At 43.1% G+C, this 71,496-nt stretch overlaps 4 protein-coding genes across 7 annotated transcripts in view; all 4 read left to right on the top strand.

The window, feature by feature from the left end:
• The first annotated feature begins 25,514 nt into the window (after positions 1-25,514).
• Positions 25,515-29,278, top strand: tlx1 (T cell leukemia homeobox 1). Of its 2 annotated transcripts, none has more exons than XM_026189003.1 (3): positions 25,515-26,087; positions 26,850-27,051; positions 27,883-29,278. In XM_026189003.1, exons 1-3 carry the CDS (start codon positions 25,637-25,639, stop codon positions 28,091-28,093), a joined length of 864 nt encoding a protein of 287 aa, XP_026044788.1. In that variant the 5' UTR covers positions 25,515-25,636; the 3' UTR covers positions 28,094-29,278. The 2 variants fall into 2 exon arrangements, with proteins under 2 accessions (XP_026044788.1, XP_026044787.1); XM_026189002.1 differs by having other exon boundaries at positions 26,814-27,051.
• Positions 29,279-32,993: 3,715 nt separating this feature from the next.
• Positions 32,994-37,193, top strand: sdhaf4 (succinate dehydrogenase complex assembly factor 4). Its single transcript, XM_026190174.1, has 3 exons — positions 32,994-33,167; positions 34,844-34,957; positions 36,914-37,193. Exons 1-3 carry the CDS (start codon positions 33,098-33,100, stop codon positions 37,021-37,023), a joined length of 294 nt encoding a protein of 97 aa, XP_026045959.1. The 5' UTR covers positions 32,994-33,097; the 3' UTR covers positions 37,024-37,193.
• A 70-nt stretch (positions 37,194-37,263) lies between these two features.
• On the top strand, positions 37,264-56,661 carry cep68 (centrosomal protein 68). Of its 3 annotated transcripts, XM_026190171.1 has the most exons (10): positions 37,264-38,341; positions 38,604-38,687; positions 38,915-39,017; positions 41,570-41,853; positions 43,386-44,417; positions 45,335-45,539; positions 45,743-45,903; positions 49,680-49,802; positions 54,995-55,091; positions 55,187-56,661. In XM_026190171.1, exons 4-10 carry the CDS (start codon positions 41,596-41,598, stop codon positions 55,357-55,359), a joined length of 2,049 nt encoding a protein of 682 aa, XP_026045956.1. In that variant the 5' UTR covers positions 37,264-38,341; positions 38,604-38,687; positions 38,915-39,017; positions 41,570-41,595; the 3' UTR covers positions 55,360-56,661. The 3 variants fall into 3 exon arrangements, with proteins under 3 accessions (XP_026045956.1, XP_026045958.1, XP_026045957.1); XM_026190173.1 differs by having other exon boundaries at positions 37,264-38,687; positions 45,746-45,903; XM_026190172.1 differs by lacking the exons at positions 37,264-38,341; positions 38,604-38,687; positions 38,915-39,017 and adding an exon at positions 39,099-39,211.
• An 8,239-nt stretch (positions 56,662-64,900) lies between these two features.
• Positions 64,901-71,496, top strand: part of LOC113034865 (ras-related protein ORAB-1-like) — an 8,795-nt gene continuing 2,199 nt past the window's right edge. The window contains exons 1-3 of the mRNA XM_026189985.1: positions 64,901-65,337; positions 69,988-70,060; positions 71,067-71,162. Coding sequence (XP_026045770.1) covers positions 65,324-65,337; positions 69,988-70,060; positions 71,067-71,162 — 183 coding nt within the window. The 5' untranslated portion in view covers positions 64,901-65,323. The remainder of the gene's footprint in view (positions 65,338-69,987; positions 70,061-71,066; positions 71,163-71,496) is intronic.

Here is a 71,496-nt window from a genome sequence, read left to right as displayed (position 1 = left end):
AGACAAGTGGAAGCAGACAAAAAAAAGCAAGCATGCTACTAACTTTAGCCGAGTCATTTAGACAGCTGTTAGCACATGATTCTCCTTATGCTGCTGAGAATATAGCCCAGAAGAAGCGGATAGTATAGCTTTTATTTTGGAAAGAGCCATTTCTCTGTAATAAACTCTCTTTTCCAAAGATGAGTGATTCCTCAATCAGATACAGGGCTTGCAATATCGCTAGCCCGACGTCCCGGAGCTAGCGATTTTTTTCAGTCGGGCTACCAAAATCTAGCTCTTCCCTGCCCGTCGGGCTATTGTAGGAAAAACATATGTCAATGCTTTTGCATTCTTTCAGAAATGTAGCTGGGTAATTATGTCATTGGCATCGGTGAGCCACTGTCAATATGTGACATACTGAAGTCGCGTTTGAATTTGCGCTTGTTTTTTTGCTTTCACTTTGCAATCGTGCGAACTGTGTATAGAGAGCGACAGCACTGATCTGTGAGTGATGATAATTTGTGCACCAATTCCTCTGACATCGTCTTATTAATCGTTAGCTTACTATGCAAACATGACAAGTGAAATCTCCCGCAGCAAGCTTAAACATGTGAGAGGTTGATCGCGCAGAGAATCGCTGAGCTTATGTGAGTGCGTGTGTAAAAGCATTTCAGTTCTGCTGAGCCAAATAAGACAGGTCAGGGTGAAGAAGTGACAGCCAAAGAAAAGCTTACCACAAAACGGAGAAGTTATGACAAATCAGACTATAAGGCAAAAAGAAAGTGCAGCTTTATGGTTTCATGGACAAAAGAATTTCTGTGGCTGCAATATGATGAGCTAAATAACCAGGGCTGCACATAAGTGGTCCGCAGGTGCGCATTCACTGTCAAAATAAAAAACACGCACAAGGGTTAGGGTTAAATTTAAAAACTGTACTTTTGAGTTAAAATATATATTTATAATTTTAATAAATGACAAATTAAAAATGCATGAACATTTTTTTGTATCGAAAAAATATCGAACCGTGACACCAAAGTATCGAACCGAACCGAACCGTGAATTTTGTGTATCGTTGCACCCCTAATATATATATATATATATATATATATATATATATATATATATATATATATATAAAAACACCCAGCACGCCCCTGCGGGCGGTTTATCCTTCAAGCTCGGGTCCTCTACCAGAGGCCTGGGAGCTTGAGGGTCCTGCGCAGTATCTTAGCTGTTCCCAGGACTGCGCTCTTCTGGACAGAGATCTCCGATGTTGTTCCTGGGATCTGCTGGAGCCACTCGCCTAGCTTGGGAGTCACCGCACCTAGTGCTCCGATTACCACGGGGACCACCGTTACCTTCACCCTCCACATCCTCTCGAGCTCTTCTCTGAGCCCTTGGTATTTCTCCAGCTTCTCGTGTTCCTTCTTCCTGATATTGCTGTCATTCGGAACCGCTACATCGATCACTACGGCCATCTTCTTCTGTTTGTCTACCACCACTATGTCCGGTTGGTTAGCCACCACCATTTTGTCCGTCTGTATCTGGAAGTCCCACAGGATCTTAGCTCGGTCATTCTCCACCACCCTTGGGGGCATCTCCCATTTTGACCTCGGGACTTCCAGGTTATACTCGGCACAGATGTTCCTGTACACTATGCCGGCCACTTGGTTATGGCGTTCCATGTATGCCTTGCCTGCTAGCATCTTGCACCCTGCTGTTATGTGCTGGATTGTCTCTGGGGCATCTTTACACAGCCTGCACCTGGGGTCTTGCCTGGTGTGATAGACCCCAGCCTCTATGGATCTTGTGCTCAGAGCTTGTTCTTGTGCTGCCATGATTAGTGCCTCTGTGCTGTCTTTCAGTCCAGCTTTGTCCAGCCACTGGTAGGATTTCTGGATATCAGCCACCTCCTCTATCTGCCGGTGGTACATACCGTGCAGGGGCCTGTCCTTCCATGATGGTTCCTCGTCTCCCTCCTCTTTCTTGGGTTTCTGCTGCCTGAGGTATTCACTGAGCACTCGGTCAGTTGGGGCCATCTTCCTAATGTATTCTTGGATGTTCGTTGTCTCATCCTGGACTGTGGTGCTGACACTCACCAGTCCCCGGCCCCCTTCCTTCCGCTTAGCGTACAGCCTCAGGGTGCTGGATTTGGGGTGAAACCCTCCATGCATGGTAAGGAGCTTTCTTGTCTTTATGTCAGTGGCTTCTATCTCCTCCTTTGGCCAGCCTATTACCCCAGCAGGGTACCTGATCACGGGCAGGTATATGTATATATATATATATATATATATATATATATATACACATATATAAAAACACCCAGCACGCCCCTGCGGGCGGTTTATCCTTCAAGCTCGGGTCCTCTACCAGAGGCCTGGGAGCTTGAGGGTCCTGCGCAGTATCTCAGCTGTTCCCAGGACTGCGCTCTTCTGGACAGAGATCTCCGATGTTGTTCCCGGGATCTGCTGGAGCCACTCGCCTAGCTTGGGAGTCACCGCACCTAGTGCTCCGATTACCACGGGGACCACCGTTACCTTCACCCTCCACATCCTCTCGAGCTCTTCTCTGAGCCCTTGGTATTGAGCATATCCATAGGAATAGGATGATGGACCTATGGATATATATATCGGTGGGCAAGAGACGAAAACAGGGCGTTGTTGGAATGCTACTACGCAAGTAACCCCGGCGGAAGGGGCTACATGAATAGGATGAGGGACCTATGGATTCTTCGATACCCAACATCCACAATGACGGCGAAACAACTAGTAGCTCAGTGTTCCAACATTCGAAAGAAGGGACTGCTCTCACAGCTAGAGATTGACGAGGTACAACACAAATGCTACGGCAAGGAGTCAGGACGCCAGGTCAGGGGGGCGATATCATCACCCCCACCCGAGATTGGGTACATAGCCCCAAGTGCGATAGGAGAAGGATCGTTGAGTGCGAGAGGAACTGACCTGAAAAATAGGATCATGGCCAAGCTTGAAACCTGGATCCCCCGTAGCCGGTTACCAAGATTACGTGAAGTACCCTCAGAAGGTCTGCTAGATGATGTTAATGCAGCACTACGGGCAATACCTACAACCACGATTACCGACACTAACAAGCTGATCTACAATACGGCAGCAGTGATCAGTGAGATGCTTGGCTACAAGTTGAACAGCGACAAGGGGCAGTACCCTCCATGGAGAAGGAGGCTAGAGGGCAAGATCAAAGTAGCACGGAGGGAGGTTAGCCAACTAACGGAGTTGCAGAAAGGTAAGACAAATAAGGTGCCTAAGAAATACAGCAAGCTGTCCATACCTGAGGCCTTGGAAACTGCCAAGCAAAGACTCACAGCCTTGGCCAGCCGCTTGAGGAGGTACACCAGAGAGATAGAAGGCAGGAGAATAAACCAGCTGTTCTCCACAGAACCAGCAAAGGTGTACTCTCAGTGGCAAGGGAACAATAAGAGAACAGCACCACCAAGGCTGGAGACGGAGCAATACTGGAAGAGCATATGGGAGAAGGATGCAACCCATAACGGCAATGCTCAGTGGCTAGAGGATCTGAGGGCAGACCACAGCGACCTCCCTGAACAGGGTCCAGTAACCATCACAGTGGCAGATATCCAAGAAAGGGTCTCCAGTATGAAGAGTTGGACAGCACCAGGGCCCGACATGGTTCACGCCTACTGGCTGAAGAAGCTGACTGCACTCCACGAGCGTCTGGCAGCACAAATGAACCAGCTGCTAGTTAACGAGAGACACCCGGAATGGCTAACTGAAGGCCGGACGGTCCTGATCCCCAAGGACCCCAAGAAGGGACCGGTCCCCTCCAACTACCGACCAATAACCTGCCTCAGTACTACATGGAAGCTCCTGTCAGGCATCATATCGGCTAAGATGAACAGGCACATGGGTCAATACATGAGCGGGACACAGAAAGGAATTGGCAAGAATACCAGAGGCGCAAAACACCAGCTACTGGTAGACAGAACAATCAGCCGAGACTGCAAGACCAGACTGACCAACCTGTGCACTGCCTGGATTGATTACAAGAAGGCCTATGACTCAATGCCCCACAGCTGGATACTGGAATGCCTAGAATTGTACAAGATCAATGGGACCCTAAGAGCCTTCATCAGGAACTCAATGGGGATGTGGCGTACAACACTAGAGACCAACTCCAAGCCCATAGCACAAGTCACCATCAAGTGCGGGATCTACCAAGGAGATGCTCTGTCCCCACTGCTGTTCTGCATAGGCCTGAACCCCCTCAGTGAGATCATTAACAAGACTGGCTACGGATACCGACTACAGAACGGAGCAGTTGTCAGCCACCTCCTGTACATGGATGACATCAAGCTGTATGCCAAGAGTGAACGAGACATTGATTCACTGATCCACACTACCAGGCTATACAGCAATGACATTGGAATGTCGTTCGGACTGGAGAAGTGTAGCCGGATGGTAACAAAGAGAGGGAAGGTAGTCAGAACTGAGGGGATTGAACTACCAGAAGGCAACATTGCAGACATAGAGGACAGTTACAAGTACTTGGGGATCCCGCAGGCGAATGGGAACCATGAAGAGGCCGCTAGAAAAGCTGCAACCACCAAGTACCTGCAGAGGGTCAGGCAAGTCCTGAGGAGTCAGCTGAATGGTAAGAACAAGATCCGGGCCATCAACACGTACGCCCTGCCCGTGATCAGGTACCCTGCTGGGGTAATAGGCTGGCCAAAGGAGGAGATAGAAGCCACTGACATAAAGACAAGAAAGCTCCTTACCATGCATGGAGGGTTTCACCCCAAGTCCAGCACCCTGAGGCTGTACGCTAAGCGGAAGGAAGGGGGCCGGGGACTGGTGAGTGTCAGCACCACAGTCCAGGATGAGACAATGAACATCCAAGAATACATTGGGAAGATGGCCCCAACTGACCGAGTGCTCAGTGAATACCTCAGGCAGCAGAAACCCAAGAAAGAGGAGGGAGACGAGGAACCATCATGGAAGGACAGGCCCCTGCACGGTATGTACCACCGGCAGATAGAGGAGGTGGCTGATATCCAGAAATCCTACCAGTGGCTGGACAAAGCTGGACTGAAAGACAGCACAGAGGCACTAATCATGGCAGCACAAGAACAAGCTCTGAGCACAAGATCCATAGAGGCTTGGGTCTATCACACCAGGCAAGACCCCAGGTGCAGGCTGTGTAAAGATGCCCCAGAGACAATCCAGCACATAACAGCAGGGTGCAAGATGCTAGCAGGCAAGGCATACATGGAACGCCATAACCAAGTGGCCGGCATAGTGTACAGGAACATCTGTGCCGAGTATAACCTGGAAGTCCCGAGGTCAAAATGGGAGATGCCCCCAAGGGTGGTGGAGAATGACCGAGCTAAGATCCTGTGGGACTTCCAGATACAGACGGACAAAATGGTGGTGGCTAACCAACCGGACATAGTGGTGGTAGACAAACAGAAGAAGACGGCCGTAGTGATTGATGTAGCGGTTCCGAATGACAGCAATATCAGGAAGAAGGAACACGAGAAGCTGGAGAAATACCAAGGGCTCAGAGAAGAGCTCGAGAGGATGTGGAGGGTGAAGGTAACGGTGGTCCCCGTGGTAATCGGAGCACTAGGTGACTCCCAAGCTAGGCGAGTGGCTCCAGCAGATCCCGGGAACAACATCGGAGATCTCTGTCCAGAAGAGCGCAGTCCTGGGAACAGCTGAGATACTGCGCAGGACCCTCAAGCTCCCAGGCCTCTGGTAGAGGACCTGAGCTTGAAGGATAAACCGCCCGCAGGGGCGTGCTGGGTGTTTTTATATATATATACATACATATATATATATATATATATATATATATATATATATATATACATATATACTCATACAGTAAAAACATTGAAACCATAATATTTTCTTTAGATGCAGAAAGAGCATTTGACATAGTTAACTGGAAATTTCTATTTGCAACTTTAATTTGGTTTTGGACCCTCTTTCATAAACTGGTTAAAAATATTATATAATTCCCCAACAGCTTGTGTTAGAACAAATGACCAGACATCCTCCAGCTTCTGTCTCTTGAGGGGCACCAGGCAGGGATGCCCACTCTCCCCTTCACTGTTTGCAATTTTTATTAAACCACTAGCAGCAGCAGCAATTAGACAGGCTACAACAATTAAGGGCATAAAATAATAATAATAATGGATTGCATTTATATAGCGCTTTTCAAGGCACCCAAAGCGCTTTACAATACCACTATTCATTCACTCTCACATTCATACACTGGTGGAGGCAAGCTACAGTTGTAGCCACAGCTGCCCTGGGGCAGACTGACAGAAGCGAGGCTGCCATATCGCGCCATCGGCCCCTCTGGCCAACACCAGTAGGCGGTAGGGTAAAGTGTCTTGCCCAGGGACACAACCACCAGGACAGAGAGCCCAGGGATCGAACCGGCGACCTTCCGGTTACAGATGTGATTCCCAACCCCCTGAGCCACGGTCATGTAAGAATATAGAACATAAAATCAGCCTTTATGCAGATGATGTGTTACTTTTTCTCCAAAACTCACAAACCAATATCTCTGGGGTAATTGCATTGATAAATTCCTTCTCAAGTGTCTCAGATTATTCAATTAACTGGTCGAAATCAACAGTTCTTCCGATTAATTGCTCCCTCCATAATTCTTCTCCTTCCCCACTGCAATGTGGAAATATAAAATATTTAGGTATTAATGTTTCTCCTAAACTTTCAGAATTAACTAAATTAAACCACATCCCACTTTTAAAGACAGTAGAAGATGATCTGGCTAGATGGAAATCTTTACCCATATCACTCATGGAAAGGGTCGCCGCTATAAAAAGGATGGTCTTGCCAAAAATAAACTATTTATTTTCAATGATTCCAAATAAGCCATCACAAGATTGGTTCAGATCTCTAGACTCGTATATTTCTAAATTCCTTTGGAAAGATAAACCCCCACGTATCAGCTTAAAAACACTACAAAGGACCAAGGATAAAGGAGGATTAGATCTGCCTAACTTTAATCACTATTTTTTAGCCAACAGGCTTCAGTTCATCTCTAGATGGTTTAAACACACCCTCTTAGATGAACCTTGGATAGATGTAGAACAGGCACTATGTAATAACCTACCATTTATCAGCTCAAACATCAAACGACATGAATGCTTTAAAGTCAAGTCAAGTCAAGTTGGCTTTATTGTCACTTCAACCATATACAGTTTAACAGTACACAGTGAGGCGAAACAATGTTCCTCCAGGAACCAAGGTGCTACATGCAACATAAATTTACAACATAAATTAACAGAAAACTCTAAACTAGCTAACTAAGAGGCCTAGTTAGCTGGCTAGCAGAGACAAGACAGACTGACCTAACATAAATTACAACATAAATTAACAAAAAACTATCTAAGGAAGACTTTTTTTTGTTGTTTTCAGACAGCAGACAACAAAGTGCACGTGCAAATGTGCAAACAAGAGCAGCAAGTGACAGTGTGACAAAAAAACCCACAATGTAACATAATAATAAGGTTTTGTGATGATGAGTTGAGGTAGTGGAGGAACAGTAAACATTCCTTAGTGTAGCAGCAAAAATTAGGAAGTGCAGAAGTTAGTGCAGAAAGTCCAGTAATAATATTGTGCAAAAGAGCATTTACAGGTTGGTGTGTACGATGGTTTGGTGGTGTAGGTCAGTGTGTTTGCGCTTGTGTTGATTAGTCAGTCCAGTCTCAATGTTTTGAGGTAGTTGAGTTAAGCTGAGTGACAATGTTTGTGTGTGTATGTGTGTGTGTGTGTGTGTGCGTGTGCGTGTGTGTCCCTTTTTGCTGAGGAGACGGATGGCTTGTGGAAAAAAGCTGTTGCACAGTCTGGATGTGTGTGCCCGAATTCTTCGGTACCTTTTTCCAGATGGCAGGAGTGTGAAGAGTGTGTGAGAGGGGTGTGTCCGATCAGCCACAAGGCTGGTGGCTTTGCGAATGCAGCGTGTGGTGTAGATGTCCTCAATAGAGGGGAGAGAGACCCCGATGATCTTCTCTGCTGTTCCCACTATCCGCTGTAGGGTCTTGCGGTCCGATATGGCACAGTTCCCAAACCAGACAGTGATGCAGCCGCTCAGGATGCTCTCGATAGTTCCTCTATAGAAGGTGGTCAGGATCGGTGGTGGAAGCCGGGCCTTTCTCAGTCTTCTCAGAAAGAAGAGACACTGTTGGGCTTTCTTGTGCAGGGAGCTGGGGTTGAGGGACCAGCCGAGGTCCTCCAGGTGGACGCCCGGGAATTTGGTGCTGTCGACGATCTCCACAGAGGAGCCGTTGATGCTCAGTGGTGAGTGGTCGCCTCGTGTCCTCCTAAAGTCAACAACCATCTCTTTTGTCTTGTCACCATTCAGAGACAGGTTGTTGTCTTTACACCAGTCCGTTAGCCTCTGCACTTCCTCTCTGTACGCTGACTCGTCGTTCTTGCTAATGAGACCCACCACGGTCGTGTCATCAGCGAACTTAAATTGCAGTGTGTCCAGTGAGGGGGGCAGCAGGGTCTTGATGTGTCTCATGACGAGCCGTTCGAAGCACTTCATGATGGTGGGTGTAAGTGCAACAGGACGGTAGTCGTTGAGACAGGACACAGAAGACTTCTTGGGCACGGGGACGATGGTGGTGGCCTTGAGGCATGTGGGAACGACGGCACTGCTCAGAGAGATGTTGAAGATGTCGGTGAGAACATCTGCCAGCTGATCAGCACATTCTCTGAGCACTCTGCCTGGGATGTTGTCTGGTCCAGCAGCTTTACGTGGATTGACTCTGCGTAGAGTTTTCCTCACCTCAGCTGTAGTGAGACACAGGACCTGGTTGTTCGGAGGAGGGGTGGTCTTCCTCGCCGCCACGTCGTTCTGCCTGTCGAACCAAGGGTAGAAGTTGTTCAGCGCATCTGGGAGGGAGCCGTCACTGTCACAGGCAGGGGATGTCGTCCTGTAGTTAGTGATGGCTTGTAAGCATCAATATTAGCTCTTCTCTGACAGCATGGTGGGAATTTCTAAAAATGACAGAGTCTTCATTAATCATTAATCCCATGCAAACGTACACGCCCCCTTGCCCTGGTGGGTTCCAGAGTGTGGGGGTCTACCACACCCACCCACACACGCAGGGCTTGGGGTGCAGGTATGTCACCAGGGCGCAGGGGAGGCCCCTCTGTCCCCTTCTGGCCACCTGTGCCTCAATTTTATTCTGCAACCTAGACATCCATATTACTCACACTCTCGCATAACACATACATATAGGGCCTTGGGGGTGGGCACGTTTTACAGCATCCAGAGGATGGTCGGTGTACTCCAACCCACCTCTGGTGCTGGTGCCCCACCATCCATCCATCCATTCATTCGCTTCCGCTTATCCTTTTCAGGGTTGCGGGGGGCGCTGGAGCCTATCCCAGCTGTCATAGGGCGAGAGGCGGGGTACACCCTGGACAGGTCGCCAGTCTGTCGCAGGGCCAACACACAGGGACAGACAACCATTCACACTCACATTCACTCGCACATTCACACCTAATGGCAATTTGGATTTTCCAATTAACCTATCCCCACAAGCTGCATGTCTTTGGACGGTGGGAGGAAGCCGGAGTACCCGGAGGGAACCCATGCAAACACGGGGAGAACATGCAAACTCCACACAGAAAGACCCTGAATTGAACTCAGGACCTTCTTGCTGTGCAGCAACAGTGCTAACCACCGTGCCACCGTGCTGGTGCCCCACCCTCAATTTTAAATGTATATAGACACTGAGGGTTTTCGGGAAGAGCCGTGCTGCTCTCTGAGAGGAAGCTAGTACCATGCTCTCCTGAGTTTTAAATGCACTTTAGAACAGCACACAGCAACACTACATATGACCGGGCGTAGGGAGGTTTGAGGTCTTCACTCAACAACAACAACAACAACAATCTTTATTTATAGATCACATTTAAAAGCCTTGGGCATACCAAAGTGCTTTACATAAAACAATAAAAAATAAAACAGTTCACACATTAACATCAAATACATAAAAGTAACGGATTATGTTCACAGATAAAAGCCACCAATAAGAGTAAACTGCAGCACATAGGTTATAGCAAGGTAAGACTGTACCACCATGATAAAAGACACCAATAATGGAAAGATAGCAGAGAATTTAATACAATACAATACAATACAATAGGTCAATAGGTCACTGCAAGCAAGCCAGCATTTAACTGGTAGTAAAGGCAAGTTTAAAAAGATATGTTTTTAGCCGTGATTTAAAAGAATGAATAGAATCAGATGCCCGGATGCCAATTGGGAGATTGTTCCACAGCTCCGGTGCAACTAGAGCAAACGATCGATCACCTCTAGATTTCAGTCGAGATCTGGGCTGAACCAACAGTAACTGTGAGGATGACCTTAAAGCCCTAGCAGGAGCATATGGGTTTAAAAGTTCCTTAAGATAGCTTGGTGCAGTGTTATTGGTAATTTTAAAAGTAAACAACAAAATTTTAAATTGAATACGATATTTGACAGGCAACCAGTGCAGATCAGCAAGGACAGGAGTAATGTGGGCAAACTTCTTGGTTTTAGTTAGAATGCGTGCTGCAGCATTCTGAACTGTCTGTAATCTATGTAAAAGGGAAGAGTGGAGACCACAATAAAGTGAATTGCAGTAATCAAGCCTTGACGTTACAAAGGCGTGGATGAGCTTTTCTAGGTCTTTATACGGGATATACTGCCTGGCCTTAGAAATAAGGCGAAGCTGGTAAAAACTGGATCTGACAACAGCAGACACTTGTTTATCAAGTTTAAATGAGCTGTCAAATAAGACACCCAGATTCCTAACAGTGTCAGAGAAAGAACTAGTGAGAAAACCAAAGGCATCCCGAAGTTTGGCACGAAGGGCATTACTACCAAAAATCATAATTTCAGTTTTCTTATCATTAAGGATAAGAGTGTTTGCCAAAAGCCATTTCTTGACCTCACACATGCATTCTCGAAAGCTATTCAAAGACAGAGCAAGATCATCGTTTAACTCAAAATAGATCTGGATATCATCCGCATAATAGTGAAAAGCAATGTGGTATTTCTCAAAGATAGCACTTAAGGGAAGCATGTACAATGAGAAAAGGGTAGGGCCTAACACAGATCCCTGGGGGACACCACAGCAAACAGGTACAGCCGAAGAAGAGGATGTGGCCAATAGTACCGAAGAGAGCCGATTGGAGAGGTAAGATTTAATCCAATCCAAGGCAGCGCCCTTAATGCCTACAGTGTGCTCTAGTCTCGCCAATAGGATGTTATGGTCAACCATGTCAAATGCCGATGAAAGATCCAATAGCACTAGGACAGAGGTGCGTCCATTGTCAGCCATTAGTAAAAGATCATTGAAAACACGAAGCAGCGCTGATTCAGTACTGTGATGTTGTTTGAAGGCCGATTGAAATTTATCATTTATATTATTCTCATCCAGGAAGGTCTGCAGTTGAAGCAGAACCACCTTCTCAAGAATTTTAGCCAGGAAGGGAAGCTTAGAAATCGGCCTATAGTTGGCAAAATCACTATGATCAAGGTTCCTTTTTTTTAGAACAGGTTGAATTATAGCATGTTTGAGAGCTGAAGGTACATAGCCAGAAAGCAAGGAAAAGTTCAATATGGACAATAAACAAGGTCCAATTGCATTAAAACAATCCTTGACTATACGGGATGGAAGAACATCATGTACAGAATTAGTATTGTTCAGTTTATCAATTAGACGCTTCAGAGTAGAGAGTGAAACGGGTTCAAATTGATAAAGAGTAGCAGAACAATCAGGAATAGACATACTATCAGTCACCAAAGGAAGAGTAGATTTAAGAGATAAAACTTTATCTAAAAAATAGTTCTATTAGCCGTGAGGGCTGGGGGGCTGGGAGGAGGTGCTGGCCGTCAGACTGGGGTCTGGGATGCGGGGCCTCCCTGCTACTGCAGATAAGGAAGTGGTCCGCTTGCCTCCACCCCAGAAAGAAGGGTTACATCTCCTGGGTCTAGGTGCAGCTTGCCCCTCTGAGGGCGGGGGTACCTGGACCTGGGATATAGAGTATGTTTGGAGAATGTGAATGTGTGTGCAGTGTCTATTTGTGTCTGTCTACACGTTGGGTGAGTGCCGAGTATTTGGTTGTGCATATGGGGTGGGAATGCACGTTTGTGTCCGCGTGTGCCTGTTCGTCTGTGTCTATATGTCAGGTTGGGTCTTAGACTCCACCTCTCTGGGTACATCTCAGGCCCTCTAAAGTACGGAGGCCTATCTCCCCTCACCACACTCCCTGCCGGTGGTTGATGCCCTCAGACGTTGGTGTGTTGGTGGTTCTTGTTGACTGGGGCTGGGCGCTCATGTATGTACCGGCTCACTCCTGGTGGCCGATTGGTGGGGCCTGGTGCCTGTGGCCTGGCTGGGCTCCTTCCGGGGGGTGGGACGCCCTCAGGCCTCTGGCCTCTGGGCCTGAAGCTCAGTCCTCTCTGGCACAGCTGGCTGCCGGCAGAGCCCGTGGGCACGCCACTGCAACCTCCTCTGGCCTCTGCTCCGTAGCTGCGGGGTGACCTCTCCTTGGGGCTCTACTCAGCTCTTCCCAGGAGGGTGGCACGGTTCCCCCCCTTTGGTGGTCCTCCTCAGGTCCTTGTACTCTGGGGCCTCTGGATATCTGGGGCCTGGATCTCCTCCATACCTACTTCATACCCTGGAGGACAGGGCTGTGGCTCCCCACACTCCCTAGCAGATCATTACATGGAGAAACCTTGGGAATACAAGCATGCTGATCCACACAGGTATGCACACAGGTGTACACACGGGTATTCACAGACGCAGACTACAGCTTTCTTGGCTGCTGCCTCAAAGCACATTGTGCACTGTCTATCTTGCGTGCTGCACAATATCGTTTATTATTTAGTATCTACTGTTATCTACTGCTAGCTAGTTTATTGTGACGGTGCTTTTTTTTTTTATTATGTTGCTCTTTGTTGTTTGCTTTCTCTTCTGTTTTTTTTCTCCACACAGGTGATCCAGGCATTTTTTTTTTCTTTCTTCCCCCCCTTCTCACCGTCTCTTCTCCCCTTTGGTTTTCTTTCTCTCCCTCTCTTTCTTTCATTCTTTCTCCCTTTCCTATCCCCCAGTCATGTCTGTCCCGTTTGTAGCAACCGAAAATAAAATAAATTCATAATTATAATAAAGGTCAATCAAATGGACCAATATGGCAAGGCCATGACGATCTACTTGGTAAAATAAATCCGCTTGGCATCTTTCTTGGCCTTAAGACAACAATTCTGATGGCTAAAGATCCAAACGGGACAAATATATATATATATATATATATATATATATATATATATATATATATATATATATATATATATATATATATATATATATATATTAATATATATTAGGGGTGCAACGATATTCGTATCGATATTGAACCGTTCGATACAGTGCTTTCGGTTCGGTACGCATATGTATCGAACAATACAATTTTTTTCAATTTTTTTTTTTCAATTTTTTTTTTTTTTTTTTTTTTGTGTCCCGTTTGGATCTATAGCCATCAGAATTGTTGTCTTGAGGCCAAGAAAGATGCCAAGAGGATTTATTTTAAGTGGATCATCATATTGGTCCATTTGATTGACCTTTATTATAATTATGAATTTATTTTATTTTCAGTTGCAAACGGGACAGACATGACTGTGGGATAGGACAGGGGGAAAGAATGAAAGAAAGAGGGGGAGAGAAAGAAAGAAAACCAAAGGGGAGAAAAAAAAGAACAATACAAAATTTGTAATTTATTTTATCAACTTTCCTTCTGACGATGCTGTCTGTGTTGAGCGCTCAGTGAATCTGCATTTGACTACTCCGCCTAGGCTCGAGAGTGCAGCCTAGGCGGAGTAGTCGAACGCAGATTCACTGAGCACTCAACACAGACAGGATGGTCAGAAGGAAGAGCGCAGGGCAAGCTAGCGAGACAGAAGTGGACCTCCCCACCCTCATTCAGATCTGGCGTTTGGAATTATTTTGGTTTTCATGTGACGTATGACCCTGAAGGTAAGCGAGTCATGGACTAAAGTAAAACAGTATGTTGGATGTGCCATGCAATGCTCAATTACATGGGTGGGAGCTAGTGTGTTAGCGCAGTTAGCTCGTTAACGTGTTGGCCGTCTAGCCCCTCTGTATAGGGTAGCTCGTTAACGGAGATTTGCCGTGTTGTGGCGTTAAGGTTATTTCAACGAGATTAACCTGAAAGCACTAGTGGGAACACAACGAATATGACTGCACATTTACACCGACATCATCCTAGTGCAAAGACAAAAACAACAAGCATGCATGCTACAAACTTTTGCCGAGTCATTTAGACAGCTGTTAGCACAGGATTCTCCTTATGGAGACCTGATATGTTTAATATGCTGCTGAGAATATAGCCCAGAAGAAGCGGATAGTATAGCTTTTATTTTGGAAAGAGACATTTCTCTGTAATAAACTCTCTTTTCCAAAGATGAGTGATTCCTCAATCAGATACAGGGCTCGCAATATCGCTAGCCCGACGTCCCGGGGCTATCTCTGCCCTGCCTGTCGGGCTATTGTAGGAAGGAAAAATATATGTCAATGCTTTTTTATTCTTTCAGAAATGTAGCTGGGTAATTATGTCATTGGGTGAGCCACTGTCAATATGTGACATATTGAAATCGTGTTTGAATTTGCGCTTGTTTTTTTGCTTTCACTTTGCAATCGTGCGAACTGTGTATAGAGAGCGACAGCACTGATCTGTGAGTGATGATAATTTGTGCACCAATTCCTCTGACATCGTCTTATTAATCGTTAGCTTACTATGCAAACATGACAAGTGAAATCTCCCGCAGCTTAAACATGTGAGAGGTTGATCGCGCAGAGAATCGCTGAGCTTATGTGAGTGCGGCAGGATATATATTTCACTACGATGACCTGGATGATTGAGAACCTTCACAGACAGATATATATTTTAGTTCTGCTGAGCCAAATAAGACAGGTCAGGGTGAAGAAGTGACAGCCAAAGAAAAGCTTACCACAAAACGGAGAAGTTATGACAAATCAGACTATAAGGCAAAAAGAAAGTGCAGCTTTATGGTTTCATGGACAAAAGAATTTCTGTGGCTGCAATATGACGAGCTAAAAAACAACACGCACAAGGGTTAGGGTTAAATTTAAAAACTGTACTTTTGTGTTAAAATATATATTTATAATTTTAATAAATGACAAATTAAAAAGGCATGAACATTTTTTTTTTGTATTGAAAAAATATCGAACCGTGACACCAAAGTATCGAACCGAACCGAACCGTGAATTTTGTGTATCGTTGCACCCCTAATATATATATATATATATATATATATATATATATATATATGACATCACATGACCATACCAGTAAAAAATATAAGTCCATACATAGTAAGTGGTGATACCAATATTCAAAAATTACACAAGCTTAGTGTGGGAATTCAACTGGCTTGTTGAAATAAACACAAAATGGGTCCTGCCCACGGACACCAACAACAACAAACAGAAAGAAAACCGATTAAGTCAGCCAGGGAGTGACAGAGGCATTGCAGAACCTTGATGCTTTCTTTTTCAGCTATTCTGTGGTAGATTTGCTGCTGTGCTTGCTCATTGTCCTGTTACAATTTTGTCCATGTGGCCTCTGTGCATTATCAAACGTGGCCAATTTGCTCTCATATGTCCAAAGGATATATCAAAAGCTGTGGAGTTTTGGTGCTTCTAGACCTGTCTGCTGCTTTTGACACTGTGGACCATAACATCCTTCTATCCCATCTAGAACATAAAGACAGACTCAAAGGCACAGTTCTGACTTGGTTTAAATCATATCAACAACTAGAAGTTTCTCTTTACATGTGGGAGATTGTTCTTCTATAAAGGCACCTCTCACTTGTGGAGTGTCTCCAGGGCACATTCTGGGCCCACTTCTTTTTTCATTGTACAGGGTGGGCCATTTATAACTGAAACTACGGATACTGGATGCCTGTGCTGGCATTTCTCCTGCAGTGTGTGAAGAGTGGGAGAAGAGGGTTGCATTGACAATCCAACACAATGGGCAGCACATTGAACACATTTTATAAGTGCTAAGAAACTTGTAAATAACTCATGAAAGAATAAAGTTACATTGAAACCAAGCACACCATTGTTTTTCTTGTGACATTACCAATAAGTGTCACATGGCCCTCTTCCTATTGAAAAAACAAAAGCTGTATCCAAGATGGCCGACTTCTAAATGGCCACCATGGTCACCACCCATCTTGAGGAGTTTGCCCCCTCACATATACTAATGTGCCACAAACAGGACTTTAATATCACCAACCATTCCCATTTTATTACAGTGTATCCATATAAATGGCCCACCCTGTGTATGGGGTGTGTCCTTGAAAAACACAACTGTCATGGTCCTGGGTCTGGGGACCCTGTGTCTATGTGTCTTCTGATTTACGGGTATTCTTTGTTTTAGTGTTTGTCATGGTTTAGTCATTTGTCAATCAATCAATCAAGGCTTTATTTGCCACGTGCAGGTTGCCCTGCAGTGAAATAGGACCCCCCCCCCCCCCCCCCCCCCCCCCCCGACAACACAGACATCACATGGGGATACAGGTCGGAGATCAGTAGCGTTACAGAAAAAAAAACACTGAAATATACACTACAATGGGAAAGAACAAGAGGAAAAAAAGAGACCTCTACTCATGCTGGGCTCCTGGGAGGACAGCATGAGAACAGGAAACTAAAAAACTCCTCTGCACAAAAAAGCACATAAATGTCCACAGCACAACATTATGGAGCACGTGACAAGCCACAGGGTTGGATGGGGGGTGAGGAGTCATCCGAAACAAACACAGCAGCCATCCTGCCCAGCGCTACCATTCCAGTGCGGGCTCAGACCCGCCGTGTTCCCCAGGAGGGAACAAGCGTCGAAGGCGTTTGGAAAGGGAGGGAGGATGAGTGTGTGCATATCAGTGTATATGTATGTGTGTGTGTGTCCAGAGTTCAGCTGAGACAGTGTCCTTCGCCCTGCTAGGCTAAGTAAACAGTCTTCCAGCCAACCCAGGTGGCCTTGCATGGAATGGGAAGAACAGACTAAACACAGTCGTTTTCAGGGTGTTTTTGTTCGGCTCCAGCCTTGAGACCGCAGCTGGCGCCAAAAGGGTATCCGCATGAAGTGATGGTGGTTTTTACTTTAGTGCGAACAGCTCATATGAATTTCAAAGCAGTTCTAACAGTCCAACACTGGTCTCTCAATCTCCCGTTGGAGAGCCGCGAGCTTCCGCATGATGTTATCAAACTTGCGCTCTGTGATGTTGTCATTCTTGTGCTCAAAGAGCCGATTCTAAGAACTCACGACCGCAGTGAGCTGCTCAAAGATATGATCCAATTTGCACTCAGAGATCTTATTCTGAGTATTCATGGCAGCCGTAGCCTCTCCAAGATCTTATCCGTGCTGCACTCAATGAGCCCATTTTGAGAAACTCACGCCTCTTTCCATCGTTCCAATCCCAGCCGGCAGCCTTGTGGGGGTTTGAACAGCCGGTTCCGCTTTCTTAATTCTTCGATAAGTCAGGGCCAAGCCAGCTCCGATCAGCCAGAACCATAGCTCGACTGGCCATCGGGCATACCGGGCATTTGCCCGGTGGGACGATTTTTCGTTTTGAATGGGCCGATGTTTTGTTGTCGTTGTCTTTTTTTCGTAACCGTGTAAACAATGAAAGGTGGCGGATTGGACAGATCCTGGCAGGCATGTAAAAATAACTCAATTGTTTGGTAGTGGCTATGGTGGAGCTTTCACAGATACAGTAAAATTAGCAAGTGGTGGAGGCCAGCAGGTGGATGGGGGAAAGGGGAGGCGGAGGTGGAGAGACCCAAGGCGGCTGCCGGTCCAACTGTCAGGTGAAATGAGCTTCAGGTAAGAAGTTATGACCTGCAGTCTATCTGGGTCAGATATAAACCAAGTTTAGGTGGAGTTTATTTTCGTTGTGCTAACTTTTTACAGTCAGTTACAATAGCTTGTACTGTGTACTAGCTAGCATGACGGAGTTTCTATACAGTTGGGTGGGTGCTATGATGTTACTGGTGAACTTTATTTTATTCATATGGTTAGTTAGTAGAGTTGCCAACCGTCCAGTAAAAAACGGAATCCTCTGGTATTCAGAGTTAATATTATGCGTTTCGTATTGAGCTGAAAATAAACGGGATTTGTCCTGTACATAGGCTACAATAAAAAAAAGACAAAAAGCTGGAGTTATTCTGTGTCTTTACGCTGTCAGCTGCCTCTTCTTCTCTCATTCTCCCCCCTCCTTCTCCTGCTGCTACTTCAATCATGAAACTGATCAATGATCAGTGGCGTTTCTGGCACAAGTCCCGTCTCTCTTGCTTGTTTATCTCCCGCTTTGCGCCAGAAAGAGGAAACTAGCGGAGGTCGCGTTAAACAGCAGCAGCGCCTTTAAACGTGATAAGCTGTTGTTAGAATTTATTTAATATTAATTTCTAGTATCAGCTGATGTTTGCTGGAGTCACAGCTGTAACTTTGTGTGGTCATGATGTCGGTTTGGATATGTGGTGAGAGGGAAACATGAAGATGAAACCAGGAGATGTCCTTACTGGATCATCAGAGCTGAACAGGTGATGGAGAAACAGGTTTACCTTTTAGGTGACATGGATGAGTTGAAGTTATGAACTGTTTCTGAGAGACAAATAACACCAGGGTCCTTTTCTAAGTAGCTGACAGCTGGTAACTGTGCAGGGGCGGGTCTAGCAAAGTTTTGCCAGGGGGGGCAGGTAGGGCATTAACAGGGAGAGGGGGGCACAAAGAAATACTTTCTTATTCTCATTTAAAATTTCTAGCTTTTAACAAATAATTATCCGAATCTTACAACCAAAATTTTCATCTGATGTCAAATTTATAGAAATCCATTATTGTACATAGTAAGTTTTTTTCAGGGTCCCAACATAATTTCTTCAGAAGAAAGTACTGTACATGATGCCAGTATTTTCCCACGTTTTCTAGATTCTGTACCAGTACTTTGTGTAAAATGCCATCAAAAAGTCAATTAAGTTTTATTCTTTTTCAGCTGTCTTTCTGTCTCCTTTCACTTTTAAAAGGTTGCCATGTTAGAAAAAATATTTTGCCCTGCCATGCTGTTTATTGATGTGGTAAATAAATAGTTTATGAAAATATCACTAAATCTGTCATTTATTATTTTTAATATTCAGTAATGGTCATGTCTCACCTCTAGTCTTCTCTGTCTTAATTTCAGGTTTCCACCATATGTTGTAGATAGTTCAGGAAGTTAACTCAACCAAGCAGTCTTTGGGTTTCGGCTAAGTACTGTTTAGAATACCAGAATAAGGAGGATGGTGTACGTTTAAGTTTATTAGATTGATACATATGTACCAACAAGACAGTGTACATCACTGTCACAACGACGTTTGTTTTCATTCAAAGGCTTTATGGTTTTTCCTATAATACCTGGTGGGCCGGTCTCTAGTCAAAATGCCCGGGCTGATTTTTTGTCCCAGTCCAGCCCTGGCCAGAACCCTGTTACCATGGTTCCGAATAGGTAGATATCTTCAGCACCCAGGCTCACCCAAGCGTGTCAATTGCATTTAGGGACCAGTTGATCCAATCCATAATTCCTCTTTTAGGTTTTAGAGAACAGACTGTGAGAGAATGTTCCAGGGAAAAGTAATACAAAAAACACGAGACTAGACAAGGACACAAGAGGCTAAACAGGGAAGCTAAGGGAGAGGAGGAGGAGAAAAGTGCGACCGCCCTCGTCAAGAGCAAGAGCAGAAGATAAATATGGTTTGTACTTCACTTCCTTAGTTCTTTTCAGATTATATGTGTTTTATGTGTCATGTCGAGTTAGTTATGTTCTCATGGCTATTCTTCCCCGGTTTGTCCTGTGTTCAGTGTATTTAGTTTGGCTTTCCCTTTGTCTTGTAATGTCAGATTTGCCCCAGCTGTGTTCCCAGCTGTTTCCCATCCTCTCATTACCTTGCGTGTGTATTTAAGTCCCCACTTAATTTATATCACTTTATTTCATCTCTTTATTTATATGAAAGAAACTATAATGTGGTGGGGCTTGTTTATTTCTTGTTTATTTTTTGTGTTTGTTTGGTTTTTTTTGTTTGTTTTATTTTTGCTTCATATGTTGTTTGTTTAATTGAAGACTCAAAGAAAATTTAATGAATGAGAGGTAAAACTTGAAGGGGTAGAGACAGTGTATACTATCCGGTCATTAAGTCTGACGTCACTAGCTGTGTCTGGACCTAAACTCCGCTGCAGGTCCATATATCAAACGATCACTGTGGCATTACTGAGAGTTGAAAAACTGTCTAAAGTCTTTCATCTTTAATAAAATGATCAGCGTTCTGCTCTACCAGGTGTAACAATTGAGTTTAACATCCAGGCATCCATGAAAACGGAATTTATGACATTTAACGGAGTTAGAAGTTAGCAGGGAGTTAGCTCGCTAGCTTCTATCTAAATACAATATAGCATGTCCTGACTGCGGGGTTTTGGAAACAAATTAAAACGTACAGCTCTGCTATCACTTCCAACATAAATGAAGACAGAAAACTAAACAGCAGTGACGTTTGTAGGGTTACTGAAGTTGGGCTAGCTGCTATATAATGATAATAATAATAATAATAATAATGGATTGGATTTATATAGCGCTTTTAAAGGCACCCAAAGCGCTTTACAATGCCACTATTCAATCATTCTCGCATTCACACACTGGTGGAGGCAAGCTACAGTTGTTGATGTGCTACGTGACCGCTAGCGACACAGCTATGTTAGCATAATATAAATAAGCTAAATTTTTTCCACTCGATAAAAGTTAACGGTGGTCAGGAACAAATGCAATCGCATGGCAGGATGCTGTAAAAGGACCAAATTTCAGCCAGGAGAACAGCTGAGATAATCCATCCACAATACGAGGTTAGTCATTCATATACTGCTGCATGGGCTGGGCTGTAGTTACATCCTAAGGTTTTAAAAACTGAGCTTAAATAAATGAGCTTTTTGAGATTAAATAGAAGAAAATACATAACATTAAACATGTTACCAACACAAAAGTCATATTACACGCAGACTACTTTAGGCCCGGAAGTAGCCTCGTCGCATCATCACTTAACGACCAGATAAGTGTATACTTCTGCCTACTCCTTTTCAAACAAAAAAAATGGAATGATATTTTGTAATGATTGTGAATGTACATGTTTGAAATAAAAATGAACTCAACTCAACTCTTTCCCTCTTTGGAGTGGCTATAAACACTGTTGCTGAGATACTGTGTTTATTGCTATTCATTTATCATGTTTTCTTTCCATTTTATTCTATTTTAATTTGAAGTATTTTGTTTAATTTTCTAAAAGTTTAGTGTAATTTTTCTTGGGGCTGTATACTTTTCATGTACAGCACTTTGGTCAACTCTGTTTTAAATTTGCTATATAAATAAACTTGGTACTATTCCAAAAGTCTTGGTTTGCTTAGATGCAATTTTGCAAGCCTAAGCCATGCTGCCATGTTTGTTCTGCCTTGTGTGTGTGTGTGTGTGTGTGTGTGTGTGTGTGTGTGTGTGTGTGTGTGTGTGTGTGTGTGTGTGTGTGTGTGTGTGTGTGTGTTTTGGAGGGGGGGATGGGGGGACTGTTTGTTTGGAGAGAAGACACTTGATCTCAGCAGCCCTTCCAAAGACCGATGGGCAGGGGGATTTTTGTTTAGACTTTAACATTTAACATATATGTCTTTTGTCCTGTCTTCCTACTCTCACTCCTAAAAGCTTTCAGCAGCTGCCCCTTCCTGAGCTTATTCCTATTGGAGGGGAGTTTTTCCTTCCCACTGTTGCCAAGTGCTTGCTCAAAGAGGTCCCCCTGATTGTAGGGGTTTTCTCTAGTATTATTGTAGGGTCTTTACTTTAAGAGATAAGATAAGATAAGACTTTGTTGATCCCACGACGGGGATGCGTTACCTCAGCTCAGGTACAGATATCAGAAGGAAAATACAAAAAATACAAATAAAATAAAGAATAAAATTTTAAAAAGTAAGATAATACACTATATACAACGGTAGCATACACAGTATGTGATTATGGATATGGTTGTGGAAATATGCAAGACATAAACTATATAGCTTAACATAACTATTCTACCACTACTAGTCCAATGTATAGACATGTTCACACGCACACAGGTGCACACTAAATATACATATGTATACACATACATACATATATACCTGCACACATCCATACACATAGCATATACATCTGGCTAGAAGGAGACATCTTTTTAGGGGCAGGGATAGCTCGGTAGGTAGAGTGGTCGCCCCATAATCGGAAGGTCGTAGGTGCGAATCCACTGTACCTTCCCTGCACACTGCTCCCCGTGCACCTGCTTACTGGCTGCCCACTGCTTCACTGAGTGAATGGGTCAAATGCAGAGAGAGTAAGTATACATTATAATTATTACAGAAGGTCCATTATGCATGAAGTGGTGTCCGTGGATGTCCACAATGTCCAGTTACTTATGACTTTGTGATTGAGGAGTTATAGAGTCTAACTGCTGTTGGGATGAATGATTTGTGAAAGCGCTCCTTCCTGCAGCGAGGGTGCCTCTTGAGCTTGATATAAAGTCTCTTAAGGCAAATGTTGTTATGATTTGGTGTTATATGAGTGAAACTGAACTGAATTCAACCTGTTAACTGGGGTCTGTAGAGTCTAAGATTTAGCAAATGCAGTTTTGCAATTTCTCTGAGCAGATTTTGCATTGACTTGGGGTGAATTTGCTTTAGCTTTCACTACTTGGAAGCTTTTGGCAATTTGTTAAACCATACAGGTCTTTGATATCAGTTGTTTGCTGGGTCGTTTTTTTTAATATGACACATGTGAACATGTGATTTCTGATCAGGTTATTTTAACTTTGGTCTTTGCATGGGCATTACTTAGTTAGGGTCACAACCCAAGATAAGGGTCTGTGTAACTTTGAAGCTAATAATAATCCAAGCTTCCTTCACTTCCTCCTTATCATACCCATTTTCAATGGGCTGAAGAATAAAGCTATTGTGGAATTCCCAAAAGCTGCAATTTTCTAATTGTGACTTATGGCTGTCTTCAGAGGAGAGACAGTCCCAAAAGATTCCTGTGTTGTATTTTTTGTCTCTATGGGTAATTTCTCCCTTCATAATTAAATAGGGTTGATTTTTTAAAAATAACACAGGCATTCACACTTTATTAACGAAGGTACAGACATGCCTGCTTTGATGGCTCCACCAATCCATGTGAGGAGGAAAAAAAACATTAAACACCAGTCTGCGGGGCCCACGAAACTGTGCTCTCTAAATTTCTTTTTATTTATTATGACTGTAAACGTCATAAACACTAAACTAGAAAAATTAAGACAAACACACACACAAAAGAAGCATAAAAAGAGTGTAAGATTCTAGTAAATAGGGATTCGGGTGTCATCTAAGGTTTTAAGTTTTATTTTTTTAACTGAGAAACCTTATTAAAAAATCAGATCAGAAGACATGACACAAGTACTCGGGGCAGTGATCAAACAAATGTGTAAAAGTACTCTGGCTCTATAATGTTCTGTGGTAGCCTTTTCTACAGGCAATACTTTTCAGCTTCAGTTAACGGTGATTATTCTGCTTATGCTGCTTAAAGAGCCTGTTTCCATTTTAGTCAAGTTTTTTTCCAGACTCCATGAGGCCCTTTGGGCTGAAATGAAAACGGCGACTTGATCATTTAGTTTACTGTCGGAGCCTCTCAGTGACATATTAGCGCTTTAATCACACACTCAGTTTTCTATAGCTGATTTTTTTTTCCCAGTAGAAAGTTCAGAGTTTAGAGCTAAAATGCTCGTTCATGTTTGGAGCCATAAACTCGCATTTTGTAATAAATAAAATTATTTCTGAAAATCACTTTAGTTCAAGGAAATGTATTTCCAATTATTCCGTTTTAAAGCTGCTTTTCATGAAGAGATAAAACTTCCAGAACTGATTTCCTTGAAACCACGCTTGGAGTTAAGTTCAGTCTTGCGTTGTATTAGTGAGCTACTGCATTTGATCCTTGTAATTTAGCAGCCTTTCCCCTAATGTTCATTATCGGTCCCGTTTTAAACGAAGACCTGCACTTTAGTGTGCAGAAACGCTGCTAGGCATTAAAATTTGATGTCGACCGACTGGCCAGTGAAAACTCTTTAAAGGTATCAAATAGTAATCCCCACGTTAAGTAATTAAGTCCCAGTGGCTTTTAGGAGAGAAAATCAATAAACTGTGCGGTTTAATTTTTCATTCACTTGACGAGGAGTTTCTATAGTTGTGTCTTGAAATAAGCAAAATATAAAAGTTACTATATTAATTTTAATATTGCTATGATCTACGATCCACGATTGAATAAATTTAGAACTGTTTGTTCTGTTAAGCTGCGATAAATATCGTCCTAATTTAAATCCGCGCATAGTCATTGATCATTTCCAGAATCGTTAATATTTAAAATAAGTGTCGAAAAACAACATGCTATTTGTGTGTATTAACTTCAATTTTGAAATCTATGTTAGTTTTATTGTCTGCGGGGAAAACATTCCAGCAGCACCGTGTGCAGTTCTGTTTCGGTTAAACGGTGTTTGTGTCCCATCATCCCTCTAAACATGAATTAATGATGTCGATGCAACAACAAAGGAGCAGCGTACCATTCATTTATTTCAGTGATTCATATTTGAGCCCATTAGACCAAACTATCAATGTTCCCAATTTTTGCAGCATAGATTAAAATTGACTGCGTTGTGTTCTTTGAACTGGGGCCATTGCAAAGAGTTCAGTTCACGGAGCCACTTCAGCCGTCAGACCGTCGGCCGATCACAGAATTTAAATGTGACGGGGTTCAATGCATTTTTTTCTCTACCTGCGGGGTCTATAAACACTGTTGCTGAGATAAATGTATGAAATGTTAAAAAAACAAAAAAAACGAAAAATGTGTAAATGCTACTCAAATTCCCTTAAGCAAAAAAAATGTCGTTTTTGTTTTCTTCATTCATATTTCTACAGCTCCTCTTAGCTCAGCGCCGCGCAGCTGGGAGAAAATGGCCCAAACTGAATTTTCAATCTTTTCCCTGCGGTAATTCACACCAGCGCTGGAACAAATGAAAACTACTGAATTTAGCGTCAGAGAATGAAGAAAGAGCACAAACGGTTTGTTTCAGGTTGTTAAGCTAAATATTCGGCTGAAGGCCTGAAGGCCCGCACAGTAAATGTCCAAAAAAGTGCCAAAAGCACAAACATCTTCAATTGTTTCCAACTGATCGTGTGCGGCGGTTAATTTGTGTTTTAGAGAGCAGTGGCCTGTTTAACCAGTTGAGCTCGCAGGCCTGAAACCGGATCTTCATCTCTGTCTAATCTCTGGCAGTTTGACTGGTGTCCTCGTGCGCTGGGAGGGGAGTATGGGATGTGGGGGTGTTGGGGTTCTCCTGCAAACGCACACAGAAAGACGCATGCACTAGAACTGCCGGAGCTCGCGTGAGCACATACATTAGAGTTCAGGAAGTGGCGCGTGAAGCAGCCTAAATTCCTCGCGCAGGAGCGGGGGCTCGCGGCGGCTCGTGGAAGCCATGGATCACATAGGGATACTGGGGGCGCACCTGCAGCAGCACGCGCAAGTGGAGTCCATCAGTTTTGGCATCGATCAGATCCTCAGCAACGTGGAGCAAAGCTGCATGTTGGACACGAGGATGCACGAGCCGGACTACGGACACCTGGCCTACAACAGCGGCGCGAGCGGCGGCGTGAACGGAGGTTTCACGTGCAACAGCAGCGGATATAACGGCACCGGCAGCGCGTGCGGGATGTCTTCCCTCGGCGGTGCTTATCAAATGAGTATGGGCGTGAATATGAACGGTGCTAACGTCAACTCCGCCGGGGTCATCCGTGTCCCCGCTCACCGGCCTCTGAGCGCCGGGAACTCTTCCATGCCTGCGATGAGCGGGACCATCAACAACCTGACAGCGCTCACGTTCCCATGGATGGAGAGCAATCGACGCTACACTAAAGACAGATTCACAGGTATCCACTTATTATTATTAGAATTGCTAGAAGTAGTATTTATTGGTCCTTCCTATGATGAAAATGTAAATGTACCTGGCAGACTGTTTTGCGGCCTCTCTTCATTTTGTAGCCCGATTATTCATTGTTTAAAATAAAAAAAGAATAATATGAGTGTGTGTGGAAGAGAGGATAAAATAGCAATACTAAACGTTAGTTTAAACTCGGTACTTTTTAATTAAAAGCAAATGTCCACTTACAATAAAACGGGGGGAAGAGAAGAATCCGTTCTTCTCAGCAGTAATTTGTACACAGACAGAATACGCGTGAAAACCTGTGGCTGCCTCTCTGTGATTGTGGAGCCGCTCCGGAATTTTAGTGTTTAGTAACTGCACCGTGTTTCTAATATAAAAATATTGATTTTAAATTTTGAAAATATAATTTTGTTTATAACTAAATATGTGGCTGATTTGCCGTAAGGCAATGTGGTGGTTTGCCCATGGTTTTTCAATCCCTGAATTAAAATATATATACATAATTTAAAAAAATGATTTCTGCATTATATTAAAGGAAACTATTGATACGTGTGATATATGTAATAGTTTTATTTATTTTTACGGAGCTGCTTTTCTCCTGCTACGCTGTTGGTGCGCTCTCGGTTTCTTTTTGCTCTGCATATCCTGCTTCCCTGTCCTGTCTCATCCTGTCCTTTCCTTTCTCGTCCTTCTGCCCTTCTCTCCTGTTTAGTGTCCCTCTCACCCCTCACTGTAACACGTCGTGTAGGTCACCCTTATCAGAACCGGACACCGCCGAAGAAGAAAAAGCCCCGGACGTCCTTCACCCGCTTGCAGATCTGTGAGCTGGAGAAACGCTTTCACCGGCAGAAGTACCTGGCGTCGGCTGAACGTGCTGCGCTGGCCAAAGCACTGAAGATGACCGACGCACAAGTCAAAACCTGGTTCCAAAACAGACGCACCAAGTGGAGGTGAAGTTACCAGTGTATACGCGTTGGTACAAAATCTACCGAACATGCGCTGAACAGACATTCTTTATCAAAGACTGCGTGTCTATTTGGTTCCTAGGGGGTGTCAGGAAAACCATCTGTGTTTTTTAAAGGTCTCCTTGGATCCAAATACTCCACCATGAGTTTCCCTTTTGTGACGTTATCTTGTTGTGTTCTTATTTGCACATTTACCGTAAATCCTCATAGAGGTAGAGGCTGTGTAGCTTAATTTCATTGCAGGATTGTGGTGAAGTGCCTGAAGGCAGAAAACTTCCTCCCAATTTAACAAGGCCATTGGACAAATGAATTCAAATGAAATGAGCCTACTAATAGCTACTGGCATGTATATAGCTCAACTTGGAGACACTGAAACAGGCGCTCTGTGAAGATTTCTGGCTCTGTGACTATTAAAATGTGGTAATATTGTTGAACATTTCTCTGTCTGTAGAAATCTCTTTTTTTGTCCTGGAAATAATAATTTTCTGTGTCACAGAAAAGCTCAGGAAAGGCTTTTAATACTACTTTCCCATTTCTACATTTTTAAGAGCAAATTCAGCAACAGAAAACATTTTCATAATAATAACTATTAAAGATCAAACATCACTGATATTTGAAAGAAACTGTTTGCATTAGCCTATTTTAGTTAGACAGTTGAGCTACATGAAAACATACAGCATAACTCTCCAAATTCTCTGTGTCTCTCCCAAAACAAACCGATGTAGCCTGATTCTGATCCCCCGGAGTGTCACAGCTCGTGTTTGTACACTGTGCTGAATCTGTGCTCGATTTCATGTCACTCTGTTGTTGATACAGGCGGCAAACGGCGGAAGAGCGGGAGGCTGAGCGGCAGCAGGCCAATCGGATCCTCATGCAGCTGCAGCAGGAGGCCTTCCAGAAGACGATCAACCAACCCGTGACCCCAGACCCGCTGTGCCTACAGAACAGCTCTCTATTTGCCCTGCAGAGCCTGCAGCCATGGAACGAGAATACCGCAAAGATAAGCAGCGTAACTGCCTGCGAGTAGAATCAGCACAAACCATCCAGCAGGGTGTCCGAGAGACTGCTTAATAGCAGAGAAGCTGGCTAAAGCCTACATGCAAGGTCATGTCCCTGTTCTTGTTGTCACCCATCTACTGTCAGACAGACATTGAAGCGCCATCAGACAGAGTCCCCCAGCACTACTCGCTCTTAATGGGGATCACAGTCTGAGGTGGATCCTTCAGTGGTCTGGAGTGAATCCAGCTCTGCAGACACCAAGGTTTAATCTTCGGGAATAATTTGGAGGAGTACTGATGGACAGTGTTACAGAGTGGCATCGAAGAGTTGTTGTAGCTACTGTAATTTCCTAAAAGAGACTAAATGATTAATGGCTAAATAACGTATTTTCATATGGGGTCTCTTACAAAAAGAATATGCTTCTGCAATCAGTGTCTATCCAGCCCCTCACAGCAGTTTGTGATGTAACTGCCACTTTTCATCTGTTGACTTGTGTTGCTGGACACAAGTTTTCACCTTTTTGTGTTCCATATTATCCTACACTATGTCATGCACATGAAATGAATTTTGGCTTACAGCAGCATAAAAGAGCACTTATTTTATCACCTGAGATGAATAACAGCGAGAGTGAGAAGAGTAAACCTGTGTGTTTCACCCCGTCTTACTGCAGCTCGGCTATATATGGTCCAAAATCATCCGATTAATGGGGGAACAAATACCATGGCACTTTACAAGTACGTTTAACAAAAAACATACTTTTCACCACAGTTTAGCTCATATTACATTTTCTTTTCTCTTATTTTTGTAAAAGGCTTTTCACCACTGTATTTTCACCACTGTAAAGCAAAGGATCTTAGACCTGACACCAAAAAACAATGACACAAAGCTGCCGTGTGTTCATTTTTTGCCCACTGTGTGTGTGTGTGTGTGTGTGTGTGTACACGTATGCCGTAGTTTTCCCCGTGTGACACGCTAATGGCTGAAGTGAAAAAATAATGAATTTCTTCAAATACTATGATTGTGTTATGTTCTGTAATTTAAGTAGATGGAATTCTCTTCGCAGGCTATCGTTAAAGTATCTCACTGATTGTCAGTCACTTCTCACAGCACTTCCAGATGCAAATCAGGCGTTTGAATTTTGTTTTGCTTATTTTTTTGTCAGACAGATGTAGTTCTTCTCATACATTCGTGTATAAACAAAAACATAAATGTGGATATTTTCTGCTTTTTTTCACTGATGCCAACAGACTGCAGGAGCAGGTTTGTGCGTGTATACATGTGTGATGTGACATTTGCCAGGACTGGTTTCTGAAAGGCTGAAGGAGAATTTCATCATCCACTCAGAAACATCAGTGCTGAGCCGCTGAAGCTGATCCACACTGGAGCTTCCTGGAATTCCTTTCCCCCAACACACACACACATCCCTGCAACAGCCTGAAATCAGATTAAATCAAAATGTTGGGGCTGTGATACGTATACATTAATAAACACATCCCAATCTTATGTTTAAGAAAGACAACAAGGCAGCGAAAGAATCCACTGCACATCCAGGATCACAGCAAAACGTCCTGCTGGTCAGGCCAGAATAAATGCCCTGAGTAAGATAATGATGATGTGAGCTTCATGTGTTGCCTCCGAGCTCACCCTAGAGTCCTCTGAGTGAGCTCTGTCTTAAATGGAGAACAACACAGAGAAATGTGCCTAGATCAAAGTGAGCTGAGCAGTACCAGACAGTGGAAGTGTGGCTTTAGAGCATAGGTGTCAAACTCTGGCCCGCGGGCCAAATTTGGCCCGCAGCCTAATTACATTTGGCCCGCAAAGCCATACCAAATTATTATTAGAGCTGGCCTGCTGGTATTATACAGCTAATATATATATTGTTTAGTATTAAGCTTGGCTTGTTCCATATTCAGTTTTTCAGAAAAACTTGTTTGAGTCCATAAGAAAAGATTCATTCTTATATCTGGAGGAAGATTTTTTTTTTCAGTAAATATTAATGTTAGCCCGCGACTTTGCTCCAGTTTTGAATTTTGGCCCACTGTGTATTTGAGTTTGACACCCCTGCTTTAGAGTAACCTACATATAAATCAAGATTATCTCCTGACCAGTTTTAGTACTTCTGAACAAAAGTCATTATCAGGGGTTAAAGTGGGCAACGGCTTTCTGGCACCTTCAGTTAACGAGCAATTAATTGAGTGCGTGTGTGTGTCTGTGTGTGTGCGTGCGTGCGTGCGTGCGCATGCTGCAGCCTGGTTTGCTTCCAGTGATGTCATTGACATACTTAAAAAATAATAAAAAAATAATGGTGTTGCACGGCCCGCTGCATCATACACTCTGAAGTGATTCTTTGCAACAGTTGAATCCTGTGGAGATGAGCAATTTTAAAAAGCTCTAGTAGGAGAGGGTAGGAGGGCCTTTACATAGTCGGTTGTTTATAAGGTCCCAATATCAGCTGTCCTATTTACAGTTTTTTACAGACGCTAGGACACATGTCTCAATACTTAGGTCACTTTTGCAAAGCTCTTCACACAATCCTCCTAACTGACCGTCAGCTTGGCAAAGCAGCTCATTTCACATTCAAAATGCACTACAACTACCAAAACACTTCATTCAGGTCTCAAATAAACTCATTCTTCCAGAACACTAGCAAAGGTTGACAGCCGACAAACACACTTTGTCACCCACAAAACAATGACCTAAAAAACACTAACAACATGTAGCATTACACAGTGTTTTCCTGTGTAAAACAAGGACACATCTCTGTTTATAATTTCAATATATGTTACTGGAATGAATCAGACATCATGCAGAATTCGTTAATATTTGTTTATGTATTTTTATCTTTTTTGCACTAAGTAATCCCAAAATACAAGAATTTGTATACACACCATCCACTGATACACATACAATAGTAATGCTAATCTACTCGGTCTTCTCCATTTGGCCACAGGTTCTCATCCACATCACATCTTATGTCATCTAGGGCAACACACCTAGGAAAGAATCTTCTGGCTGCCAGAATTGAAGGAGTTGAACAATTGAAGGAGTAACACCTGTGCAGATGTTCATCTACAATGAGAATCAGCTGTGGCTGGTTAAACTGCATTTTTAGATTTAAAATATGTTTCACTAAAATATTGCTGTTGGATTTTGCTCTTTTCAAGTTTTGCATTGTGTTATTGTTTTGGCCATAAGTTTAACAGTTTTGAAAACAGTATGTAAGCACATGCAAAATGTCCTGTACGTACAAAGGTTTTTGGCAGTTGTTGTGTCTGAGTGAGAAGATAATTCATGAAATTTGAGAGATGTAGTCATTGAATGCATTTTGTGCCAAAACAATGATAACTGGTCCTCAGTTTAGCCCACATAGACTTCTGTTGTGCTCACTGTGTGAGGAGTTTTGCAAACGTGACCTAAGTATTGAGACATGTGTCCTAGCGTCTGTAAAAAACTGTAAGCTGATGCTGTGGCCAGTGTCTCTGTGAACTGGACTCATATGAGACTGGACTGTATATACTGGGTGTGTGGTTTTGCTTTCTCTCACTTGATTCAGGTGCCCAACACTTTTTTGTCCTGTGAAAACAGCTGACTCCACTGTCAACTGGCAGTACAAGAGCAGAGGGAGTTTCTCGTTCTTCATCTGGGCAGCTGAACACTCCAGGCGCACAGTGCTGTACAACAGTTAGAGGGCTAAGTTCCAAAACGAAACTGCATTTTAAGTGACTGTTAATAATAATGTTATATCATTACATTATCATTCTGCATGCTTTAATGTCAAAGAATTATTTTACAGCTGCTGCTTGAAATAAAGTTCAAGTATTTTAATTGCAAGTCGTGTCTGAAATTTTATATTTTCAATATATACCAATACTAGGGCCATAGTGTGTGTGTGTGTGTGTGTGTGTGTGTGTGTGTGTGTGTGTGTGTGTGTGTGTGTGTGTGTGTGTGTGTGGTGGTGCGGGGTATTGTATGAAAATGTTAATTTTGAAGGGATGATGACTGCCATTCATTTAACCTCTTAGGTGGCATTATTTTATTGGCTGGTTGTTTATGATTCACTGTGTAAAGTTTTTATTCTAATAACTTTTGCTGCCACGTTAATTTGACAGCAAAGGTTATTCCATCTAAAATTTGGTGCACTGGAAATATAAAGTAGAATAACATGAAAACTCATCAATTTAACTCACTGGTAAATGCGGAGGTGCACATGATAAAAAGAAAAAATATGGCATGCATATGTTTATTATTGTTGTCATTATTATTATTATTGCTGTTGTTTTGTATTTGTATATTTAATTTTTCTTTTATCACTGTTTAGATCGGGACTATTTGTCATGATTATTTAAGTTTAATGGGAAAAAATACTTTTGTTGCACGTAAAAATAACACTCCATTCATTGTACCTGTGTGATGTAAATAAAACAGAAAAGTCCTCCACAGCTGTGAGATCACGTGTACAGTTCAGGTGTTGCAGGAGACCGTGTATCTTGTCTTGTACTGTGAACATTCTCCTAAGCCTTCCATCCTCGGTGGGTTTATCGGACAAATTTGGAAAAACTGTTTGACGTAGATGGGACGCAGCTGTGTAGTGACCCCGTGTTTTCCGTCCAGACCAGTGAGCTGTGATTTGCACACGCAGGCAGCGCTGAGCGCTGATTCAGGGAGCGGCTGCTCTGCTTTCCTTTGCATTCTGTTAGCAAAGCGCGCATTTTTGTACTGCTTGATCTCATTAATTTAACTGAAAATTAAAACTGCGAACTAGATTAAAATTGGATGAATTGCACAACCTTATTTTCTACACGTGAAGCTGTATTTTAATTAAATAATTAAACCGACGAGTCAATATCAAAACGGATATTTAGCCTTTATCTCCCCCTGCTGGCTGCATGCAGCACTGCACTGGCTCGCCGATCACTTTTCGTCGCTAGATGATGATGAAAATTGCGTAAATGTTAGTCGACAAACAGTAACGTCATTGTATAAGTGCAGGCGGAGTACATAGAAAACAACTGCTGGTTTCTGTTTTTCAGAGATGTCTCTTCTGCGCGTGTGTTCCAGACAGCTGTTCTGGAAGAGTCCAGCTGTGGAGCCGCTTTTCACAGGTCAGTTTGTTCGCTTCAGTAAGAGAAAACGGAACCTCGAAAATGAACTGTTCTTTAAATGCTTTATTTAATACATCTACCCGCAGAACAAAAGAACAGAGCCAGGAGGAGGTCCTGTACATAATTAATGAACAGAAGAGTCCGTATTCTAAATAGTGGATAAATGTTTCTTCTTGATTGGAAAGATGGTAAATGGCCTGTATTTATATAGCGCTTTACTCGTCCCTAAGGACCCCAAAGCGCTTTACACATCCAGTCATCCACACATTCACACACTGGTGATGGCAGCTACATTGTAGCCACAGCCACCCTGGGGCGCACTGACAGAGGAAAGTTACAGACGGGATATGTTGCATTCTGTAAGGGAGAAAACTCACACTTCTTGACATTTAAGTGGGTCCAGAAGCAGCTGAGAAAGATCATAGATATGTGTTAATGTGTGCAACACACAACAACAATGTTCAGTGACTAAGAGCAAACCACAGCAGCCTCCGTGAACAGGATCCAGTAACTGTCACAGTGGCAGATATCCAGGAAAGGGTCTCTGGACAGCACCAGGCTAACAAAGAAGCTAACTGCACTCCACGAGCACCTGGCAGTACAAATGAACCAGCTGCTGATGGACAAGATTGACTTGGAATGGCTAAATGATTCCCAAGGATCCCCAGAAGGGACCAGTCCCATCCAACTACCACCAATAACCTGCCTCAATACAATAGGGAAGCACCTGTCAGGCATCATAAGTGCTAAGATGAACAGTACATGTTTCAATACATGATCAGGGCACTGAAGGGAATTGTCAAGCACACTAGAGGAGCAAAACATAAGCTAATGTTAGATGGAGCAGCCACACGAGACTGACCAGACTGAACAACCTGTGCACTGCCTGGATTGACCACAAGAAGGTGTATGTCTCACACATGGCTTCTAGAGTGCCTAGAACTGTACAAGATAAACAGTACCCTGAGAGCAGCAGCAACTCAGTGTTGATGCGGCGAACAGCACTACAGGGCAGGAGTGAAGGAAACATCGACTCACTGATCCATGCCGCTAACATCTGCAGCGGTGACATCAGAATGTCATTTGGACTGGAGAAATGTAATTGAGTGGTAACAAAGAGAGCAAAGGTAGTAATTGAAGGCAAAGGGGAACATTACTGAGGATAGCAATATGTACCTGGAAATCCCCCTGGCAAAGGGAAACCATGAAGAGGCGGCCAGGAAAGCCACAACCACCAAATATCTGCAGAGTAAGCTGAATGGGAAGAACAAGATCCAGGCAATCAACATCTACGCCCTGCTGGGATAATAAACTGGCCAAAGGAGGAAACAGAAGCCACTGACATCAAGACAAGGAACTTCCTTACCATGCATGGAGGATTTCACCCCAAACCCAGCACCCTAAGTCTGTATGCTAAGTGGAAGGAAGGTGGCCGAGGACTAGTGAGTGTTAACGCCAGTATACAGGAAGATAGGTACAACTGATAGTATGCATAGTGAATATTTTAGGCAGCAGAAACCTGAGAAAGAAGAAGAGCAAGAACAGGAACCATCATGGAAGGTCAGGCCCCTTCCATAGAAGAAGTGGCCAGGGTACAGATCTTCAACAAAACAAAAGTAGACAAGACGCCATTGAATAAACTGGAACCTAATACTTGAGTGTGTCTCTTCCTTCAGGGTGTTTGCGGGCAGCCAGCAGAGCGGTGAATGACAAGGAGCCATTGAAGAAGGCCAAAACCCCAAAAGGACGGTTTGACAACCTCGAAGAGACGAGCAAAGATGTACTAGAAAGTGAGAAAGAGACAAAGCGTTTCTGCATCTAGTTAACAAACAGTTACAAACTGCACTGAACAAGTTGACAACCAAAGTGATCAGCGAACAAACTGTAAATAATACTGTTAATAATCAGGGATGATGAAGAATGAAAGTGCTGTTTCTTTATTACAGTCTCTGTTTTTCGAAACACGAACAGAGATTAAGATAAAACAGGAGAGTAAAACTGTTGATGACCGCGTGGCCTAATTGGCCGTGTGTGTGGGACAGTGTTTAGCACTGTACTGGGTTCTCCTCCAACAGTCTTAAAGCATGCAGTTAGTGGAGTTGGGTTGGCTGGTCATTCTAAATTGCCTATAGTTGTAAATGTGAGTATGAATGGTTGTCAGTCTCTCTGTTAGCTCTGCAACAGGCTGATGACCTGTCCAAGGTGTACCTCACCTTTCGTCCTGTGGCAGCTGGAATCGTGTCCTGCTCCAAATAAAATCAGAATTTCAGAGCTCCCAGTCAGAGTTTCAATCTGGAACTTCAGTTTGTACTTCCTATTCAGAAAGTCGGAGCCAACCCACCAACCCTGAGGGACCAGTTCAAGGTGATGGTGGTAGTGAGTTTAAACAGCAGTGGGACTGTAAAACTTTCATCTGTACTGCCACTGTTTTGGATTAAATAAGTGAGCCATAAGCAGCACACTGAGCCGCCTCTGTCCATGAACGTGTTTAAGCTCTAAAAGCTAGTATGCTACATTGGTAGTTATACATGAATGTTTTTATGAGCATGCTATGGTTTTTTCTCACTTTTCAAACGTTGTTACTGGAACACACAAACTCAGGAGTCACATCCACGTTCTGTCCGACATCTGGGATTAGGGCTGCTCAATTAATCTAATTTTAATCACGATTACGATCTGGGCTTTCAACGATCATTAAAAACGACTGAGCCGATTATTAGCCCCTCCCTCATGCTTTACTCTCGCGCTGCTCCGTGTGGCAAATCGAGCGCACCTCTTTGCATTTCGAACACGCGTCACAACAATTAAGAGGACCCGAGGGAAGCTCGGAAAGCTCAGCAGAAGTTATTTGGAGAGGAGAGTGACTGCCGTTGGTTAAAAAGAGGTAAAAACCTTCAGTGGTGTGGAAGCATTATGGGTTCAGTCAGACGTGGATCAAGTAGACACAGTGTGTAAACTTTGCTACAGTGTAGCTGCACCACAGAGCAACACTGCAAAGCTCACTAAACATAGACGTTTACATTTATTTCTTATATTGCAAACATTTGCACTGTTATCAGTATTTGCACTATTTTATATTATTTTTTTAAAGTCATTATTCAACACATTGTTATTATTAAATAAATATCGTCAAATAATCGAGATCTCAATTTCAGTGAAAATAATCGTGATTATCATTTTTGCCATAATCGAGCGGCCCTATCTGGGATGTTGGTTTTTGGGAAGTGGTTATAGGGATTAAGTTTAGAAATGGCTCACAAGTGCAAACTGTAATCTCCAGAATGACCATGAAGTTAAATCAGAAACAGCCAAAGTCGTTGAAATGGATTCAAACTTTCATATTAAGAAACATTTTTAGACTATGTGCTTAGTCCTCCTAACAAAACATTTTCATTTGAATGGACAGTGCGTTTATTTAGACAAGGTATATTTTTATATTTAATATGCATTTTCATTACAAATTGGTCTACAGCACAGGTGTCGAATTCCAGGCCTCGAGGGCCGCTGTCCTGCTTGTTTTCCAACTAACCTGCCCTTTTAGCTTCTTATTGGCAAAGCACACCTGATCCAGGTGATCAACAGCAGGTAGGGCAGGGATATCTCAAAAACAAGCAGGATGCTGGCCCTCGAGGACTGGAGTTTGACACCCCTGGTCTAGAGGTTTCAAAAGGTCTGAAACTCACCTTATTGTAAACTGAGAAAAGGAAAACTGTCACTGAAGATCTCAATTACTCTTATTTTTTCAGAGTTCCCTGATGATGTGAACCCTGTGACGAAGGAGAAGGGGGGCCCACGGGGTCCAGAGCCAACTCGCTATGGAGATTGGGAGAGGAAGGGCCGGTGTGTAGACTTCTAGCTCATTATCTGTAAATTAATATGTACCTTATGAGTATGGAGATGTACTGTAAAATGACATACTGATGCAGTTTGGATATGTATGTAGCCATTAGTGGTTTTCTGTCTTTTGTTTAATCGTGATGGAGGAGCAACGAGCAAGTTGCCAAATTAAAGTAATAAAACAACAAAGATACACTTTGTGTTTTCATTGATGTCAATAGAAGTATGACTACAGAGACACCTCTGTTCTGCTAATCTATTGACAGAAGAATTCCCCCACGCTGTTTTTCTACCATTTTCATTTTATATCAAAGCAGGTGCAGGAATATAAGCAGGTGCTTGGGTTCACTGCATGTGGAACGTGCACACTTACGTTGTGTTTGTTGTGTCTGGATCCTGTTACCATCATATACAGAGCTAACTGAACACTCAGGCCAGGCAACAGTTACACATGAAAAAGTAATTAAATATCAGTCGAAACCTTTAAACACAGCCTTCAACTTCAAAGAGCCACAATAGTCTTCTGTCACAGACCTAGTTCATCTCATACTTAATGGGTTAATGTTCAAAAAAGTCAAAATCACTTACCGGTAAGAATTTTACGAGTTTGAGTTTGCACATTGATGGTGTTCTGCTACAGCTCTGAGAAAGACATGACTGTCGGTTCTTTCTCCACATATATATATGTTCAGGTTGATAAATATAAAAGTGCTGGGGTTACAGGATCGTGGTCCCATGTCCCTTCTTCAGGCGGCACCCAGCTGGGAACCATGGGCTAAGGCCCGGCTACCAGGCACCCTCCGCAGGCCTGGCGCCAGAGCGGGGTCCCCTTTAACCCTACATCGGTCAGGGTGAACTGTTCCCTCAGTGTTGCACTTACAGGAGCCTTTAACCAATAGAATGAATAAGAAAATATAATAATGATTCTAATGACAGGCCTCACACTGACAGTGTGGGAAGATGCCTTGGAGGCTGCTGCGTGTGTGTGAAAATGATGGGAGGGGATTTACTCCGACACTAAGAAACCATTAATGTAAAAGAATGAATGACTTTTAAAATGTATGATTTAATCAAATTAATTGTATTTAGTATATTGTGATTGGCACAGGATTTTGAAGAGAAATGAGCTAATGATAAATGTAATTAAATCCAATTGACACTAGGTGATTGTACGTCCAGACTGGAAGATTGAGGGAGAGATACAAATCAGCACTTGGCAGAGTATAAAAGAGTGCACACAGGAGTATCCAGCGTTGTTACGTCCTCTAGTTCTTGTAATGAGCAGAAGACATCATCAGCTATGGGATTCCACAGTTGGTTGTTATGCCAACACTGTGGTAAGAACAACCAAATCTATTATATCCACACAGAGACGGGCACTTTGTGCATCTTTGAACACTACTCCACCATAAAAATATGCTGTTATTTTCTGCGTCGTGTTGCTGTTTGCCTGTTCGTCTATTCTGTAGGTACATTGAGCTCATATCCGGGGCTCAGTTCCTTGCGTGTGTACACATAACTGGCCAATGAAGATGAATGTCGTTATTCTCTTTTGTTTGTTTTTTGTTTTCTCCTGCTGCACTCTCGTCCAAATTCCAGTAGGTGGCAGCAAAGCTCCTGTAAGTTAGTTTGGCAACGACCATAAAACTCGCGAGAAGAAGAGCTCCGTCACAGTCACGTACCGTAAGAAAGACCCATTCGCTTTTTTTTTACCTTTATTTTATGTGTTTCTGTAATTACTACTTACTTTTGTGTCGTTGAAATGTATCTTATACCAAATATGTTTTATATACAACAAATACCAAGCTATAATAAAACACCAGTAGGCTAATAAATATAGCCGAGTGGCAGTAAATCGACATTTCCTTTATAAAGCACAACCTGGATGCTAATAACACTGTTTTGAACAGGCTTGTACTCAGGTATCATTACGGCTCTAACGACTACACCCTGCAAGGAGGCAGGCTGGGGACCAAGCTACAGCGGATGGATGCTTCGAGCTGAGCTACGCTGGTAAATATCTGTCGTTTCTTTTCCTAAACAAGATAGATTGTTTTAATATATTTTCTATAACTGGCTGTTGGTCTGACTTACACACACACTGCTGAATAATGGGAAGTGTCATACAGCTTGAACAGGAAACTTTATGAGGCTGAAAATGTTTGAGTTTGCCGTGTAACAGTGGAAGACTTCCATCACAGAGCGAGGTTCGTCAGTAAGAGTCAGCGCGTACTTTGTTACTTGTGGGTTTTGTTTGGGCTGGTGTTTTTTTATCCGGGCTGTCGTTCGTGGACTGTGACGCTCAGCACTACAGACTAGTGAAGATGAACCATGACAGAGGTCATGAGGGGACAGAACATTAGTCCTCTGTGCTTGTTGTTGTCGTCGTTTCCTCCACGTCCACGCTGTGTCTGATGATGACTGTATGTAGTCAGAGAACCGATTTGTTCTATGCATCGCGAACATGCGGATATCCTGTTGCTGCTGGAGTTAAAAAGGGAATCGTTTTGTTGCTGTGTTGCATTGAATGTACTGATCTATTTACAGAGTGCGGTGCAGTGAAGTAAACTCGAAACTGTATTATTTGCTTCAGCAGTTTACAGCAGCAAAATTAAATTAATATATAAGAATAACAGGGGCAGCACGGTGGCACGGTGGTTAGCACTGTTGCCGCACAGCAAGAAGGTCCTGAGTTCACTTCCACCATCTGTGTGGAGTTTGCATGTTCTCCCCGTGTTTGCGTGGGTTCCCTCCGGGTACTCCGGCTTCCTCCCACCGTCCAAAGACATGCAGCTTGTGGGGATAGGTTAATTGGATAATCCAAATTGCCACTAGGTTTGAAAGTGAGTGTGAATGGTTGTTTGTCCCTGTGTGTTGGCCCTGCGACAGACTGGCGACCTGTCCAGGGTGTACCCCGCCTCTCGCCCTATGACAGCTGGGATAGGCTCCAGCGCCCCCCCCCCGCGACCCTGAAAAGGATAAGCGGAAGCGAATGGATGGATGGATATAAGAATAACAGCATAAACTGTTTCTGTTGGACCAGAAACAGAACATTAAGCAATGACATAATTTAAGAATCCAAAGCACCCATCACTCATAGACCAGCTTTGCATCATATTTAATTGCCGACTGCATCTGGGTCCAAGGACTTGCTCGTTAGGGCTAAATGATGAGCTACCTGCCACATATCGTTGCCTTCTCTACAGCGCTCAAGGACAAACCTTTCCTTTTTTACCCCGCCGGGACCTATTTGGACACTCCTTCAGTTCAGAGGTTGCAATTGGGTTTATGGGATTTGGCCTGGCAACAAAGGGATGATTGCTAGTCTTTTTCATTGTTTATTATTGTTGCTGTTTTTGTTTTGGTTTGTTTTTTTTGACTCCCTTGACCTCCATACATCTAAGTACATCTCTGTCATGTGTATGTTCATGACTGCTGTTTTCCTGCTTTGCAATAAGAAGTTCAATTTAAAAAAAAGAATCCAAAACACCTGCTGCCTCTAGTTTGAGCCTTTTGTATGATGACATACGTATGATGTATGATGATTAATCTGAGAGAACGAATCTCAAATCTCATAACAGTTGAAAGTTTATATACATGTATATCTGGCATGCACCTGGGCCTGCTCACTCACCCTTCTTAGATGCTGGAACCACCTCAACTGGCTCCTTTTAATGTAGAGGAGTAGCGGCTCTATTCTGCCCCTCCCTCCCAGAGCTCCTCAGCCCATCTCTGAGGCAGAGGCCAGCCACCCTTTGGAGGACGCTCATTTCTGCCACTTATATTAGCGATCTCTTTCTTTCGCTCAGTACTCAGAGCTCGTGATCATAGGTGAGGGTAGGGACATCGATTATTATTAATATTAATCATTTGGGGCAGCACAGTGGCGCGGTGATTAGTACTGTTGCTTCACAGCAAGAAGGTCCCGAGTTCCATCCCACCACCCGACTGGGGCCTTTCCGTGTGGAGTGGTTTTCCCCGTGTTTGTGCTCCAGCTTCCTCCCACAAGTCCCAAGACATGCAGTCAGTGGGGTTAGGGTAACTGGAGAATGTGAGTGTGAATGGTTGTCGGTCTATTTGTGTCGGGTTGGCGACCTGTCCAGGGTGTACCCTGCCTCTCGCCCCACGGTGGCTGGGATTGGCTTCAAGATGAGTAAAGAAAATTCCAAATATCAAAAGCAACAGTTTAAGTGTGTTTATGGTGACTTCATGTTGTACATTCATAAACCGACAACAGCAATACATATTAGCAAAATATCAGTTGTTTGGACTAAAGTTATCAGAGGACTTTTGTGCATGATTTCAGAAGAAAAGTTGAGCAGAACCTTGCACTATTGGAACTTTAGTTTTTTTTTTATGGCTCTATGTTCTGCAAATTTTCAGCAACAAATTATTTGCTTCATAATCTGCTGAATAAATGACATCCTGTATCCTAGAAGAGGAAAACTCTTCCTAGCCAGCACATCTGTTGGATAAGAAAGGACAATAACTCTAGTTTTACCAGACGTTGGATAATTCTTTCTATATTTTCTCATGTACTTTGCTTCTTTCTTGTGTTATTTCAGGGCTGAGGCAAGTCTCCTTTTGTGCAATGGAAGTGAAGGGATGCCGCCAGCGCTGGAAATTAAATTGCAGAGAGCTACAGAGCAAGAGATGCTCAACTCCAGAAGTCACTGAAAGAGTCAAGATAGAAAAGGGGGACAAAGAAGAGCCATACAAAGGTGTTACCATGGCAGCAACCTCCAAGTATCTGACAGGCAGGCAATATCTCACTAGGAAGCCTCTGTTTTCTGTAGAAGAGCATGTGTCCATCTTAAAGAAGACACGTCCACAGAGGCTCATGGAAAAGGTAAGGAACATGGAGAAAGAAGACCTCCAAGTAAAATCTTTGTCCTTTTAGATGGAACAATACAGCAGACACAGAACGACTTGGCTTTTGTCAAAGGTCCCATATCATGAAAACGCATTTATATAGTGTTATAAGAATTTTATAAACTGTGAGGTGTAAAATATGTGGTGTCTCTTGCTTCTAGACCTTGTAACATCTCCGCCTCCCACACTTCAAAGTCAGTAAAAAATGTTCTGTGAAAAACATAACTAATCCGTTGGCATGCAGCTAAGATGAAGCTGCTGCCACACAGTGGCAAGGAACCGAAGCACATGTGCTGGTTAATCCCAACATGCTCTGCTGAAACAAATGAATCTGCGCATTGCATCAGTGCAATGACTGCGATTGGCTTGTTCAGTATCGTCGCTTCCTATTATGGATTTCTGCTTTATTTTTCAGCTGCTATCCCTTAAATCAGCTGGAATGTCTAACCTCAAAGAGACTAACCGTCAGCTCGTGTTTGGGTGTCAGAACTCCAAAGCACGAAGGCTAGGCCACAGGCTCTACATGGGTCCAGCACAACAAAAGTATAACTTAGGTGTACTTACAGTATAATCGTCTCCCACCCTTACAGAACTGAAAGCCCAGAGAATTACTCTCTGAACTCTGTAGCTCCCTAGCAGGGCTAATTAGCTAGTCAGCTTTGAGTTAACGTTAGCTCTATATACCCACAGGCAGAGCTTTGGGGACAAGCATGATGTGGATTTATAACCAGTAGAGAAGCTGATCCTGTGTGTCTGTGTCATCAGCAGCTACTCCAGTTTCCTTTAAAGCTATAGACAGTAAATCATTGGGTTAGAAATTAAGCTCCAGGCAGTTGTATAAATGTATGATACAAAATGATCTTTGTGGTATTTTGTTGTTTAACTTGAAATGTAGGGGCAGCACGGTGGCACGGTGGTTAGCACTGTTGCCGCACAGCAAGAAGGTCCTGAGTTCACTTCCACCATCAGGCCGGGGTCTTTCTGTGTGGAGTTTGCATGTTCTCCCCGTGTTTGCGTGGGTTCTCTCCGGGTACTCCGGCTTCCTCCCACCGTCCAAAGACATGCAGCTTGTGGGGATAGGTTAACTGGATAATCCAAATTGTCACTAGGTGTGAATGTGCGAGTGAATGTGAGCGCGAATGGTTGTCTGTCCCTGTGTGTTGGCCCTGCGACAGACTGGCGACCTGTCCAGGGTGTACCCCGCCTTTCGCCCTATGACAGCTGGGATAGGCTCCAGCGCCCCCCGCGACCCTGAAAAGGATAAGCGGAAGCGAATGGATGGATGGATGGAACTTGAAATGTAAATGTACAGTATTTCAGGGCTTTAACCTCCTCATTTATCCATAAATGACTGCTCACTTAAGAATGTATGCCATCCTTGTCACTTTCTATTATTCTCTTCATCACTTTGTAGCTTAAACGTCTAAGCTGATGTAAACGACTAAATGCCAGAAGCTTTTACTCTGATGCAATAATAAGGTTTATAATGCTACAGTATTTTTCTTGCAGGAGAAACAACAGGACAGAAGTGAACATCATAATATTAAATTCTTGCCCAAACCAAGAGAGGAGCTCATCCCACAGAGACTTAGCCCGTCTCCCATTGAAATATCACTTCCCTCTACCTCTGAAGAAGACCTGGGCTCACCCTTGGGTGTTTCAGAGCTGCACCATGAGGACTCCGCTACATTTGGAACATCTTTCCCTGGAAACAGATTGGCTCAGCAGAGCCTCTCAAGGTCTAACTTTAAAGTCTGTGGACTTGACCTTCCCCCGAAGCCCAGACTGACCTCCACGGTCCTTTATCCTACGTACAGCCCCTGTTCAAACAAACGAAGCCAAGCTCAGCGTGTGATAGAGAGCCGGAGGGAGAGAAGTTGGAGAGAAAGAAAACGGTGTTCTTTTGGAGTAAACTCCAAAGAGATTCCCAAGTCTCCCTATCAGGCAGACTACTGGGCCTGTGCCATCCCTGAAACTCTGCCCCCATCTCCAAACAGGCACTGCACAGCATGGGACCCAAACAAGGAGTACCAGGAACTGCTGGATTACACCTACCCACTAAGACCAAGACAGGTAGACAGTGAATGGGACAGCTCCAAGAGCCTTCAGGATGACAGCCTTCAGACAAACCTCAACCTGCAGGACTCAGGAATTGCAATGGGTCACCTATGTAGTTCCACCAGCCTGCCAGGGTTGGACATTTCAACCGGTGCAAGAGGACAGAGCAGTGAAAGAATCGCTCTCAGCTCGAATTATATGTCACCTGACCTGCAGTTTATCACTAGATCTTCAGGTGAACCACCATCCCTGCTCTCTTTGTCCTCGGACTGTCTGGACTGCAGTGAGGATGGAGGGGAAAGAAATCCTTTTGTTAATGATAGTCTCAATGATCAGCACCATATGCGATCCACATCTACCTTTTCTGCTTTCATACGCTCTGAAAGTGTACTTCGACAGTCCAGGTGTGTGCACGGGGACCTGGATGAGGAATTCCGGCCTCTTCCAGACCAGGTGGAGGAGCTGCAGCTCCTGTCCAGACAGGTCAGTACTATATGTACGCTGACTTTACCACTCTGGTGATTGTGCAAGCAGAACCATTTACATCAGCGGTCTCCAACCTTTTTCGCGTGTTACGTTTCGGTGTTGTCAGTGTTTTGTTTTTGCGTGACTGTCATGTGTTTCCTGTTTTACTTTGAAGGTCTGTTGTTATCTTAGAGTGTTCAGTTTACGTTTCCTTGTCTCGTCAGGTCTAATTTGCCCCAGCTGTGTTTCCCTCCTGTGGTCTATTCCCTGATTGCTCCTTCTATGTATTTAAGCCCTGTGTGTCAGTTGGTCATGGTCGCGATCTCCCCCGTGTTGTAAATAGTTTGGTGTAAATAAATAGTCTGTTGTAAATAGCTGTGAATGGGTTTGTTAATATTTTCGTTTGAGACACCTTCGTTTTGGGATTTTGGTGGAGAGCTTTAGTTTTTTTCTCGTGTGTTTTTTTTCTTATTTTTATTTTCATACGTTGCACGCCGGTTGCCTAGGCCGGGGTGTAACACCGCCACGGACCGGTTCATGCCCGGCAATATTTTCACGGACCGGCCTTTAAGGTGTTGCGGATAAATACAACAAAATAAAACTAGTACCGGTACCGAAAAAAAAGAAGATTTATTCATAACACACGTGAAAAGACCCAGGAAAACAGAGTTAACGATAAAAACGATAACAAAATAACGCTGAAAACCGATAAAAACCCTGAAAACCAGACATTTCACACCTGAGCCTCAACTCTCACGGCCCGGTACCAAACGACTCACCGACCGGTACCGGCCCGAGGCCCGGGGGTTGGGGACCGCTGCTTTACATCATTGCTAATCATGTTCACAACGTTGTATTTTTACTGTGCATTCCTTTAGCAATTCTTGCTAAAGTAGCAAAACGCATCACATCATCACTGTGGTCCCTGTGTGCAGGTGAGGGAGATGACAGCTCAGCTGAGCTGGCCTGTCACAGCTAACTGGGACTCTCTGGAAACATGCACCACCTCCTGGCCCTCTTCTATCAGCTTGTCAGGAAAACAAGAGGAAAGGACTAAAGTCAAGGAGCTCCAGGAGGACAAACAAGACAGAAATGACTTTAAAAAGTGGAGCACAGAGCACAAAAATGCTCCTCCAACAGGTATTTGTAATAAATATTTGTAAGGATGTTTAGATTGTAGCCCTGTACACAGTTAAAGAATCAAATTACCTTCACTGCAATGGATATATTTCCATCTCTTTATCCAAAAGAGTTCGGATTAATTGTCAGGGTTTGCAAGTGTGTGATTTTGAGATTTCTGATCTTAAGGAAAATACAAACAAAAACTATTCTCTCTCCGTCAGCAGCGGTTTACGTAGGGCATGCTGACGGTGGCTTGGGTCGCCCTAGTCTCAAGAAGGCTGAGACTCTGGTGGACCGGCTGTGTGGGCTCAGCCTGATTGATAATCCAAAGGAGAGCTTGGAGGGCCAGGAGCACAGTGACTCTCTGATGCAACACATCAAGGTAGGGACGCAGTTGGATCTGTGACTAATTTTTCAGACTGAAAGTCATCAACAGATTAAACTCCTGCTATGGCAGATGTCACTAATGAAGCCAGTGTAGGGTTTTGTATGGAGTGGCTATCACTGCTTAGTTCAGGAAGAGAAGTAGCAGTATTATGGCGCTTTAAGAGGTTTACATGACCACTGATTATTCCTCTTCTCTGGTGTTTGCATCAAGTAGTCCCTGTCTAATAAAGTGCTTTTAATAGTGAAAGGTCCACTAAGCCTTGACTGGAAAGGTGAACCTATCACGGGCATCAGTGCCAAAACCCAAAGCCCCAGGGTCAACAGTCTGGTCTTCAGCCTTCTTATTAAAAAGCTGTGTCATTTTATCCTCTAAGCTTCACTTTAACTGCAGCACAAGCAAACTCAAAGTCATTCATATGCGTCAACACATCATAGTGGCTCGAGCAAAAGGACCAGGGCCACCAAACAATAACAAGGCTGAAGCCGTTACTGTGTTTAAAACACACACACAAAAACTAAATAGAAAATTTAAAAAGTTCAGATGTTTTTCTTACATTTGCGACACATTTACCGTGACAGTGTCCTCATGTTGCTCCCCTGCCACTCAGAGTACATCATGAATCGTTCAGCGGAGAGCAGCTGGTTTGTTCTCCTGTTTCTGTTGTATCCATCGTCAGGCAGTTAGTTATGATAACTTAGCTTTATAATAGGTGAACAAATATCAGCTGAACTGCTGATATCCTTAGAACTCAACAGTATTAAGTTATAATGTTTGCTCTTTTGTTTGAAGTTTTTTATAACCTTGACTTAAAGTTCTAGTAATTCAGTCTGTTTTTATGTTTAAGTTATGTCTCCTAGCTTTCCTCCACTCTTTAAGTCCCTCACTAGTCTCTTTGCAGCTGTTCTGGGTAGGGATGGGTTTCGAAACCCGGTTCTTGTTGAGAACCGGTTCCCACTGTTTCAATTCCTTGGAAGTGTTTGCCATTTTTACAAACGATTCCCTTATCGATTCCAGTCGCCCCGAATGACGTCACCACGTTGCGGAGCGTCATTTACCTGGCAGGAAACACGGCGGCTCAAACGCTCAAAAGTTTGGTTATACTTTACGAGAACGGATGACAACAGGGCAACTTGCAGTACTTGCAAAGTAGATATTTCATTTAAGGGAGGAAACACTACGAATATGCAAAAGCATTTGCTCACAAAACACGCGATGACCTTAAATGAATGTCGTGTTTTTAATTCCATGAATCTCAACCCAGCAGCAGCGGTAACGTTTGCACGTCCTCTCCCGTTAATGCGGCAGGTAAATAATCAACTAACAGTGCATATTATGTTAGCGCGATCTGCCTTATTACAAACCTGCCATTACTGTGCATTTAGTGACCATGATGAGACAGAGTCTGGCTCAGATGCTGGCAGCTCTCGCTGCAGTCTGCCGGTAGCGTCTCCTTTCAGGCAGGATGGACGAACGTCACCGAGCAGAGACTCAGTTTGTGGTCAAAGGCTTGCAGCCGTTTGCCACAGCAGGTGATTTTCAGTAAGTAAATGTGTTTAATTGTAGGCAGGGACATTACTGGATATTCTTGTGTAATTGCTACAGAAGAATATTTATTTTATTATTTTACATTTACAATTTTTTCCTGGGGGCCCTGTGACACCCACTGAAGAGATCTCTTAAGATCTCACTGCTGGGTTTGTAAGGCCATGTTACTCCTAAATTTCTATCTTGTTCAAAGAGAAGATATAAAACAAAGTTCTAAGCTAATCGACCTTAGTGTTCTCCTTTTTAAAAAAGAATCAATAAAGAATCGATAAAGAATTGAATCGAAAATGGAATCGGAATCATGAAAATCGTATCAATACCCATCCTTAGTTCTGGGGTCTTTGGACATCTCTCACTGGTTTTCTTTCCAGAATCTTTTAAATCTTTCACTTCCTTCCTCTGCCAGGCTTGTTCTGTACTGTGTGACTTTGTTTGAATTTCTCAATGATATGTATCTGTGTATTCCAATATTTCAACCATTATATGATTAAAAGCACCATGAATAATATGTACTGTAGGGCTGCCACAAACGATTATTTTTGATAGTCGACTAGTCACAGATTATTTTTGCGATTAGTCGACTAATCAGATCATCATCCATTGGACGTAAAACGTACAGCTTATTGCACCAGCAGCATCTGCTCTTGTACAGGGAGTGCAGAATTATTAGGCAAGTTGTATTTGTGAGGAATAATTTTATTGTTGAACAACAACCATGTTCTCAATGAACCCAAAAAACTCATTAATATCAAAGCTGAATGTTTTTGGAAGTAGTTTTTAGTTTGTTTTTAGTTTGAGCTATTTTAGGGGGATATCTGTGTGTGCAGGTGACTATTACTGTGCATAATTATTAGGCAACTTAACAAAAACAAATATATACCCATTTCAATTATTTATTTTTACCAGTGACACCAATATAACATCTCCACATTCACAAATACACATTTCTGACATTCAAAAACAAAACAAAAACAAATCAGCGACCAATATAGCCACCTTTCTTTGCAAGGACACTCAAAAGCCTGCCATCCATGGATTCTGTCAGTGTTTTGATCTGTTCACCATCAACATTGCGTGCAGCAGCAACCACAGCCTCCCAGACACTGTTCAGAGAGGTGTACTGTTTTCCCTCCTTGTAAATCTCACATTTGATGATGGACCACAGGTTCTCAATGGGGTTCAGATCAGGTGAACAAGGAGGCCATGTCATTAGTTTTTCTTCTTTTATACCCTTTCTTGCAGCCACGCTGTGGAGTACTTGGACGCGTGTGATGGAGCATTGTCCTGCATGAAAATCATGTTTTTCTTGAAGGATGCAGACTTCTTCCTGTACCACTGCTTGAAGAAGGTGTCTTCCAGAAACTGGCAGTAGGACTGGGAGTTGAGCTTGACTCCATCCTCAACCCGAAAAGGCCCCACAAGCTCATCTTTGATGATACCAGCCCAAACCAGTACTCCACCTCCACCTTGCTGGCGTCTGAGTGGGACTGGAGCTCTCTGCCCTTTACCAATCCAGCCACGGGCCCATCCATCTGGCCCATCAAGACTCACTCTCATTTCATCAGTCCATAAAACCTTAGAAAAACCAGTCTTGAGATATTTCTTGGCCCAGTCTTGACGTTTCAGCTTGTGTGTCTTGTTCAGTGGTGGTCGTCTTTCAGCCTTTCTTACCTTGGCCATGTCTCTGAGTATTGCACACCTTGTGCTTTTGGGCACTCCAGTGATGTTGCAGCTCTGAAATATGGCCAAACTGGTGGCAAGTGGCATCTTGGCAGCTGCACGCTTGACTTTTCTCAGTTCATGGGCAGTTATTTGGCGCCTTGGTTTTTCCACACGCTTCTTGCGACCCTGTTGACTATTTTGAATGAAACGCTTGATTGTTCGATGATCACGCTTCAGAAGCTTTGCAATTTTGAGACTGCTGCATCCCTCTGCAAGATATCTCACTATTTTTGACTTTTCTGAGCCTGTCAAGTCCTTCTTTTGACCCATTTTGCCAAAGGAAAGGACGTTGCCTAATAATTATGCACACCTGATATAGGGTGTTGATGTCATTAGACCACACCCCTTCTCATTACAGAGATGCACATCACCTAATATGCTTAATTGGTAGTAGGCTTTCGAGCCTATACAGCTTGGAGTAAGACAACATGCATGAAGAGGATGATGTGGACAAAATACTCATTTGCCTAATAATTCTGCACTCCCTGTACTGTATGTTCCAGGTCTTCTGTTCTCACCTGGAGCTGCTCATCCAGCAGCTGAATGCCATGTCAGAGAAGATGGAGCTGCTGACTGAACCCACTGTGGACGTGGATCGTGGGAAGTCATCTCTGGCTGACTACCAGGTGAAGGCTGAGCCTCTTGAGTTGTTACACTGGCAGCAAACACACAGTCCTGCCCTGAAAAACGTTACTGTGTCTGTTTCACACAGGCTAAAGCAGCACTACTGAAAGTTTTATCAGTGTGCATGTTAATTGTTAATTGATTTGTAATACAGAGAAATCCTTTGTTTGATGAATTAAGCAGTTCAGTGGCGATAGCAAGTTTGTTTAAATGACACATTTCATCACATTCAAAATCCACGTTCCCAACAGCAAACATAAAAACCTATATATGTTTACAATGAAGACAAGAAAAGGTGTAAGTTTACAAATGTGCACACACACAGACAGCTACTGTGAGAACACAATGGTTTGAGTCTGTTTTTGAAATGCACACCTCAGCTCAGCAGGAAGCTTGTGCCAAAGAACAGGACTACAGTAACTGAAAGCACCTGCAGCACACTTAGATCATCATGGGAAGACTTAAAACATCTGCACCTGATGACCTGAGAGTTCACACTGGGTTATAGACACTGAAGCCGGTAGCTTGCTGGGGGGAGCATTGAGAGCTTTCTGAACTAATCGAAGGTTTTAGGTAAAAAAAAAGGAGTGGCTACACAGGTTCATAGACGCCCCCCTGGAAATAACTTGTATGAACAATTTGAATCTGGCTTCATTCATTTCATAGTACAGAAACACCTCAAATGATCTTTTCACTGTCTACACCAGTTAACTCTGGTGTTCCCCAAGGCTCTCTCCTGGGGCCTTTGGTTTTTATTATTTCTCCTACCTCTAGGTAGAGCTGGGCGATAGAACGATAACGATATGTATCGCGATATAACTTTTACTCGATAGAGAAATTAAACTATCGCGATAGACTTCGCCGCTCTTGTCCTCTTAAAAAAAAAAAAAAAAAAAAAGGTCAGCCAATCCAAATTAAGTAGCGCAGAGCCGAACCAATCACAGCCGCAGCGTCACGTGACTTGTTACGTACAGCACAAGTGCCAAGCCGCACGTGTGTTTGTTTGGGAAGCAGCCAGCGGGTAATGGAGCCAGCGCCTAATGGAGGAAATGAGTGTGCCGACTAGAAAAATCAACCGAGCGTGACCGAAGAGAAAACAGATGATGGTTCCAACGCCGGAGAGATTGTCGAACGGAAGAGCCAGAGAAGTTCCGTAGTGTGAAGGTATTTCGGCTATTTCAAGTCTGACAAAAAACAGAGTAGCATGCACTGTAAATTGTGCCGAAAGCAAGTCTGGAAATACAATAAACTGGTGCACACTGTGCGCCACGTTATTGTTTCGGTGAAATGAATTTCTACAATACTGTTACTGTTAATTCTACTCTCTGCAGTGTTTAAATGCTTACATATACACACAGTTACTGTCCCTCCACACATACGACTCGGTTCTGCTTCTATGCCCCAGCTTTGTTTACTTTTTCCCACCGAGGCTTCTAGACTTCTGATTGGCCAACATTTCTGCACGGTTAGGAATCTAGCGCCACCTGCTGCTTTGGCATGTTCATAGCAGCATTTTCCTTCATTTCTGCCTTTATGTGTGGACGGGATTATTTTTTAAAACGAAAACGGAAAATCTCCGTTTTCAAAAATACCCGTGTACGTGTGGACGTAGCCTCAGTCTCTGACTGGAAGCGCTAATTCGTCATTCGGCTTTTGTCAGACTAAAGTAACTGTTAAAACTGTTTGAAAAGCTCAGCTATACAACAAGGAGAGATTGAGAATTTCCTTTTAGTTCTCAGTTTATTTGATATTGACAAAAGTTAGTCAGTTTTGTCTGTTCTTCTGTAAAACAAACTAAGATTTATTTTTAGAATTAATATTTTGTTTCTAAGTGGAATTGACAATTTAGTCTGTTTCGTTTGTTCTATTTTGAAACTTAAACGCTTTAGCGGCTGCCTTTTGTGTAGTTTGTAATATTTGCCTTTATTTATCTGAAAAAGTCTCATGTTCCTTAAGTACATCTACCCTGTTGAACTTATTATGGGAAATAAATATTTAAATTAAAAACAAGCTGCTGATTATTTCACATTTTACTTGTGAGCAACGGCACATTTAAATCTTACAAATATAGTTATTTGGCTTATATCGTGATAGATATCGTTATCGCCTGAAATGAAAAAAACATATCGTGATATGAAAAAATCTCATATCGCCCAGCTCTACCTCTAGGTAATATTTTCAAGAAATATAACATCCAGTTTCACTGCTGCACAGATGATGCCCAGCTCTACTTCTCTTCCAAACCCACATCTATTTCTGATTAAGTGAAATCAAGGTTTGATTTACTCATAACTAAAGTTCTGACAGTTTTTCACCATCCATTGATAACTCAGGTTAAGAGTCTGGGTGTCATCCTTCACAGCCCATATAAATCACATCATTCATCCATCCATCCATCCATCCATCCATCCATTTTCATCCGCTTTGTCCGGGGCCGGGTCGCGGGGACAGCAGCCTAAGCAAAGAGGCCCAGACCTCCCTCTCCCCAGCCACCTCCTCCAGCTTATCCGGGGGAATACCAAGGCGTTCCCAGGCCAGCCGAGAGATATAATCTCTCCAGCGTTTCCTGGGTCTGCCCCGGGGCCTCCTCCCGGTGGGACATGCCTGGAACACCTCACCCAGGAGGCGCCCAGGGGGCATCCTTGTCAGATGCCCGAACCACCTCAGCTGGCTCCTTTCGATGTGGAGCAGCAGCTGCTCTACTCTGAGCCCCTCCCGGATGGCCGAACTTCTCACCCTATCTCTAAGGGAGAGGCCAGCCACCCTTCGGAGGAAGCTCATTTCTGCCGCTTGTATCCGCGATCTCGTTCTTTCGGTCACTACCCACAGTTCGTGGCCATAGGTGAGGGTAGGGACGTAGATCGACCGGTAAATTGAGAGCTTCGCTTTTACACTCAGCTCCCTCTTCACCACGACGGACCGGTGCAGCGTCCGCATTACTGCAGCTGCAGCCCCAATCCGTCTGTCGATCTCCGGCTCCCTTCTCCCAAACTCGCGAACAAGACCCCAAGATACTTGAACTCCTCCACTTGGGGCAGGAACTCATCCCCGACCCGGAGTGGGCACTCCACCCTTTTCCGGCTGAGAACCATGGCCTCAGATTTGGAGGTGCTGATCCTCATTCCCGCTGCTTCACACTCGGCTGCGAACCGCTCCAGTGCGAGCTGGAGGCCCTCACCCGATGAAGCCAACAGAACCACATCATCTGCAAAAATCAGAGATGAGATTCTGAGGCCAACAAAGCGAAAGCCCTCCACCACTTGGCTGCGCCTAGAAATCCTGTCCATAAAAATTATGAACAGAACCGGAGACAAAGGGCAGCCCTGGTGGAGCCCATCACCCACCGGGAACGAGTCCGACTTATTGCCGGCAATGCGAACCAAGCTCTTGCAACGGTTGTATAGGGATCGAATGGCCCGTAGCAATGGGCCAGACACCCCATATTCCCGCAACACCTCCCACAGGACACCCCGAGGGACACGGTCGAATGCCTTCTCCAAGTCCACAAAACACATGTAGACTGGTTGGGCAAACTCCCATGCACCCTCAAGTATCCTGGAGAGGATAAAGAGCTGGTCCAGTGTTCCGCGACCAGGACGAAAACCGCATTGTTCCTCCTGTATCCGAGGTTCGACTAACGGACGAACTCTCCTTTCCAGCACCCTGGCATAGACTTTCCCAGGGAGGCTGAGGAGTGTGATCCCCCTGTAGTTGGAACACACCCTCCGGTCCCCTTTCTTGAAGATGGGGACCACCACCCCGGTCTGCCAGTCCACAGGTACTGCCCCTGATCTCCACGCAACACTGCAGAGGCGTGTCAACCAGGACAGCCCTACAACGTCCAGAGCCTTCAGGAACTCGGGGCGGACCTCATCAACACCAGGGGCTCTGCCACCAAGGAGTTGTTTAACTGCCTCAGTGACCTCGCCCCCGGAAATTGGCGGGTCATTCCCCTCATCCCCAGACTCTGCTTCCTCCTCGGAAGACATGTCAGTGGGATTAAGGAGGTCCTCGAAGTATTCCTTCCACCGCCTGACAATTTTCTCAGTCGACGTCAGCAGCGCTCCGCCAGCACTATACACACTGCAGGTAGAGCACCGCTTTCCCCTCCTGAGACGTCTGACGGTTTGCCAGAATCTCTTCGAGGCAGCCCGAAAGTCTTTTTCCATGGCCTCTCCGAACTCCTCCCACACCCGAGTTTTTGCTTCAGCCACTGCCCGAGCCGCATTACGCTTGACCTGTCGATACCTGTCGGCTGCCTCCGGAGTCCCACAGGCTAACCAAGCCCGATAGGACTCCTTCTTCAGCCTGGTGGCTCCCTTCACCTCTGGTGTCCACCATTTGGTTCGGGGATTACCACCACGGCAGGCACCAACCACCTTGCGGCCGCAGCTCAATGCAGCAGCTTCGGCAATGGAGGCGCTGAACATGGTCCATTCGGACTCAATGTCCCCAGTCTCCCTCGGAATGCTGTTGAAGCTCTGCCGGAGGTGTGCGTTGAAGATCTCGCGGACTGGGGCCTCTGCTAGACGTTTTCATTTTAGTAATACTAACCGCCTTCATCCTTCACTTACTCCAAACAGCACTGCCATACCTGTCAATGCTCTCGTCACATCTCGTTTAGATTACTGTAATTCTTCTCCATGGTCTAACACAAATCTCTCCATAAACTGCAGTTAGCTCAAAATTCAGCTGCTCTTTTTCTCGCTGACATCTGGACTGCTCCAAATGCATGTTAGTTTAGATTTTTAGATTTAGATTTTGTTTTTGTTTTTTAAATTCCCACCAGGCTGTCAGAAAGGTGTTTATGTTAAGGCTTGTAAAGCAGTTATTATGATTAATAATGGAGCTTATGGAAGGCAGGTTAGAGATTTTTAATTTTCCACAGAATGGTGCTCTAGGTCTAGCTGTGGGCTGTCACGCCAGCTGTGGGCTGTCACGCCAGCTCCATTGATCCATTTTAAAACAGAGAAATCTGTTGGATAAGAAATGAGGTAGTTCATGCTTAGATTTAGTTGAATAAATGAATCCTGTCAGCACCACCCAGATATCTGTAGGTCATAGTTTATATCTAAGGTTAAGTCTAATGTGAACTTTGAACAGTAAAAACTGAGAACCTTCACAGACATAAAAACTGCATCGTTCATCACTTCATGCGTTTTCTGGTCCACTCACTCGGCTCTTTTGTTGTCAGAGCTTTCAGAGAGAACTTAGCAGCCATCAGCCGCTGGCCTCCTGCGTTCTGAATACGGGACAGCTACTGCTCAGCTGCATCAACAGCACCTCTCCATGTCAGTTTGTTACAGCATGCTCACTAAGAAATACGGAAACTAAATACTTGTTTTCTCACTGAGTCTGACTGTTCTTCCTCTCTTCTCTTTTACAGTTTTAAGAGACACCCTGCTCCTGATTGAGAGTCAGTCAGAAATGCTGCAGGCCCACAATGAACACTTCTTCTCCTCCATCCTGTCTGCTATAGACAGCTTGGGTCAGCCCAATCAAGCCAGTCCTGTCCAGCAGAGCACAAAGTGTCCTGTAGTGGTCCAAGAGTCAACTTAACAGACCCAACAACAGCTGACCAGACCTCATGTCTGCATCACAAATATAAATATTTGGTGTTATTTCTGTCTAAGAACTCTGCTTTTGATACAAGGCTCTCATTTACTATTCACAAAAAACACCAGTTCATTTTTCACATAAGCCTTCAGGACCAGCACCGAGCCACCAAAACACAAAATTGTTCTTTTCTTAGTCTTAATATCGCACTGTTTTTCTGCCTATACTTAATATCACATTTGTCTTTTCCAAGACATTCACAGAAGTCAAATTAAAAGTCTGTTAACCATTTCTTTTCAAAAAGGATCTCTGTAATCTGATTTCCAGACGCCAAAGTAAATCTAACACTACATTAGTGCAGCGACTAGATAAACTATTGTGAGGCAAACGGAGACACATAGTGTGCAGCACATATATCATGGCCCACAATGAACACAGAAGCTTTTTACTCCAAAAGATAATGTTTCAATTACTCCAGGGCAGGAACATAAAACAGGACAAATTAAAACATGAGCCCTTGACTCCTATCATGATGGTTAATCATGAACTGTGCAGCTGCAATGCACAGACAAACGTCTGTTTTTAGCACTGATAAAATACGAGTTTCACTCACCAGAAGCACAAAGTGCCTGGATGGTCTGTACCACACAGCAAGTGAGGTTTTTGGTCACACCGTTCCATGAAAATACAAAAGGTGGAGAAGTCCTATCAGTGACTAAGTGTTCTTAACTTTATGGACAACTTTTTTCAAATGGATGAATTATTTTTAAAAATTGCAAAGGCCCTAATTATTTGTGTAGTAGGCTGTAAACACTCATTTTAACATGTGAGTCTAAGCACTTTTTAATTGGACCGTGTGTGTAAATGAACACATCATCGAAGCACTTTCTAGCTAACGTCCACAGTTCAGCAGACCAAAGCTGTCAGGGATCAAACCACCAGACTTCCAGTTAGTAGATGACCGTCTCCGCTTCCTGAGCCACTCCTACCAATTGTTCTGTGACAGCTGCCATTTGCTGCAGTCACATGATCAATCATGGACACACGTCCTCTGGTGCCTGAAACAGAGATGTTGACAGGGAATCCTTTGGATCCTATCGGTTGTATTGTCATCTGTAAAGTTTGTAGGCTGAATTACAGTTTTGCTCAATGCTCAATTCTCACGGCAGAAAAGAAATGGGACGTATTTTATAAAAGGCGCTCCAACAATCCAAAGGTTTTTCACATATGTCAGAGCATGAATAGTCAATCACTTCAACTCTGTGATGAATGAATAAAAAGCTTTCAGCACCCTTTAAAGACTAAGTCATCAAAATGTTTCTTTCTTTTCTCAAACCCAGAAAGAGTTCTGCATAAATGTGGGATTAATGTCGTTTTTCAGAAACAAATGAAACGTGAAGGATGTTTCTGAAACTTTACAAAACTGGTGGAATGGGAAAAAAAAGCAAACTAATGTAATCACTTTACTAAATACGACTGATCCACTGCTCATCGCAGTAATCAAAATATCTAATCAGCCTTTCACATCATTGCATTTAGGCATGTGGACATAGTCGTGACCGCCAAACCAAGCATCAGAATAAGGAAGAAAGATGACTGAGCGTGGTTGTCGATGTCGGACGGGCTGGTTTGAGCATTTCAGACATTGTTGATGTTCTGGGACTTTCCCACACAACCATCACAGGGTTTACAGGGAATGGTCTGAAATGGGAAACTATCCAGTGAGCAGCAGTTCTGAGTTATAACAGAATGCTCAGACTGCTTTGATCTGAAATGAAAGTAACAGTATCTTAAACACACATTACAAACAAGCAGTGTTGAGTAAGTTAGTTTAAATTAGTAACTTAGTTACATTACTAGTTACTTCTATCAAAAGTAACTCAGTTACTTCAAGTTACTCGTTACTTTCAAAGTAACTAGTTACTAGGGAAAGTAACTTTGGTTTTACTCAGAATTCTCTTGTTAATCTGTTGCTTCCGTAACTGGATACCCAGCAAGACTGTAAGTCTTCTAGCTTGCTTACATGTTAGCACTATCCTGCCACAGTGCACTGTGCCACCTACCAATAGAAAGGAAAAGATAATGTGCATATTTCCACGAGAGAAATCCCACGCCTGGACCATCGTTGACTGCTGCCATGATTCTAGCCTACGTCACAGAGTCATGTGCGCCTTTTACATCCAACACAAAAACTGCAGTCGTGGTGCTTTGATTGTACTCAGAACTCGGAAATTCTGCCTTCTGAATAGGAAGATGTAGGTAACAGCAGACTGCAGATGAGCTGCATACAGAGCTGGACTGGGACAGAAAATTGGCCCGGGCATTTTGACTAGAGACCGGCCCACCATTATAAGCCTTTAAATGAAAACAAACGCTGTTGTGACAGTGATGTGCACTGTTCTGATGGTATATATGCATCAATCTATCAATCGTTGGTTGTAAGATTCAGATAATTATTTATTAAAAGCTAGACATTTTAAATGAGAATAAGAAAGAAAAGTATGTCTTTGTGCCCCCCTCTCCCTGTTAATGCCCTACATGCCCCCCTGGCAACACTTTGCTAGAGCCGCCCCTGCACAGTTACCAGCTGTCAGCTACCTAAAAAAGGACCCTGGTGTTATTTGTCTCTCAGAAACAGTTCATAACTTCCCTTCAACTCATTCATGTCACCTAAAAGGTAAACCTGTTTCTCCATCACAGCTCTGATGGTTCAGTAAGGACATCTCCTGGTTTCATCTTCATGTTTCCCTCTCACCACATATCCAAACCATATCATGACCAGCAGCTTTACAGCTGTGGCTCCAGCAAACATCAGCTGATACTAGAAATTAATATTAAATAAATTCTAACAACAGCTGATCAAGCTTAAACGTGCTGCTGTTGTTTAGCGCGACATCCGCTGGTTTCCTCTTTCTGGCACAAAGTGAGCGATAAACAAACACGAGAGAAAAGCCGATCAGCTGATCATTGATCAGTTTCATGATTGAAGTACCGGTAGAAACAGGAGAGAAGAGGCAGCTGTGCAGCGTAAACACAGAATAACTCCAGCTTTGTGTCTTTGTCCATTGTAGCTGAAGTCGGGACAAACTGTGTTCCTTCTCAGCTCAATACGAAACGCGAAATATTTTCTCTGAATACGAGACGATTCTTTTTTTAGGGGATGGTTTGCATCATAATAATTAACCTTATGAACAAAATAAAGTTCAACATCAGTAACATAGCACCACCCAGCTGTATAGAAACTCCGTCATGCTAGCTAGCACGCAGTACGAAAAAGTCAGCACAACGAAAATAAACTCCACCTAAACTTGGTTCATATCTGACCCAGATGGACTGCAGGTCATAACTTCTTACCTGAAGTTCAGTTCACCTGACAAATTGGAAATTTGGATGAACAGCTTTGACACAAAAATGAAAGTTTGTGTTTCTATTTGTTGCAATAAACTGCTGAAAGTGTGTTACTGTGTTTGTTCTTTCAAACATATTTGAAAAAGGTTTGAAGTCATGATTGAAAACGTGAATACAATGCTGTTAAGTATTCAGGAACCTCAGTGACCCAGAGTTATGATTCACAAAAGTGCAAACTGCTCTGATGAGTTGTCAGATTCAAGTGAGAAGTGCACAGTAAACGTGTGAGTAAAATAATAAAAGTGTGATTTGAGAACTGCATTAATTGTAATGCTGTGAGAATTGCACGAAAGCTGTAATGCAGTCAGTAACTCAGATAAACAATATTAAAGCAGAACACCAGGAAATAAAAGCCAAAAACAAAGAAAAAAATTAACCAATGTGCATATTCACTGAAAAAAAAGGCTTGGGTTTGGTTGTTCCTTGTTTATTACGCATAAAAACCACTCATTTACAGCATTATTGGGAACGTGCTTAGTTTAATCTTAGAACTAGTGAAAAATAGGAGGTGCTCAGGAGACGTTACTGTCATCACCTCACTACAAGACTGTGGCACAATGAAGACGTATGCATAGGTGTAAAAGTAAGGTCAGTGTTAGAAATACAAAAATAGAGTGAAATGGCAAATTTGTATCAATTTTCCTGTAAAACAAAGCCAGATTGGAGTTCTGAGTCATGGTTAGAATACTAGAATTTCTTGTCTTTTCTTTTGTCTTTTCATGTGTGCCAATGTGTGAGAGTTTTATATGAGCCATGCACATATGCCACATCTCTACCAAACAATTTTATTTATTTTTAAAAAAGGTCCGCAGATAGATTTACATCCAGTTCATGAGTTTTATACAGTTATAGTTAATGAGAAACTTTATTGAACATGTGACCATTTTATGTTATTACTAAAAGCTCGAACTTCCAGGTCGTGTTACTGTCAGAATAATATCACTGTTAGTGAATCTTTACATTTAAATTAGGGGCAGGGATAGCTCAGTAGGTAAAGTGGTCGCCCCATGATCGGAAGGTCGGCGGTTCGAATCCACTTAACGGCTACCCTGAGGTACCCCTGAGCAAGGTACCGTCCCTACACACTGCTCCCCGGGCGCCTGCTTAGTGGGCTGCCCACTGCTTCACTGAGTGAATGGGTCAAATGCAGAGAAAAACAAGTAATTTCCCCATGGGGATCAATAAAGTATCCATTTTTATTATTAAATTCATTGTCATTAGTTTTACCTCCTACCATTCACCTTGAGAGCATTTGTACACTTGTAGAAAAATAATTGATTCAAATTCAAAAACACAGCGTCCAATCACAGCACAGGCAGGTCCAATATGAAGTATGGAAACAAGTGTTTTTATTGGTGCATATACTTTTTTAAAAGTTTGTCTTTTAAATAAAAATGAATGGATCAAAGGAGATAAAGTAATCACAAACATTTAGCTTAGATTATTCACATTATTCAAGTGCATATCCCAAACCTGTATTTTTCATGTCATGTGGTCACCTGTTATGCTCTAGCTATGCACAAAGAAATGTCCCACCAAAAACCCAGAAAACAAGGCAATCTGCCTGCGTTTGAGTCACTTATTGAACAATAATAAATAAGTAAACACATACATGCCTCTTTGTGCATTGGAACACAACAATGTCATGTACAAGCAGATTCTTGTCTTCCAGGCAGCCAGCTGCTGCGATCAGATCTTCAAAGAATTTACACTCTTTAACCTGCAAATAGAAAACACACAAAAAATGAAGGCCCTAATTCACGTGAGTGGAATGAGATGGTCGTAATAACATAACATATTCACCAACTGGGAAATCAGTTGTACCTTTTTAATTTTTCCAAATTTTTTAAATCTGAATCTGGGCCATCAACAAAGCAAGAGAAGAGTGTGCAGGGCTTACTCTGCCTGTTCTCCCTCATGGCTCGAAGTAGTGAAAGTGTGACACTGCGTCCATACGAGATGCTTGACAAGAACTGATCATACAAAAGTGATATTGACAAATGATTGTTTAAAGTGCAGCACCTGATATCAACTTGAAATCAATATATACCAGTACTATCAGGTTTACCCTCAAACATTGGAGACAGGCACAAAGCTTCGATCAGAAGTCTGAGAAATGATCATCTACCTAAATCCACAGGCTCTTCGGGTACTCCCAAATCATCAGAAAAGCTGACAAATTGTGATCATATGTCACGCGTTCGATCTATTAATGATGATCCTGTAAAATATCTTTTGCTGGTACAGCACAACCTGTGTTCCCGTAGGATTAAAAATAAATACATAAATAAAAAGATCAATCAGCATTCACACACCCTGGTTTTAAAAGTCTGTTATTATCTGTTTGTTGCTTGTGATCACATATTTAGAGCTTAGTACAAAGCTGTCATATACAAAAGATAAAGTTCTACATTCCCTGTCGCTCAGTGGCTTCTGGAAATGTTTTTATTTTTCAGACAACAAGAAAACACCAGAGCACAGAAAAATCAGATAAATCCAAGTTTCAATACACACAGAGCATGTGTGAATATTGTTGAAAGGATTGGTGATTTGGCTCTGCACAGCATTTCCTGGTAATAAAAAAGAAAGAAATACAAAACTGGCAGCATTGCAGCCTTATCCTCTCACTCTGTACACATTATTCACAAACCAGTACTGCTAAATATGCGAGCATGTATTGCACCCCTTATACACATGATCACGTGTCCTGGCCTCTACATAACAAAGCAGAAACTATATTTCATATTTATTCATCACTTTTCTCATTTGCATATATTTAGACACTATCAGTTCCTTGAGAGAGTTGCTGCTGTCACTCAGACTGACAGTTACCAGTGTAGTAGTGACCAGCTTACATGTTTAACTGTCATGGCTTTTAATGTGTCAAAAGTTGCTCTTATGTGTAAAGGTTGGGTACAATAGCAAAAGCAATTCACAAAACATGATTTGACAGAAATAAAAATGCATAAATTAATATCAGTCTTATGAACGGCCTTTGTGAAAAACAATTCCTCCACTGTTATCTTCTTTAGATCCCAACACAGTGCAGAGCAGATACCTGAACTCCACTCCCACAGAAGTTGCTTATCTTATTAATAATTGAACTTCTTCACTGCGACTCTGGATACTGTAGCTCTTCTGAAAAAGCCTCACATCAAAAGTACTGTACTCCATGATGCAGCTCTCAAACACACACCTTAAAGCAGATGACTCGTAGGCTGGAGAGGAAATGGTGTCTTGCTAATTTCATCATCATTTAGCCTGTAGAAATAGTTTGCTGCTTTATAAGAAAGCCCTCAGCAAAGCCAGAACATCGTACTATTCCTCACTGATGGAAGAAAATAAGAACAACCCCAGGTTTCTCTTCAGCTCTGTAGCCAGGCTGACAAACAGTCAGAGCTCTGTTGAGCCAACCATCCCTTTAACGTTAACTAGTAATGACTTTAATAACTCCTTCACAAATAAAATTTTAACCATTAGAGAAAAAATAACAATTTCATAGATGTAACATTATGTAGAGCGACTTTCAATACCACTGATATTTATTTAGACTGTTTTTCTCCAATTGATAGTTAACTTTGGCAATTACTTCCTCCAAAGCATCAAGGTGGCCACAGATCTGATGAGACAATGCTGTTTGCACTGAAGTCCAGGAACAGAACACCGCTCTGGTTTAGATCTGCCAGGTCATTCACCTCATTGGCCCTCCAGGTCTTACTGTCGTTGCCATTATGAGCATTGAAGTCTCCCACTAAGACAACAGAGTCCCCATGTGGAGCGCTCTAAAGTACCACGAAGGATTCCAATGACGTCGTGTACTCTGAACTGTCACAAACGCATAAGCACAGACAACAGTCAGGACCAGCTCCCCGACTGCTGTCCGTTCAGCTTTGGTGAAGGTGAAAAGTGATCTTCTTACTGATGCTGATGGTGGAGTCATCTTATCTCTCTGACTCATTTTCACTGCTATGCAAATGATACCCAACATTATCCATCTTGAAGCCAGATAACACACACCAATTAATCGAACTGCAGGAATGTCTTAAAGTTGTAAAGGAATGGCCTTTTGGGAGGACCTCTAATTTTCTGCTTCTTAGTTCAGATCAAACTGAGGTTATTGTACTCGGCCCTGAAAAGCTTAGAAATATGGTATCTAAGCAGATTCTTACTCTGGATGGCATTACCTTGGCCTCCAGTAACGCTGTGAGGAACCTTGGAGTCATTTTTGACCAGGACATGTCCTTCAATGCACATATTAAACAAATATGTAAGACTGCTTTCTTCCATTTGTGCAACATCTCTAAAATGAGAAATGTCCTGTCTCAGAGTGATGATGAGAAATTAATTAATGTATATATTACTTTTCAGCTGGACTAAAACTCCCTGAAAAGCCTTCAGTTGCTGCAGCAAGAGTACTGACAGAGACTTTGTTTATATAGCTCCAAATCACAACAAAAGGTGACTCAATGCACTTTATACAGGTAATACATAGACATAATACAAAGAAAATGGTGAAAACCCCAATATGGGACCCCCCCCCACACACACACACACACTTGAAAACCTCCCTGGAAGAACCAGGCTCAGGGAGGGACGTTCATCTGCCATGACCAGTGACCATCTGCCTGGGGACCATAAATAGAGCTATTCCAGTTCTCCAATTACTAATGAAAGGAGCACCAGTGCTTCCTTTATTGCCTCCTTTAGCGTCAGACTAGCATTTATGAAAGGAGAAATGAAAACAATCAACATAATAAACAAAATGGTGCCGATCATCCATCCTCATCCACTTATCCTTATGAGAGTCGCGGGGGGCTGGAGCCTACCCAGCTAGCATAGGCTGAGAGATGAGGCACCCCGTGGACAGGTCATCAGTCTGAGCACAGCTGTCGTGGGTCAAGTAAATGTAAATGTTAACTGTGACTGCTTTTTCCATTTTATGTGATAACTTACTGCTATACTGTTTTGGATTTCTATGACTGAGGTCAAATTTCCTTCCATTTATTACTTATCCTAACTGACCTGTACCGAAGTACAAATGAATCCTGAAGACTGCAATACAGCAAAGCTCAGCTGTAATGAAAACTGATTATACAAAACCAGTGTTACCAGTTCATAGACCATAATCTTTCAATTCAACAACCAGTTTTTACTCCAGTAGTGTGATGGTCAGGGTTCAGCTGTGCGTTTAACAGATCTTATAACGTATCAACAGGTTATGACGTTAAATAGAAAACGCAGTTACAATGAATATTTACATCATCTGCGCCACTTTGTTCATTATGACGAGTTGTGCGCCGCAATGAACTATGGGACTGCGTTTTCTCCTCCCCTTTCATCAAGGATAGCTCGCCGTATGCTATGATAACAGAAGAAATAAAGGACGCGCTGACGCTCATTTCCTTAGAGAACTGAAACAGCTGATGTGGATACTTTCGGCAGCGATTGGTCTTAAAGATCAAGCAAAACACAGTATTTACTTACTGCTCGTGGAAAAACGTTTGTAACTTAAACAAGTGACTCTTGTAGCCGAACTGCATGTGGTGACATGATCACCAGTGTTTTTAATCACATGTATTTCCTCAGCGCGGAGTGATGACACAGCCATGACTCGTGACACACTCATGAACTCAGGAGGACAGAAGTTTCTGGAATAAAGGAAGTCTTCTTTCTGTCATTGTTTATTAACTTCTAATATAGAACTTGTATTTTATTTACAATAATAGCACTGCTGCGTTTGTCTGCTAGAAACAATCAAATAAATGTGCTGTCTGGGACGTAACAGCAGAAAGAAACATACAGTCGAGTTTATTGTCAAGTTTGATACAATAAATCGGTATGTGACCGGAAGAGAGAATCATAACGTTATAAATAAACTTATATAGATTGTTTTATTCTTTGCTTTCATCGTACATAACAGAATAATCTGATAATATCGACAACACAATGGCAAACCAAAACAAGGCATGTAGCACTGCGCGTTGGTGCAGAGTGCGAAGCTGCTGGAGTGCAGCATTCATGACCGGTCACTGTCCACTGACTCCATAAAATATTATAAGTTCAACATCCAGGTTTATGGTTTATACTGAAGGGTTTTCCCGGAAGTTGTGTATCATTTGTAGTTTGACACGGTGCACAGGTTGACTCCTCTTTGCCACGTTTCACTAAATGATGTAATCCCTCCTACGGAGCTTGACAGTTCGCTGTTGCGGTAACGACACATACTCAGCTGGAGGGCGAGAAAAGGCCGGTTAGCCAGACGTCTGCCCATATCACCTGTGTGTTCACCTTAGCGTTACCGCTGTAAAACGAAATATAGGTCTGTTTTATTCGTGAAAGCGGGTTTCGTAATTTGTGTTACCCCTGACTCGGCTGACACAGTTGGCTAATGTTAGCTGCTTCCTGGTGGACGTTGCAGCCATTTTGGATTTTTACTGAGGAACAGCTAACCGGTTTTGGTTTGGAAACCAGAGTAAGCTAGTCGTAACGAACGCTGTTTATCTGTAGAGAAATAAAGGGGACATTCACTTGAAGAGATACACCATTCAACGAGTCAACAATGAATCCAGAATAGTAAGTATCATACTTACACGTAGACATAAAGTTGTGTTACATTTTGGTCAGCTAGCTAAGACTAGCTCTGCGCTAACAAGTAAGTTGGCGTTGGCAAATAACTTGATGTTGAGTTGTAACCTAGCAGTTGAGCTAGGTTAGCTAGGAACATCAGCTGACCCTAGCCGAAACGTCCAGGCCGATACTGTACTCTTAACACACTATGTTCACGTGAAGCAGTGGTGTCTTATAGGTTGTCACAGTGCTAGCCAGCTGTTAGGCCAGCACCCTAGAGACTCTGGTGTTGGTTCCCGGTGTTTCAGGTGCAGGAAGGGAAAAAGTAACCGCTTTTGTTATGCTTAACAGCTTCTTTAATCTGGTTAAAATTATATTATTGAGCCATCACCCGTATTTTTGCTAAATTCATCAACTTGTCATTACGGGGCCCTAAATAATTTACCTTAGCATACATGACCTGTTGCTGATCTGGTTATTGTATACAGCAGGTGCTGTGGCAGAATGGACCCACTGTTTACGTGCAAATTGTTGGTTTTGGTCTTTGCTGTCTATGAGTCAGTTTTCAGTCTTATAGCCTGGTTGTGCTTTAACGCTCCTTTCACAGTCCCAGTCATGTGTTGGTCACATGATGCAGGACAGACTTCCACGCTGCAGTTTTGAGTATTAGTTCCTTAAGCTTTGGATCAGTCTTATGTTTTTCATTTGTAAATGTTCACATGGGCTCATTGTTGATATTTTCCTCTTTCTAATAAGCTGTTACACAGAGCTCCTGTTAAATATTTTAAAAGTATAGTTTTCAAAGTGACAGTTAAGTAATAACTGTGTACACCTCAGTTGAGTCCTTAATCTTGTGATTCACTTTCTTGGTATAGGCTAGATATTTGGGTCAACTCATCAGTTTAAAAATGAAAAGAATCGAGGAAACTTGGAATTCTATGCATGAATACAGACTTTCTGGTTAAAATGTCAAGCAAGTACTTTAGGAAGGTCTAAATTACACAGTTTGACTCTTTTAAACAAGGAGACTGATTGTAATGGGAGTTAATAGTTTGAACCCCAAAGTTTTTCATATTCTTTTTTCTGGTCAGTTTGCTGCCAGAGTTGTGTTGAGCAGTGCAGTTAGCGTTTCACAGGAACCACCATTGTTCATAGTCACAGGCTTACCGAAGAGGGAATGATTGGAATTTATTACAGTGAGAAAGTAAAGAACTGAGCTAGTCCTCAAAAGCAGGATAACACTGACTGAGATACTGAGAGAATAAAGTTCTGCATTTATGCTTTGCTGTTCATGAAAAATGAAAAGACTGACTGTGGCTATTATTGATTTTATTCACTGGTAAATTATTAATTGTTAATAACTTTGCTAAATTTTATGTTCCACTGAATGTAAGTGTTTTATCAATAATCCACAGATTAAAAATAATATAAAGTACATTTATTGTGTGACAAAAGGAATGCCTGACTTGATATTATCAATATCATATATATAGATACATAAGACATAGATCCTTTTTGAATGTCTTTTTCCAGTGGCTTCCTGCCCTCTCCTCCAGTCACTCTTGACAGATGGCCCCGCCCCTCCCTGATCCTGCCAGAGGTTTCTTCCTGTTAAAAGGACGATTTTCCTTCCCGCTGTCGTCAAGTGCTTACTCATAGGGGGTTGTCTGGTTGTGATGGTTTCTTCTGTGTTATTGAGACTCTTTACCTTGCTAATATAAAACACTTTGTTGGGATTTGGTGCTGTATAAATTGAATTGAACTGGAAGGGTACTGGAGAGTCTCTGTTAAAATGGATGAAGACTTAAGCCTCCTGTTTAAAGTTTGCTTTCAAACCTGCCTTTGTTGCATTTTTAAGGTGATTCATTTGGTTGATAGGGGTTGAATTCTCTACCCATAGTATGTAGTTTGTCATGTGCCTCAGCAGGGTTTTTGGCGAATGAAAATGGAGAGTCTGTTACCCACTCTCCACAGTTAACTTCACACAGGGTGGTCCGATGACTGGCTGCACCAAGACACTAAGCCCAAGTTGCTTTTCAATGTATCTGTCCAAGTGTGAATGTGTGTGAAAGCACTTGCATAGAAAAAAGTGCTTCTGTGAATGAGGAACGTTGTATAGAGCACTCTGAGAGCCCAGGTAAAGTAGAAAGAGCTGTCTAACAACCAGTGCATTTGTTGATCCTGAGAGTTGGTTTCATGTGTTAAGTCACATTGTTACATGTACTTCTTCCACTACCTACTCAACGCTACACTACTTGGCTTCACTCATTTACCATTAAAAATAAACACCGTCTCAGTGTGTGTGGGGTTGTTAAAGCAAGGCAGCCCCATGACTGTATGTGGCAATAACACAACACAGTAGAGGATGTTGACGCAATGATATACCTGATCCTTGGTGTATGGCTTTTTGTGCCACCATGTCTCTCATTGCCGGGTTTCAGAAATGGTGGTGTAAACACGCATGACGGACCCAGTGGCGTTTTGACCATCTTTATTAACCCACGGTTACGGTTGCTAAACACACACAGCTCTCCCGCTGCCAGCTCAACATAACAACAACGTTACCTCAAGACTCCAAACTTTTAAGCCGGCAAGGCGTGATTGCAGATGGCGTGCAGGTGCGTCCATCGCACATCGGGGTGTGTGGCAAGGCATCACAAACACGCCTCGCGCTGGTGCTGAGGTGGGTCCGGGGGTCGCCCACGTATCCAGCAGCAGCCCCGGAGCTGGACCGGGGGCCACCCATGTGGCAAGCAGTGGTGCAGCAGGCGTGGCAGTGAGCCGGGGCTTACGTGCAGCTGGGCAGGCTTCAAGCAGGCCGCACCACACCAGCGTGCTTGACACCGGTCTACCCTGCCCGCCGACCTCGGGCTTAGGTTGCGCAGGCACGGGCACCTCCATCTCCTCACGCGGCGCCTCCACCGCTGCGTCTCCGAGTTGGATCAGCTCCCCGCACGGTGCCTACGCCGCTCCCGCCTGGAGCGGCTCCCCACATGGTGCCTCTGGCGCTCTGCACTCTGGCTCAGGTTGACTTGGTCTCCTCGGCCTTCTTCCGGGCGCAGGAACAGGCACCAGCCCCTGCTGAACCCCAATGGCTCCCACGCAAGGGGTGGGAACGGGCGCTGCAGCAGGCTGGTCACACCCTTGGGGCTGGCACAGGCGCCGGATCCAACCGGATCTCCTCCACTCCGGCGCTGTGGAGCACACTGGTGGGGTTAGCGGTGGTGCCAGCGAGGCCCCTATCTTCCGCAAATGGAGCTCAGTCTGGACCCGTAGTTATTAGGGGTGGGGGAAAAAATCGATACTGTGTAGTATCGTGATATTTTGTTTGCTAATAATGTATCGATACAGCGACAGCAGAAATCGATATTTTGTTACAAAAAAGGTTTTTGTGCTCTGACTTCAGAGCATGTTGATACTTTTTCTGAGCAACAATCCTGACATTCCTTCACTGTCCAAATGTGTTTAACTTTTTTTTGGGCAGCAATAAACATGAGTTTACTTATTTTAATTTAAGACATGTTTTATTTTAATTAAGTTTAAAACTTTTTTATTTAATGTAAAATTATATTTTGTTTTAATTTACTTTCAAATTCTGCAGTTGCTGAAGGGGCTGCATAGTTTTCATATTGCATAGTTCAGAATAGCTGTAATTGTACCAGATGGTTGCATCCAGTTAAGTTGGACTAGACTGTAATACAAACCGTTCAGTTTGTCAACAATAAAACTGACTGAACTGAGAGAAAGACTGAGTGTGAGACTTTGATATTAGATAAAATGAATATTGATAAAGTTTACCTTTATGTACAGAATCTGAATATCGCAAAATATTTTAAAAAATTGCAATAATATCGTATCGTGCGTTAAGTATTGTGATAATATCGTATCGTGGGATGTATGGTGATTCCCACCTCTAGTAGTTATTCCAGCTTCCCGCCTTGCCGGCCCAGCTGTGGGTCTGCTGTGCCCCCCATCCTGGGTTTCAGCATCACTGTAAACATGCACGATAGACCCAGTGGCATTTTGATCATCTTTATTAACCCACAGTTATGGTTGCTAAACACATGCAGCTGTAGCTCTCCCGCTGCCAGCTCAAAATAACAACAACCTTAACTCAAAACTCCAAACTTTTAAGCCGGCTGAGGCATGATTGCAGATGCCACGCAGGTGCGTCCATTGCACCTGCAGCAGCATTGCAAACCACGCCCCGCCACACGTGGTTTCATTGAATGACACCAGTGATCGGCCAGTCGGTGGCACACAGTCTGTCGGCATCACATTTTCAAGTTGACTTGGTTCCCTTTGAACCCCAGTCGAGTAGAAACTAAAACCTAGTACCTAACAGAAAACCCTAAAATCAAGTCGAGCTGAGTTGGTACTAATGGAGGAGAGGCGTTAGCACGCTAACTTCTGTAAATCTGGGAGAGTTCAGCAAGGATGCTTGTCATGTTTGTTTGTTTGTTTGTTTCCCTTTGCTCATAAAATGTAACCTTTCATCTAAGAAGATGTTTAGATGGAACTAAGACTGAGTATTGGTCAGAGCAACCTTATGAATAAGAAGCATGATATCCTGAATGGTTCTTGTGTGTTTCCTTACTATGGCAGCATGAATAATATCTTCAAACTAGAGGTTTTATTTGTGCCCTTCCCTTACAGTGACTATTTATTCAAGCTACTCCTGATTGGTGACTCTGGTGTTGGAAAGTCCTGCCTTCTTCTTCGATTCGCAGTAAGTTTTGCCCCAAAAGCAAATAAAGGGTGTTTCTTTAAGTCCATTTGACTTAAACTGTCTCAGTGTCACAGTATTGGTTTCATGCAGTCCTTTGAAAATGTTTTCACTTGGATAATCTTAAATCATTCTGCACAATAGTAGTTTTATTAACTTATTGCAGTTTCTTCAAAGTATTTATTTAAAAATAAAAACAACTGTCTTGTTTGTAACATTCATTGTAACGTGCTCCATTTTTTGGGTAGAGCAATCATTACTCAAGGTTAAGATTTTTGGCTTCCAGCGTTTCTAAAAATGAAAAAGTGAATGTGATGAATTCATTTTGATCATAACTCTGGTTTTAGTTGATAAATTTAGCAACCTTTTCTTATGGGGAGACATTTACCTTAGAAGGTAAATGAGCCACAAACATAAACTAAGATTACACATGTGTACACTGATTTGTGTGTAACCTTTGAGGACTCACAAATGAGTGTTCCAATTTGTACACAAACACAGAGCGTTGTGACCACATATAAAACGTTTTTACAAATGCGTACATCCAACCTGTTTATGCACAATTAAGTAACTTCAGATTCAGAAATCAGAAATCCCTCCACGCATGCAAATGTCAAAGACCACATGTAACATTTCTCTCACTACAAAACCTTCAGTCTGTGTGCAGCAATCGCCTGATACGCACAGATCGCATCACATGCCTGTGTAAGGTTTTGAGATAAATTTCACACTGCCAACTTTGCACAGATCCTCAAATGTAGGCTGTGTTTATGTCCCAGTCTAAAACTGGGACACCAGAGCTTCCTCTGTCCTACTACAAAAGTCTTGTTTGTTAATTGTGATCCTAATATTGTCTCAAGTAACAAGTGATGATTTTTGCCATAATTGAGCAGCCCTGCCTTGGCTACTATGTCCTAGAGTTAGATGGGTGTGTATATATGTGTGTATCCTGAAGCACAAAGTGAGCAAGATGTATGGATCATCTAATTACCTTTGTTTCTTTTTGCAGGATGACACATACACAGAAAGTTACATAAGCACTATTGGTGTGGATTTCAAAATACGAACTATAGAATTAGATGGAAAGACCATTAAACTTCAGATTGTAAGTACTCTCCTGCTACACGAAGCTGTCTTATGTTCATGTCCGTCGGTCACCATCTTTCAGTTCATGTTCATGTCTGTGTTTGGAAATTTGTGCACCCAGAAACATGAAGAGATTAGTCTGCCATAACTGTGTTGATTTCCTATTATTTTCTTATCGTATGAAAGACGGTGCATTCATTAGTCTAACTTACTGGTACGTCTTGTTTCCAAGCTGCTGCCCAGTACTTTTTTTTTTTTTTTAGATAACTGACAACAACAGTGGAAAATCTATATTAGGCTTTAGAACAAACACACTATTTTTAATTTCATTTTGTGCATGGATACTCACAAGA

This window comes from Astatotilapia calliptera, chromosome 13 (genome assembly GCF_900246225.1).
Source record: "Astatotilapia calliptera chromosome 13, fAstCal1.2, whole genome shotgun sequence".
NCBI classification, from domain to species: Eukaryota; Metazoa; Chordata; class Actinopteri; order Cichliformes; family Cichlidae; genus Astatotilapia; species Astatotilapia calliptera.
The sequence above is the reverse complement of the archived record's forward strand: the minus strand, read 5'-3'. Positions and strand labels throughout refer to the sequence as shown.

Bases quoted from the DNA above. Each gene is read 5' to 3' on its own strand.
- cep68 (XM_026190171.1), top strand. From the start codon at position 41,596: ATGGAAGTGAAGGGATGCCGCCAGCGCTGGAAATTAAATTGCAGAGAG. The intron at 41,854-43,385 runs GTAAGGAACATG...TTTTTCTTGCAG, and splicing joins CACAGAGGCTCATGGAAAAG to GAGAAACAACAGGACAGAAG. The intron at 44,418-45,334 runs GTCAGTACTATA...CCCTGTGTGCAG, and splicing joins TGCAGCTCCTGTCCAGACAG to GTGAGGGAGATGACAGCTCA.
- sdhaf4 (XM_026190174.1), top strand. From the start codon at position 33,098: ATGTCTCTTCTGCGCGTGTGTTCCAGACAGCTGTTCTGGAAGAGTCCA. The intron at 33,168-34,843 runs GTCAGTTTGTTC...CTCTTCCTTCAG, and splicing joins TGTGGAGCCGCTTTTCACAG to GGTGTTTGCGGGCAGCCAGC. The intron at 34,958-36,913 runs GTGAGAAAGAGA...TTATTTTTTCAG, and splicing joins GAGCAAAGATGTACTAGAAA to AGTTCCCTGATGATGTGAAC.
- tlx1 (XM_026189002.1), top strand. From the start codon at position 25,637: ATGGATCACATAGGGATACTGGGGGCGCACCTGCAGCAGCACGCGCAA. The intron at 26,088-26,813 runs GTATCCACTTAT...TCTCCTGTTTAG, and splicing joins CACTAAAGACAGATTCACAG to TGTCCCTCTCACCCCTCACT. The intron at 27,052-27,882 runs GTGAAGTTACCA...TTGTTGATACAG, and splicing joins AACAGACGCACCAAGTGGAG to GCGGCAAACGGCGGAAGAGC.